This window comes from Sodiomyces alcalophilus (genome assembly GCF_042370955.1).
Source record: "Sodiomyces alcalophilus JCM 7366 unplaced genomic scaffold ACRALscaffold_6, whole genome shotgun sequence".
Taxonomy (NCBI): Eukaryota; Fungi; Ascomycota; class Sordariomycetes; order Glomerellales; family Plectosphaerellaceae; genus Sodiomyces; species Sodiomyces alcalophilus.
In genome coordinates this window covers 3,592,178-3,664,266 of record NW_027263537.1, presented here as the reverse complement: position 1 = coordinate 3,664,266, position 72,089 = coordinate 3,592,178, and the positions used below count along the sequence as shown (strand labels likewise).

Sequence of the window (72,089 nt, the reverse complement as noted above, 5' to 3'; positions counted from 1 at the left end):
ACCCCGCTACCCTTATATATTTTTCCTATATCCGCCGCCTATATATTACCGTGATTAGGCTAATAAAGATATTTAGAATATCTGCCTCCCCCGCTATTAACTACTAGGGACTGGCTCCCGCCGGTCCTATCCTTACCGCTAATATTATACCCGCTACTCGTATTACTATTTGTCACAACCAATATAAGCAGTACTTACCCTATCGTTATAAGGGATATTCCTTTTTAGCGTAGTGGTAAAAGTCTGCGACAGTTATAAGCCCGGGAGGAACAGATACTAGACTGTTCCTGTAACCTCCCCGCACGCCGAACACCGTACCGGTTCGAAACACGTTCGAACAACCCTAGCCGGGGAGATACTTTAAGGCATAAGAATGCGAGCCACTACACTGCTAAGGGCCTGAGGATCTGTTTATCCTGGGGGCACAGTACAGTTATGTATCCGAGATCAGCCTCTAAAGTGCGAGATCTTCCTTTACAGGCTAAGGGGGTGTGTTATAACCAATATAAGCAGTACTTACCCTATCGTTATAAGGGATATTCCTTTTTAGCGTAGTGGTAAAAGTCTACGATACTATTAATAAGACTACGCGCCCCCGTTATATCGGCGACCCTAATAATAGCTAATAGGTATTTCCCTAATAAGGTCTGCTGTATCGTTTATTTAATATCCCCGATAACGCTGCCCCCTTTATAGGTTTCCTTTAGTAGCCTAAAGATAATATACGCGCGGTCTAGCGCCTCCTCGACAATATTCTAGATAGCGAACTTAACGCTACCACAATTAATATAATACTGCCTTATATCCCTATAATAAGTATATTCAGTAAGAGGCCCTATGATACTTATCCTATAGTGCAGTTATTATTCAGGATATACTATAACCTAATAAATAAGAGGTAGCTAGAGAAGGGTAGTCTAGAGGATATAATACGTGTAATATTTAAGCGTAGATAAGGGGATAGCCGTCCTATAGCCTAGATTAATATTGCCCCTTACTAAGAGTTAAATAGCCGGAGGCTAGTTTACTCTCCTTAACTATTTAAGAAGATTAACCGTATTAAAAGAAGCCGCTTTATCCCTATTATTTATTACTTTAAGAACCACTTCGTTAGTCTAATTATAGATTAAGAGATATAATATATATAGGTATAATAGTATTTAGAATATAAGTAATACTAAAAATCGCCTTTTACAGTTAGTTAAATACGCTATACGTTAGCTACGCAGTATTAATACACCTAATAAGGCCGTCCCTAGCCTTACTCGGCGTTTCTATATTATCCCCGGACCTCGTTAAACGGATAATTATTTATACGGCCTCTTTATTATTAAGTGGATATAAGCTATTATCTAAGAGGGCTACTTATTCCCTTAGAGCTCGAAGATTTATCGGTTTATATAAGAATATTACTACGGAAATAATAGCGCCGCTTATACACGTTATATTAAGGAAGAATAGTTATCTTATATTAGAGTAATCCTTGGTTTTAGCTATTAGAAGATATTCGTAGTCCCGGAAGTCCGCTAGTCTCCTCTGCCACCCCCTCCTAAGAGCTCAGGTTATACTCCTATTAATAAACATATTATTAAATCTAAGCCTATAGCTCCTAGTTTGTCTAATCAGGTTAGAAAAAAGCCTTAGACCTTAGTTAGGAGCACTCCTAAGAAAGATACTAGTATCCCAGTGCGTCCTAAGACACCTAAGGCTATCTCTAAGAAACCCGCGGGGCCAGTCACGCCTAAGAAGGTCACTAACGTCACGAAGAGTCCTAAGAAGACTTCTAAGCCCTTTAAGCCTTCTAAGTTTACTAGTATTAATTTAAATAGTTATAAGCTTATTTAGATATCCCTAAAAAAAGTCTTAGTAAAGCCTCGGAAGATTAATATTTAGGGTAAATAGACTAAGGATATAGAGGAGTAAGATAAGGGTATTAAGATATCTTATAGTCACTTATTCTATAGACTATACGACCCTTAGCTTATAGACTCTTATATTAGCCTAATTAGACCTAGCTTATTTTCTTAAGATAACTAGGTCTATTTATATAATAGTGTCTACCGCGCGATACTTTATAACGCCGCCGTTAATAGTTCCTTATATATGCCACCTTCATAAGCGATCCCCTAAAAAGGATAGCTACGGTATAATACTAGTATTAAGTGGGATAAGGATATAGTTATAGCTATTATAGAGAGAGCTTATATAAGGAAGGAGGATTATATAGTCGGCGGATAGACTCTTTATAAGCTTAAATAAGTTTCAGAATAGTTCTACTAGATTATATTTAGCTTAATTAGGGTAACCTAATTATATTTAGAGTTATTATAGCTACGAGGATATAAGTAACATAACTAGGGCCGATTATAAAAGGGTGGATCGGAGACCTAGTGCTATATCGTTAGGATATCACGTAACGTTATAGGACGCGCGTATCTTTTTTATTTATCTTATATATTATATATACGTAGCGACGCCACCTAGACATAGAGGATAATTATTATCCTATATAATTATTATCTTTTTAACCCTAAGCTTTGCCACGTTTATTATATTCACTTTATTTAAGCTATGTTACCCTAATCAGAGCAGCGCGCACCTCCAGGAACCTCTTTTAAAGGTCTCCTTATTATATGTATTGTTTTAGTTATATGCACTTTATAGTCTTAAGCACTCCTGTTATCAAAGACTTGTCCGAGTTTATACTGCCTAAGCCGTTCTGTATAGTGACGGCTTCGCCTTTCTTTAGTATTATAACCTTTAACTAGTCCCCGTTCTTATATATAATATAAGGCTTAGGAGCCTTATCCGCTATATTATTGTTATTATTATAGGTAGTATTCTAGTAGCTACCCGTACTATTATCCTTATCGCTAATAGTAGTATTATTATTGGTATTAGTTATAACGGTATCGCCGGCTATAACGTTATCTACATACTGCTTATCTTTATAGCCGCCGTTAGCACCACTTATTATAACGTCGTCGTTACCCTGTATACTCGATTATTTAACGCTATTACTAGTATTATTATTACCTACTCCGTAGGACTTCTTAATGGCTTTCGCTACCTTCCTAGCCTTTTTCTTAGCTAATTTACGAGCCGCCTTAGCGGCCTTACTCTTAATACTGGTAATATTAGGTATAATGGCTTTTACGATATTAATAAGGGTCACGTATATGGCACTATCACGGCACTTATATCGAGAGAGTTAATTAAATTATAGAATCGTTGTTATTATTACATGAGAAAGGGAAACTGTCTTTCTATTAGTTCTATCTGCCACTTTCCACTACCAGGACACTATAAACGAATTCGAATCCGATAACCGACTTCGCGAAGTCGATAGGAGACTTTAAGCTATATATATAGCTTTATACTACTGGCAGGGAATTAACTCATATATATAGTTATCGGACGATCTAAATTATAAAGACAGACGATAGCTAAAGAAACAAAGAAGAAGAGAAAGAATAATAAGAGTTAGGAGTTAAGAAACGTTCTTATAAATAAGTTATAAACTGCTTATAGGTGCCTGATCGCCTAACCACTTATAGAAAGTTAGCCTTATTTATATATTAGGACTTCCGTTTTTAGAAGCACTGTGTATCTTTATATATTATAAGTTATGGTTATAGCCTACCGGTAAGCAAGGAGAGGTAATTATATAAGTTATATAAGATTGGATAATAAGTTAGGAGTTTATAATAGAATCTATTAGAAGATTTCTTAGTCGTGGACTCTTTGCTTTTAGAGGGCCTTCATATTTATAGTATTAATCGTTAGTTAGACTTATCTTAGAATAATACTCTTTATTAAGGAACTTTATTCTCTATAATCACTTTTGTCTATATAGTGTTTAAGAGGAAGTCTTTATATTTATAAGCGTTATCCCCTGTTCTTTTATCTCTTACTTTTATCTCTTATTCTTTAATGGTTACTTTAGGGGTGATATTATTCTATAGGTGGGTTAAAAGGAGGTTCCTAGATTAGGCGGAGTTCTTCACGTAGAAGAGCGGCCGGGCTAAGGGAGTCGTTCTTTGTTATTACCTCTAGACCTTTATTACATCTAAGGGCAGGAGTTAAAGAAAGGGGGGGTAATCTATAAGAGGTATAAAGAGGGCTTATTAATTCGTGTTATAAGACTCTGGGTTTCCTATTAGTGCTAAGTACAAGAGCAACTCTTATTATATAAGCCATAGAGGCCTCTCGTAAAGAGGTTCTAGAGGCTTATATACTAACTACTAGGTATATTCATGTTTAGAGAAGGCTTATCGTGTATTCGGAATACGAAAACTAGCTTACAGTATATAAAGGGGGTGGTAGCCTTTATAATAAGGCTACCTAGTTAATAAGGGTCCCTTAGTTACTCCGAGAGGAGATTATATAACTAATACCTTCCTATTAAGTAGCACCCAGAGGTCTATAAGTAAGGACCTCTATGCCTATATCTTCTTAAAAGAACTTAACGAATAATCTTATTAGAGTACCCCCTCCCTTAGTCCACTAGTAGACCTCCTTTATAGTCTTATAATAGCTTCCTTTACTCCTTACTTAAATCCTATAATAAAGGTAGCACCTAAGTCTGGTATAGCGGACTCCCCTAGAGGATATACGGTAGCCGAAAGGGTAGCCTCTACAGCTTTAAGCCGGCGTGAGTCTATATCTATATATAGTCACGCCTCCTTTTTAACTTCGTTATTATTATCGTGACCAGTCCTCTTCTTCTTATTCCAGGCCTTAATGCTTTTCACGGCGTCTTATCGATCCTAGTCTATATTAAGGGACTTCTCTATAAGTCTCCTAATACGGTCACTGGCTTAGAAGCCTACTAGTGCTAACTTTAGGAATAGTATCTAGTAGCCTTTTAGATTATAGCCGCGCCGATAGTATACGGGGTACTCGTCCTTATTACAAAAGGATTATCTACGCTTAGAGCTTATATAGTTAGTTAATGTTTTCCTTTAGGGTAGCCGTTACAGCCTCGCGAGGCTCCCCTGCGCCCACGCTCGCGCTCGCTCCTTTTAGCTCTTTATAGCCTATTATAATCATTATCTTCCCCTAGCTTAAGGGCCAGGAACGCTGTAGCCCTATAGCTTCGAGGGAGCAGCGCGTTAAGTTACTATTCCGCCGCCTTCTTCCCTTCGGCGATAAGGATAATCGCTGTTACCGACCTAAGGTCTAGTATAGCCTCCTTAATATCTACCTAGTTACCTAGGGCAGGTCGTATGGCGTTAAAGAAATAGTTAATCTAAATCTCTCGAGGGTTACTATATATCCCGACGTTCTAGCAGTTTTAAAGCAGATTCTACTAGTCGTCTAGCTAGGCAGCTATTTTCCTTGGGTTATTAGGCGGCTTGCTTTGATATATAGCGTAGTTCTTCTAGGAGTCCTTTATACGGGTTGCAATATAGGGTACGGCGTCGGCTTATACTACTATAAAGATCCTTTCCGGCGTGGTGCTATTTATTAAGGTATTCTGTCTCTTCGCTACGATAAACCCTTTAACCCACTTAAGCATAGCATTAATACCCTTTCGGTAGGTCTTATAGTCCTTACAAGCCTCTTTATATTGGCGGTAGTCTTCGGTATAGGCGGCCTTATATATAGTAATTAGCTTGGATATTTTAATAGGGTGCCCATTTATATTAGCGATAGAGGCGTAGGAGGTAAATTTGGGACGGCTAGCTCGCTACGGGCAAGGGATAGAATAGTCAGGGCGTAGGAAGTCCTAGACTCCGTTACTACAGGCCCTGACTTTATAGAGGCGTTGCTAAAGCTCTTAATCTCAGTGGCTTATATAGATAGTCGTATTCGAGGTTATAGTGATAGCTATACGTATAGGTAGCTTAGCGTAAACAGCTTTAATAGGTTATTAAGCAAATACGACTCTTAATTCTTATAAACAGCATATAACTAGAAACAGACAATCGATTTATTAATTTAATTAACTCTATAGAAATCTGTGATTAAAAGTCCTAAAATCCTGCTCTTATTCCTATAGCAGGCCCACTCCTATTTTCGGGCTCCGAATAACTCGTTCCGAACCTGCTTCGGGCTAGCCTAGACACTATAGAGGGGTATCTTATAACTCAGAGAAGTTAAAGGCTATATACGAGTCAGAGGCCCTTACCTCTATAAAAGGACTACGAAGCTTCTTAGAGTTCGGGAACTATTACCGGATATTTATCTACGACTTTATAGGTATCATAGCCCCCCTCTCGGTATTAATTAAAACGGACTAGCTTTTTACATAAGGGGCCAAAGCAAACGCCGCCTTTAAGAAACTAAAGCGAGTCTTCTAGGTAGAACCCGTCCTATACCTAGAGAACCCGGACTATAAGATTATATTAGAAACTAATTACTAAGGCTATACACTAAGTGATATCCTATGCTAAGTAGATAAATAGGGATATCGATATATAATCGCGTATTACTCGCGTAAACCTATCCTATCAGAGTATAACTACCCTATTCACGATAAGGAGATATTGCCATTATAAGTTATATACTCGCTTAGAAGGTAGAACTAATTAGCTACGAATAATTAACGATATTATCGGACTATAAGGTACTCGAGTACTTTATAACTAAACGGTCCTTTATTAAAAAGTCAAGCCGCTAGGCTAATAAATTAGTCTAATTTAATTTTATACTAGAGTACCAGCGAGGTACTAAGAACTTCGCAGTAGACGCGTTATCTTATTGCGAATAGGATATCCTAATAGATAACTTAGATAATTAGAAATAAAAATAGGTAATCTAATTAATCCCTGACTCCGTGATTCCTACTTTTATCCCCAGACCGGTTATATAGAGGGCTATCGTTAAACGCGTATTTGAAATAAACGAACATCTTTACCGACTCTAGGATACGATTATAGGGACTAACTCTTAGTAATAAGGCGTCCTCGTGGCTATCACTATAAGATCTCTAAGCTTTAACCTATCCCCGGGTTAAAGTTATAGATTATAGAGTGCTCTTTTAATCTACTAGAATATATAACCTTCTAAGATCGCCTTTAAGTCCCGGGCTCCGGAGATGACTCGCCATTAAGGAGACGCTTAGTATAAACGATCTATGACTTTATTATTAGCGGCTACCCGGGTAAGGAGAATATAATTGCTATAATAGCCCGATAATTGTTTTAGTTTAGTATAAATAAGAATATTCGGAAGTTTACTTATAACTAGAACCCGTATACCAGAAATAACTAATAGCGGTATATAACACGGACTACTAAAACCGCTGCCTATACCGGAACAGATCTATAACTACCTTAGAATAGATTTTATAGCGGATATACTTATTAATAAAAATAAGGCTTCCCACCTATAGATTATCACGTACCAGTTAATAAAGTCTATAACGCTAAAAGCGATAAAGATAATAAAACCGGAAATATATGCGGAAGGCTTTCCTAAAACGACTAGAGTCGCCTGTTACCCGCTATATAATTATCGCTTAATAGCAGGAAAGGTTTAAGGACCCAGATAAGGCCCTTCTTCTTGGAATACAAGTTCCATTTTTATCCGATCTAAGTCTATAACGCGATACCTATATACCTAAAGGAAGCCGCTGCTTATAACCTACTAAGCCGCTTATAAGGAGCTATAGAATTCGTATAGGCCGTTATAGCGTCGAAGTACCTATAAGATAAGGAAACCGCGAATAAGCGGCGACACCTAGCTAAACAATTTGAAGTTAAAGACCTCGCCTAGCTATCCATAGCTAACTACTCTGCGCCCAGGCCTTCTAAGAAACTAAGCTAGTTATACTAAAAGTATAAGGTCATAAAAGTAATTAATCTCTATAGTGTCGAATTAGATATCCCCTTCGGGATATATCTCCGCTTTTATATCAATGTTTTAAAGTAAGCTAGCCGTGATTCCTTCCTAGAATATGTCGTGGCTAACCTCTAGCTTAAACCGATTAGAGACGCCCTTAACGGCGATAAAGGGTAGGAGGTAAAAAAGTATCCTATACGCACGGAATAAACGGCGAGGTTATAGGGTACAGCGCGAGGCATTAGTATATTAGGCGGGCTACGCCGGACCTATAGAGGAACCCCTAGACGCTATATAGAGTAATAAGGCGTTAGACTATTTTAATGCTGCATATAGTCTAGTTAATAAGAATAAGGGCCCCTATACGAATATACTATAAGGAGTATACGAGGATAAAGGGAGCTTAATATAAGGGCAGTATAACCTATAATCGTAAATTAATTAAAGGGGGCGAATGTACTGGCCCCTTTACTAGTTCCTAAGGCGATAGTTTATACCTCTATAAAGGACTTTAGTTAGCGATATTACCGCTTAAACCCTCTTTACTACTATTATTACTACTATAATTAGTAGTGGAACTGCTATACCAATAATAAGCGTTAAGGATACTCTTTAAGAGGAGTGTTATCGCTTTACCCTACGCGCGGACCTTACAGCGGAGGGCTACTACCTCCTTATAAAGGCTATGGCTATTATTAATGATAGCGGGGGCGGGAGCGAAAGAGCAGGCGGCGGAAGAAGAGTTAGCGGGGAGCCGGGGCCGCAGAAGGACTACTTTAAATAAGGAGGTATAATAGTCACTATAAGCTAACTTATAGGCCTCGCGGCGCTAAACCGGGGTTAGCTATAACCTAGAAAAAGACTTGAGTATACTTATATTATCGTTATTAGAGTTATCGTATATAGCGCGACCGGTATCGGCTATAGGCTTAATAAGTTTAATAGCGGTAACGGGGAGCTAAAAGAGTTAGTTATAACTATTTAGCCTATAAGTCGTAGGGAACTTATAATAGGGTATATATAACTTCCTATAGCGTATTTATGGTATTTAAGCTTATTATAGGCCGTACTAGGCCGGGATTAGTTATAACACATTTAGTTAAAGTTCTATTCAACGCCGGCGATACGGTTAGTATACGGATAAGAAAAAGCTTTATAAAATCGAGTAAGGAGATAAACCGGGCCGCGCTAACGCTTATTAGGCGTTATAGACTATTACAGAGTTAATAAGATTCTTATAGCGAAGTAACCCTTATTAAGAACTTTTTCCTCCGCCGGACGCTTGCCGGTATTCGCTATAAGGGCGAGAGCTCTTTTAGCTATACTTTTAACCGATTAATCTTATTCCTTATTATTAAGAGCCGGGAAGGGCGCGATATCGCTATTAAAGAATAACTCTTTGACGGTACCCTTATAGGCGTGACGAGTATTATAGCAGGGGGCAGATATCTAAATGTATATTATTAGCTACGAACTAACTAAACTAATAGAAGGGGCCGTTAACAACTTATAATAAAGGAAAGAATAAATAAAAGAATAAATAAAAGAATATAAATCATTAGAATAATAGAAAATTATAAGGATAAGGAAATTACGGCGCGAGTTAGCGAAGAATAAGATAACTCTTAGTATAGAACTAGCGATTAAGCTTACTATTAAAATAATGTTATAGGCTTATATAGAGAAGAACTAACTATAGATAAAAACCCAGGCAAAACTCTGCTTATACGACGATATCGAGCTATTAAATATAATAAAAGCCTACGGAGGAATTGATTATAGTAATTTACGCATAAAGAGAAGGGAGTAACCGAGCGTTATTTAATATAATTGATAGGCGCTTAGTAAGGCGCGGAGCACTAAGAACCTATAAGCGAAGTCGCCTCGAATACCGCGCGATATATATCTATTTAATATAAAGAAGGGTATTCGCCTCCCTCGCGACCTACTAGAATAAAACCACAAATCGGCCCTTAGTTATTAGGGAGAGAGGGGGGGAGTAGAGGGGTAGGTAGTAGTATAGATTAACCCCTTAAATATATAGTTTCGGTATAAGGCCGGAACTATTAATTAGCACGTAGGCCCGATATATAGACAGCGCACTGCCCTTACCGCGGACTCGTATAAACCTAGTAAATCCGAGTACCGGTATTTATATACCCCCTATTTAGCATTTTTTTATTGATTTATTCTTACTCTGTTATCGCTTAGCTAATGCTAGGCTAGCCTTCTAGGCAATAGTCTGTCTTAGGTTTTAGAAGGGGGGAAAACCTCTTTAAATAAAAAGTCGTTCCCCCTTATATTATTAAATTCGTTCTATATACGCGACCGCCGCGAAGATACTCTACGGCTATATTAATACTATGCGTATTACAAAGCCATTAATATATAAGCGCCACTCCTTTTCCTTTATCGTAGTCCCTATTATCCTCTTATTTATTTATTTATTTATTTATTATTCTTACTCCGCTATCCTTATCCTATCTAAGTAGCTAGGAGCCAGAATTCTAACTATACAGTCCTTCTCTAATACCCATAGGGGGGAAAGCCGTAGTATAAGACTTAGGGAACTAGTATAAGACTTAGATAAAAACCCCTATACTCTCCTCTCTAGGATTATTACCTTATACGGGTACTATAGCAGCCCCGTTACTAACTTGCTATTAGTAGGAAACTCGTGGCTTCTATACTGGGAAGTCTATAACGTGACCCGTAGCGGCTTTAAAGCCGACTATATACTTAATTAACGGCACGCGCGTAATTATCTCTATTAGTTTTATACGCCTTCTATATACCCTAGGGCTAACCCTTATAGGCCTACCTTTAGGCGACTTATATATACGCTTCCTAGGGTATAAAGCTCTAAAGCTTCCCTTACTCTTTCTATGGCTATAGGTAGAGCTAACGCAGGCTACGTGCCTACGTAGAACGCTTACGTAATAGCATAAGAGGCCGCCTCCGTATCGTGGAAAAGACGCCGCGTATTTTACTCACGCGCTTAGGGATAGCGCGATACCGGCTTCTCGTTCTCTATAATAGGGCGACTAACTCCCCCGTAGCACCTGTTATTAACTAGCGAAGCCGGGCGGAAGGCCGGTTTAACGGGCCCCCTGTTTAACCCTTATCGTATATACTAAGGCAGATAAGGGCCCCCTAGAATAGGATCCGAGTAGCGCAAAAAAAGGAAAAGGGTTCCCTCTCTTACTTGCGCCTCTAGCCAGATTCGAACCGACCCGGTCACCTCGACTATATACCAGGTATACCACTACTATACCATAAAGGCCCTATTATTCTCTTATTTATATTAGTGACTAAGATAGACCCTTAGTAATTAACTCTATTCTAAGCTATTAACCCTATCTTCAGGATTTAACATATTCTAGGCCCATATTTAAGCTTTTTATATTATCTATAAATAGCCTTATACGTAATATAATATATAGTTCGTAGCTCCTATATTTTATATAAGTCCCGCGAAGATATTTTTAAGCGCTTCCGGAGTACGGTACTATCTTTGTATAAGTAATAGATAACAAGTCTATTACGGCTATAAGCGGCTAGTCACGAGTTATTTCTAAAGTAAGGCTGAATAATTAAATTATCTAAAGCTAAAGAGAAAAGGAGGAAAAGGAGGAAAAGGAGAAATATCGCGGCGACCCACCGGGTATGTAATATAATTAGTCAGAAGATCCGTTACTCTACCAGATTATATCCATAGGGTTAACCCGTAATAACGGCCCTATTAATAGTAGGGCCTGCCTGCCTTAGTTTAGCGATATAGGGCGTGTCGGCCTTAGTGGCAGAGCTACCGGCGCCTATTATCGACTAGCTACGAGCCGGGCGGAGTAGGGCTATCGGGCCGCCCCTGCTTAACCCTTATTATACGTGCTAAGGCAAATAAGGGCTACCCATAAATAGGGCCGGGTAATATGAAAAGGTTCGAGTTATTCCGACTATACCACTTAGTTATTCCGACTATAGTTTAGATATAGACCCTTTGATATACACCCTTTGTAACTACGGTCGTAAACCACTTCGACGTCTTTTTATTACTTTAATCGCTCGGACTTAAGTAACGGATAACTTGTTTGTTTCATCGAGCTAAGAGTAGTAGTAGCAGTAACACCTCTTCTTCGTCTTCCTCTTCGTCTTCCTCTTCTATACCCACGCTTACGTGACCGCGGCTATCTTATTCTTACTTTATATAATAAGGGAACCGAACGCGCTGCCTCTATCTATAGATTAACGATATAGATTGACGATGTAGATTAACGATATAGATTAACGATGTAGATTGACGATATAGATTGACGATATAGATTGACGATATAGATTAACGATGTAGATTGACGACGTAGATTAACGACGTAGATTGATGATAAGGAAGATTGACGTAGATTGATAATAAGATTAACAGCGAGATTAGGGCCTAGGTCTGAACTATAGTCGGAATAACCAAGTAGTATAGTCAGAATAACTCGAACCTATAAAAAGAAAAGCTTTTTTATGCGCGGCCCTAGCCGGATTCGAACCGACCTAACCGCCTTATAGTTATATACCAGGGCATTACTAGTGCACTATAGGGGCTTATTTGGTATTTACTATCCACTTAATCTATTTTAAGGAGGTTACGCGACCGCATGTATAAGTAAGATCTTGGCCGTATATACTGTGTATTTGTACCTTATGATAAGCCTTAATCTCTGTAACTAAAACTAGATATCTTAAACTACTAAATCACTATTATTTCTACCTCTGTATTTATTAACCCTAAGGTATTAAGAATATATAATGTCCTTATACTAGGTACCTTATTATAATAATATCCTGGTTATATATTATATAATTCTAATACGCTAGTTATATAAGTTTATTATATATTATAGGCTCTAATATCCTAGTTAAATAACCTTATTATATATTATATAATCCTAATACCCTAGTTATATAACCTTATTATATATTATATAATCCTAATATCCTAGTTATAGACCCTATTATATATTATATAATTCTAATTAGCCTAGTTATATAATCTTATTATATATGAAGTAATCTTGATTATCTACTCTAACGTATACAGATATATAATATTTACAGTTAAGATCTTGCTTATACACGCGCTTGGGTTACCTTCTTATTTGGGGTTGAGTGGACAGCAAATTCCGAGTAGGGGGCGTATAAATACCGGTACTCAGCAAATCCTACGCTTCTATAGAATCTTTTCCTTTCCTTTTCCTTAATTCTAGCTAATACAATTATTTGGCCTTACTGAGTGCTATTAACCTATAATCAGCTGCTCATATTAACCTTATTAAAGAGGGCGACTTCTATTACCTATAGATACTAGTAATACTAGGTCTTAGAGGATATTAATATAACCGAAGCTATTATAAGGGTATAGAATAGGAGAAGGAGAAGGAGAAGGGAATAATAGAGGCAGTTAAAGGGGTTAGTGATAATAGGGAGGCGGATAGGCTAGTAAACGACTCTATCGATAATAGAGCAGAGACTTAAAAAGAGCTTAATCGTAATAATTAAGAGATTTAAAAAGGAGTACCGGTATTTATATGCCCCCTGTTCGGTATTTGATATGTACTTAATCTATTTTAGAAAGGTTACGCCACCGCGTATAAAAGTAAGATCTTGGCTATATATACTATGTACCTGTACCTTATAATGAGCCTTAATCTTTATAACTAAAACTAGATATCTTAAGCTACTATATCACTAGTACTTCTGCCCCTAGATTTATAAACCCTAAGATATTAAGAATATATAATATACTTATACTAGGTATATTAGTATAGTAATATCTATATTATATATCACGTAATTATAATAGCCTTAGTCATATAACTTATTATATATTATATGACGTTATAGTATAGTAGTGGTATATTTAATGTATAGTCGAGGTGACTAGGTCGGTTCGAATCCGGCTAAAGGTGTATATAAAAAGGAACCCCTTTTCCTTTTTACGCTACTCGGAACCTATTCTTAGGCGTCCTTATCTGCCCTAGCACGTAGATAAGAGTTAAACAGGGGTCCCGTTAGACCCACCTTCCGCCCGGCTTTACTAGTCGATAATAGGTGCTATAGGGGAGTTAGTCGCCCTACTATAGAAATAAGAAGACGGTATCGCGCTGTCGCTAAGGGCGTAAGTAAAATACGTGGCGTCTCTTCCACGATACAGAGGTAGCCTCTTACGCTATTATATAAGCATTTACGTAGGCATATAGCCTATAATAGCCTTAACTATAGCTATATAAAGAGAGCAGGAGAATGCCGGGAGCTTTAAACCCTAGGAAGCGTATATATAAGCCGCCTAGTACCACTATTTATAGCCGCCCGTGTCTGGTCTTTACAGCCCTCTCTATCCTATTTCGGAAGATTACGCGAGCCCGCGTAGTAGTCTATATACGCCACTATCTTAGCTACAGATAGCGCGTACCGGTATGTATAACGTATATATCAGGATAAGAGTTTCTTACCTAATCTTATCTCTGATATCTATAACTGTAAATTCACTACTTATAATAACCTTCGATACATAAACCTCTAGGCGATAGGAAAATATAACGTCTACCTAGAGGTACAAGAGAGAGGTGGAAAAGAGTGGTAGAAAAGAGTAGTGGAAAAGGGTAGTGAAAAAGAGTAGTAGAAAGCAGGGCGGAAAACTTTTCTTATAAGGCCAGGTAATTAGTTACGTAATTAATCACGTAATTAGTTATATAACTAGTAGCTAATAATATATACGCGTTATTATAATATAATACGGTATGTAAGTGGTTATATAATCGGTTACGTAACTGCTTACGTGACTCATTACGTGGCCTTATAAGAAAGTTTTTCCGCCCTCTTTTCTACTACTCCTTCCCATTACTCTTTCCACCACTCTTTTCACCTACTCTTTCCACTACTCTTTTCACTACTCTTCCACCCTCTTTTCAACCCTCGGACAGGTAAATAATATCGGGTATTCTAAGATACTTATGGATAATGAAATAATCGAAACATACTAGTGATTTTATGGTATAGAGTATCAGAGAAAGGTCATAGTGAATAGCAGCAGTCTTAATACTATGAAAATTTTATTATGATCCAGGGTATATACTGTACTGGTACGTGACGAGTACCGGTGCTTGTACGCCCCCGGTTCACTATTTGTTGTCTACTCAATCCATTTTTGGAAGGTTACGCGACCGCGTGTATAAGCAAGATCTTAGCCGTATATACTGCGTACCTATACCTCACGATAAGCCCTAATCTCTGTAACTAAAACCAGATATCTTAAGCCACTAAATCACTACTATTTCTGCCACTATATTTATTAACCCTAAGGTATTAAGAATATATTATATCCTTACGCTAGGTACCTTATTATATATTATATAATCCTAGTGCCCTAGTCACGTGGCCTTATTATACACGTAATCCTGATACCCTAGTCACGTGACCTTATTATATATCTTGTAATCCTAATGCCCTAGTCACGTGACCTTATTATATATTATATAATCCTGATTACCCACCCTATAACCCCTGTTTTATTATGTTAAAGGTACTTTCGAGGTTTACCCTTTTAGGAAATTTAAAAAGGTTTAAGAAACGTACCTTTACTAATAGCACCTACCTATATATATACAGGTAATACAATGCATAACGTATTTGTACGTTGTATATTATCCTGGATCCGATTCTAATCCCTACCTGTTATAGGTTTTGTGTAAGGAGTGAAGAGAGTCGTTAAGACTACGATAAGAATAGGTCATAAAGCTGACCTTGGGGGGGGAATAATTATAAGATTATTCGTTAAGCCCCTCTAACTTAGGACTTAACGGGAAACACCCTACTTAAGGGCCAGTGACTATCCTCCCTAGGACTAGTATATAATAACCTAAGGCTCTAAGATAACAGGTCTTAGGCTAACTTAATAGTCCTAAAATATAACTCGGTCCTAAATATCTCCTAGGGTTAACCTTAGGCCGGTTCCGGGTTCTTAACGTATTCCTTACCGCCCCTAAGTCCTATCCGACCCTCTTAAATAGAATATCCCTGATATCACGCCCCTCCTTCTAAGGCTCCTGTCCATAGGAGCCGGTGACCGTTACTAGTCCGGACCTGTCCGTTAATCTATCCCGACCTAGGGACGGGCAGGCCGGCCTAAACCCTACCTATCAGGGCCACTAACTCCCTCCTTATCTATCCGAGCTAAACTAAACGTCCCCGTTAACCTGGCCTAACCTTCCTTTAATTAATCCTATCCTCCTCGTGTAGTATAACCGTAATCCTTATAAACCGGGAGACCCTGTTATCTTTAAATAAAGCATAACTCTCCTAGGTCCCCTTATTTATTACCACCACTACGACTATACCCTAATAAAGCCGCGAGCGCTCTAGCCGGGGCCCCTCCGATAAAGGGCTTTAGTTTAGATAAACTATAATTCTAAAGGCAGGTATTATATCGGTAAATAGTAGCACTTATAGGTAATAAACCGTAGTCCTTATTACTTTAGTAATCCTCTAGGACTCCTTTTATCCACTTTTCTTATACTACTACTATTATTAAGGCGGCCTAAGATATATATATAAAGGGCCTATCCTAAATAAAGCCCGTTATAATATAGTCCTAAATAATAAAGAACTTACCTTATTTCCTTTATCGCCCTTTCGCGATTTATCTAGCTTAAGGCTAGGTAATAATAAGGTATAATATCTATCGTGAATATTAATAATAATAGAGCCCCTCCGTAGACGCGTATTCTATAATAGTACCCTAGACGCGCCCTTTATTAACTGAATAACCGTATCGTAGAAACCTATAATAGGTAATCGTATTTAGGTAAAAGGGGAAGGAGTAATATAAGTAGGGCCTATATTAGGTTATACGCCTATACTAGTATAGGACTTTTCCGTTTACCTAACTTATCTTATTATTTTTCCTTTTCCTTACCTATTCTTATTTACTTATCTATAATAATAATAACGCTATTACTATTAATAGTAAGTTATCCGCCCCCGTCCACCCTAAGGGCATTAACTTATCCTATCGACTCCTTATTAGGGTATATATTATCTTTACGTGGTTCCGTGTATCGTATATAGGAACGCGGGCGGCTTAGGGTCCAGCTAATATTATAGTAGATTATTATTATTATTATTATTACCGTTATTATTACTATTATATAAGTATTATACCCCCCCTTCGCGTAGACTATAGGCTAACTTATAGTATTAGAGTAGACCACTATTATATAATAGCGCCCCCTGCTTTAGCTAATAAGTATAAAAAGTCCGGCGTGGCCGGTAAATCTAAGAAGTCCGGTAAGGCCGGTATAAAGTCTATTAAGGTGGCACTTAAGGTTATCGATAAGGGGATAACTAAGACTGCTAGGAAGAAGGCATAGCGGGCCGCTAAGAAGGCTTAGGCTAAGGCTAAGGCCGCGGCTATAGCGGCTACTCTTAAGTAGTAGTAGTAGTAGTAGTAGTAGTAGTAGTCTGACTCTTTATCGGACTTATTATCGGATTTATTTTCGGATTCGTTGTCTTTTTCCTCCTCGGAGGATAAAGCTATCGAGTAGCTAGGTATAGCGGCTACTCTAGCTAAGTAAGCTACGCTAGTCGGGACCGTTAAGAAGCTGGCTACTACGGCTACTCCGGTTACTAAGTCGACCGGCCCTCTCCTTTTAGGGCGTGATAACTCGCCGTAGGGTGCTCTTAAGCCCCTCGGTGACCTAAAGGGCGTCCTTAACTATATTAGTTAGGATATCGTTATAAGCGGTGGTGCCGATAAAGCCACCCTCTTTAACGATAAGGAAGCTAACTCTAATAGGTTATCGTTATCGGAGTTTGCTTTATCTATAAACGGGTCTAGCGATAGACCCTCGGACTTTAGCGATAGCGACGGCGTTAAGATACCGGTGCGTCCTATTATCTTAGTTAAGTCGGGCCTAGAGCTTTATGCTCCTTATAGGCGGTACGCCCGTATACTGGGTTTCCTAGTATTACGTGGCGATAACGCCACCGGTCCTATTATTATATAGCCTTACTATGGTAGTAAGGTGTCCGATAAATACTATTACTGCTATAATAGTAATAGCCACGACTATAAGTTAGTACGTTTATATAGCTATAGTCCCCTCTACTTTAACCGCTCCCGAGGTTATTAACTAGATATATAGCTTTTATTATAGGCGGAGAGGGTAGCTAAGAAGCTATAGAAGATATTAGTGGCGGCCGTATAGGGCGGCGGTAGTCTAGACGACTAGGCGTTTATAAGTTAGCCCGATATCTTTATAAAGAGCACCGCTAATATATATAAGCGCCGGGCCTACCGGGTCTAAATTAAGCTACGCTAGGCCCTTAAGGCTATAAAGAAGTATGCCCGCGATAATAAGGGGTTTAACCCCGTGGCGTGTTATTACTAGGAGGAGGAGGAGGAGGCGGAGAGGAAGCGCCGCGATACTCTTATTAAAACGGAGCGTTACCTAGCCACTATTACCCGCTATCTAGGCTAATTAGTTAAATAAAATTCGAAGTTAGCCGGTTTTTATAAAAAAACCGGCTAAAACTAGATAAGGATTATTTATAGTAGTTATTAGGATCGGGCTAGGGGAGTTTAGGGGTAAGGGTAGGCGTTAGCGTTTTTTTTTTAATTTTTCTTTTTTTATTTTTTTTTTTATTTACTTCCCTAGACCTGAATAAGAAAAGTCCCTACGGGGCACCGACGACGCTATTAACTGGTTTCCTTTTTTCGATTATAATACTCCTCGATAAGCGTGTTAGGGAGGTATCTTTATAGTTCCTAAGTGTTATATTTATACTTATACCTAGCCTACTTAATAAGGTATTCGCGCCTATTCCCGTTATAGCGATAAGCCAGGACTTCCTTTACCTTATATTTATTTAACTCTTATAGTTTAACCTTAATATCCGCGGGTATAGGCGACCTACCGTCCCGAGATTTCTATGGTTTAAGGAGCGAGATTAGGAAAACGTTATAAATTTTTATCGACTCCGGGAGCTATAGCTTATAGGCGAGCCTATACTAGCTTATTACGGAGGTGATCTTATAGGGGCTAAGGAACTTATCTAATAGTTTCTTATTAGGGCGACGTTACTTAATATTCTTCGAGGATAGTAGTATATAGTCGCTAATCTTAAAGCGTTAGGCCGCCCGGCCGGCGTTATAGTATCGTTTATAGGTGGTTTAGGCTTTCCTAATAAGGACCTTTATAGCCCTGCGATTCGATATAAGGTGCTTTACCCTTTACTCGGCTATAGCGGTATAAACCTTACCCGACTTACGTATCTATATATTATATAGTCCGCGTGGGTTAAAACCTATTAGCGTAATAAAAGGGGTTTACCGGATAGCTAAATACTATACGGTATTATAGGTGAACTAGGCTAGGGGTAGCTAGTTAACCTAGTCGTCCTATTATAGGGCACCGAATACCCGTAGAAAGTGCTCTAAGTTCTGGTTTTATCGTTCCGTCTAGCTATCCGTTTAGGGGTAGAACGCGGTTAATAACCGCCGCTCGACGCTTAGGAGGCTATATAGGGTAGTCTAGAACTTATTAGTAAATAGGGACCCTTAGTCCGAAACGATGCTATTAGGTAGGCCGTAGATACTAAAAACATACACCTATAGAATACTAGCGAGACCCTTAGCTATTAAAGAGCTATTATAGGGGATATAGATCGCGTACTTAGTATATTAATACACCACGACCAGGATAGAATCCCTCTTCTTTCCCTATAAGGTTATAGGGGGGAGGCCTATCACGAAGTCTATTAAGATCTCTTAGAACGGCTATTCGGGTACGGGTAGAGGTGCTAGGTACCTAAAAGGCTTATACTAGCGCGGCTTAGTCCTCTAATAGATACTACACGTAGGCACGAACTTCTTAATATCTCGCGAGAGGTATTCCTAGTAGTAAGACTCGGAAATCCTCTTAATCGTCCAACCTAACCTATAATGGCCCGTAATAGGCGCGTTATAAAATGCCTAGAGGACCTTATCGCGTAAACCTAACTGGTTCGGTATAAAGAGATAGTCCCTAAAGTAGACCGTACCCTAACCGTTATAGGACCACGGGTCCGCTAAGTTATTTTTCGATACTAAGGAGATATAAAAGGGATTATCCTTTTAGGTAAAGATAATCTTATCCTTTAGGCTAGATAGACCCGAGGGCTTAGGTATACCTCGGGCCCTTATAAGGCTAATAACGAACTTCTTAGTAAATCCCTTAACGGGTTTCTGCCGCTCTGCTTCGAGATCCGCCTAATCTATAGCGAGCTATAGCTTCCGTAAAAGCCTATCTACGGGGTTCTAAACGCCTAGGCGGTAACGGATCTTAAAATCAAAGCTTAATAGCTCCTTTAGCTAACGGGCGTGTTAAGGTTTAATTCGAGGCTTATTTAGTAGATACCGGTGGTTTAAGTGGTTAGTTAGTACCTTTACTAGGGTCTAACTATACGCTAAATAGTAGCGCTATTACCGGAACGCTTTAATAATCGCTATTAACTTAGTATTTAGTATCGGATAGTTTAGTTCGGGTCCCCTTAGCTTCCTAGATAGGAACGCTATGGGTCGCTAGGTTCGGTCCTTATACTAGCTAATTATAGCGCCTAGTACGAAGTTAGACGCGTCGGGTTCTATACGAATAGGCAGGGCTGGGTTAAAATACCGTAGTATAGGTGCCGACTAAAATAATAATCGTAACTTCTTAAAAGCGGCCCTCTCTATATCCCCTAACTAGAACGTACCTGGTCTGCCCCCTAACCTTAATAGGTCCGTAAAAGGGGTAGCGACCTTAGAGTAGCCTTTAATAAAACGTTAGTAGAAACCGGTAAAACCCAGGAAGACCTAAATCTTCTTAACGGAAGTGGGTTCTTCCTAATCCTTAATAGCCTCGACCCTTTTTAGGTCTATAAAGACCCTATTAGGGCTGTATATAAAGCCTAAGAACTCGACCTCTTACGTCTTAAACACGCACTTCTAAGGGTTTATAAATAAGGACTACTCCTTTAGGCGTGTAAGGATTTCCTTAATATATACGCGGTGGGTGCTAAGGTCCTTGCTATATATTAGGATATCGTCTAAATATATAACGTAGATAGTATCGACGAGACCCTTTAAGGCTTCGTTAATATAACGCTAAAAGCTAGCGGGGGTATTATATAGACTAAAGGGTATCACTAAATACTTAAAGTGTCCGTACTTAGTTCTAAAAGCCGTCTTCTACTCGTCCCCTTCTCGAATTCTTAAGCGATAGTAGGCGTCCTTAAGATCTAACTTAGTATAGACCGTGGAGGATATAAGGCGGTTAAGGATCTTATATATTAGGGGGAGCGGGGTACGGTCTTTACGGGTAACCTTATTAAGGCTTTAATAGTCTATATATAGACGCAGCTATCCACCCTTCTTTAGTATAAACAGGATCGGGGCGCCCGTAGAGCTTATCGATAAGCGAATCCACCCTTTAGTTATAGCCTCCTTAATATAATCTTAAAGGACGGCTAGTTCTTACTCGGCTAGGGGGTAGATAGGGCCGAATAGGGGTAACTTACCTTCCTCTATCTCGATTACGTGATCCTAATACTAGTAGGCGGGTAGGCGGCCGGCCTTTACGATATCAAAAACGTCTAAAAACTCTTAATAGTGTTCGGGGATAACGTTCCTTAACTCGTCTTTATCCAGTAACTCTTAATACGGCCCGGGATTAAGATATTCTAGGATTCCTTTATCTAGTTAGGTCGGGTTAGGGGGCACGGGGGGTATAGGTTACGACGGGTCTAATTAGATAACCGGGATTAAAGGACTATTAGGTAACGTATCCTCTTCTTCCTCGGTAGCGTTTTACTTTATATTAACGACTTAGCCGATACGGGGGGCACCGGACTTTATAAGGCGGATAATAAGCTATACGTGCTCCTTCGCCTTCTTTAACTCTCTCTAACCTAGGACGCCTTAAAGGTCCTCTTACTAGAGTCGATATATCTATTCGCCGGACCGGAAAAAGGTAATAGGGTTATATTCTACTAACTAGGGTATACTAAGGATAACTTAGGACCTATTAGGGTCTATATCTAGCACCTTAAACTTAATTAGATATATCCGGATCCGGTCCTAACTATCCGTGACCTTAATATATATCTAAAAGGACCCGATAAACTATATATCGACCCTAGGGATAACCTATCCGAGTCGCTTAGGTGGTCCTAAGGGACCATAGTTAGGAGGTAGGGCCCTTCGGTTAATTAGGTTAACCTTAGCGCCTCTATCTAGCTTAGCGCTCCGGCGGCCCTATCCGCCGCTTAACCGTAATTCTAACTTCGCCTTAATCGCGCCCTTATTAGCGAAGAATGGCTAAGACGGCGGCCTTTCTTAGGCCTAAGCCTATCTAATAACGGGGGCCCGGGGGTTAATCGGTAGGTTATTAGGGTTCTAACTAGCGGAGTATCCTAACGACTAACCTAAATTAGAGGTTTCCTTCGGGTACTCGTTCCGGTAATAGCCCTTCTTATTATATCCGAAATAGGTAATATTACTTTTATAGCGCCTCTTAGGGGGACCTTAGGTCTCCGTATCGTCCACTTTAATTAACTCCACGAAACCTTAAGGCGGTATAGAAGGACGGGCTGTTATAGTACGGGCCTTATTAGGGGCACTATTACGCCTACGCTTTTCGCCGCGATTATGCCTTAGGCGATCGTTCCGGGGTGGCTCTTTTTTATTCTTATATAAAAGGGTAATCTCCGCTTACCGGGCTACGACTCCTAGTGCCTTATTATTAGTAGGGATACCGGCTACTATAATCTAATTATATAATAGCTTATTAAGTTTTATTAAGATTAACTATATACGCCACTTATTAGGGAAGGGTAGGGATACCTTATTAAATAACGAGTTAAGCTTATCGATAAACTTAGCGTAGGACTAATTAGGCTTTTATAGGGTCTAGTCTAAGAATAGCTTCTCGGTTATAGATATCTCGCGGGTCTTATTATTAACTAATTACTTAGTTAGGAATAACTTAAGGTCCTCCTAAGTAGCACCTTTAGTCTTCCTATATATACGTTTATAGTAGGTATACTAGCGGGACTTTATTATCTTCGGTAATAGGGTAGACGCGAGGTATATTTTCTCCGGTTCGGTGGGTTCGATATCGTTAAGTATAAAACGCTTTTCGAGTTCCTTAATAAAGGTCTAGAACTAGTTATAGGACTGCCTATCCTATTCCGGGAGCTTTTACGGAACCTTATACTAACTTTTACGGGTATCCCCTTAGGGTGTATACTCGGAGGTATCGGGGTCCTTCCCTTATCGAAGGGTAAGGAGGCGCTTCTCCTTTTTCTTACGGGCTCGGCGGTCCTCGTGGTGCTTAATTAGGAAATCGAGCTCCGCCGATAATAGGGTGCCGGGGGGGCGGCTCTTAAGGTCTTTAATATCGAATTAGGGTTCCGTTCGGATAACTTAGGGGGTCCCCTAGTCGAGTAGTGGTCCTACTATAGGATCACGAGCGTCCGGGTTAGCTTATCCGCGAATCTCGAATTCGGGGTTACTATCTTTATCCTCTAACTCGGGCGTAAAGGATTACTCGTGATCGGCGCCTAATAGCCTGGCCTTAGCTCTTTCGGTAACGGGGGAAGTATCCCGGGTACGAATAGTGGTGGTGCGTTTAGGGGGTATCTTAAGTACTAGCTAGGGGTAATAGTAGGATTTATAAAATAACTAGTCTTTCGAACTCTTAACGGTCGTTATACCCGTAAACGGTTAGAACGAATAAAATATTATAGGTTTTGTATAAGGAGTAAAGAGAGTCGTTAAGACTACGATAAGAATAGGTCACGAAGCTAACCTTAGGGGGGGAATAATTATAAGATTATTCGTTAAGCCCCTCTAACTTAGGACTTAACGGGAAACACCCTACTTAAGGGCTAGTGACTATCCTCCCTAGGACTAGTATATAATAACCTAAGGCTCTGAGATAATAGGTCTTAGGCTAACTTAATAGTCCTAAAATATAACTCGGTCCTAAATATCTCCTAGGGTTAACCTTAGGCCGGTTCCGGGTTCCTAACGCATTCCTCACCGCCCCTAAGTCCTATCCGACCCTCTTGAATGGAATGTCCCTGACACTACCTAGTTAATATCAGGTTCGAATAGCGAAAATACCAGCTAAAATAACTGTCCGGTCCCCGAGTAGTCCTAAGAAGAGAAGAAGGACGAGGGCAAGGACGATATCAGTTATGTTAATACTATGTTAAGGAGCTATAAGGTAGACTAATACGGTACTTAGTCCCCCTTATTCGGTATATCTAAAACCCCGTATTTTATATAGAAAATGCCTTCTTTTAATGTATCTACTCGTACTTTATCCGCTTATTATCGCGATACTATTAGTGTATTTAGATCCGTAAGTACACCACACATAATTAAACAGGGGTTAGAGGGTACTCTAACGTGTACAGGTACGTAACATTTACAGCCAAGATCTTACTTATGCACTCGCTCGCGTTACCTTCTTATTTAGGGTTAAGTGGACAGCAAATACCAAACAGGGGGCATATAAATACCGGTACGCGTATATAACATATACAGCTAAGATAGTATCGTATATAGACTACTACGCGGGCTCGCGTAACCTTCCGAAATAGGACAGAGAGGGCTATAAATACTAGACAGGGCGGCTATAAATAGTAGTACTCTAAGCCGCCTATAATAGGCCCGCAGGGGCTAGCCCTAGGGTATACGGGGCGTATAAAATAAAGGAAATAGGGTACGGTTAGTCCGACTAGGGCACTTAGTTATTCCGACTAGGGCAGTACTAGTAACACCTAACCCTAGCCGTTATAACTGCTTTTTATACCTAGATACTTATAGACACGTATTAAGCGTATCGTCGTTGCTATTAATTAAGTGTATTAAGTTATGGCGATTAATTAAGCGTATCGTTGTTGCGATTAATTGAGTGTATCGTCGGTATCGTCTTTATAATTAATTAAGTGTATTGTCGGTATTATCTCTACGATTAATTAAGTGTATCGTCGGTATCGTCTCTACGATTAATTAAGCGTATTATCGGGACCGTCGCTACGATTAATTAAGCGTCTCGTCGTTACGATTAATTAAGCGGATATCTTATAGTATATAAAAGTATCTAGGTATAAGCGGAATACGCGGGCGGGTATCACCGGCTATTAACATAGGACCCTAGTCGGAATAACCAAGTGCCTGTATCGGACTAACCGTACCTAAGAAATAACTACGCGCGTGCCGTTAATTAAGCACATAGTCGGCTTTAAAGCCGTTATAGGCAATATTATAGGCTTCTTAGTATATAAAGCCGCGGGGTTTGTATTAGTAGTGAGTTAGTACTAGGGCCGCTATAGTACCTGTATAAGGCACTAATCCTTAAAAGAGGGGAGTATAGAGGTTTTTATTTAGATCTTATACTAGTCCCCTAAGTCTTATACTATGGTTTTCCCCCCTATAGGCATTAGAGAAGGACCGTATAGTTAGAATTCTGGCTCCTAGCTACCTAGTTATTAAGTGGGTGATCGCGAAGAGTAAAGAGATAATCAGGACGAAGGCACTTAGTAGTCAGGACGTGATTATACTTAAGTTAAAAGGTGGGGGGTGCTAAAGAGTTAAATTAATCGCTAGCCTCCTTATCCTAAGGGCGGCTATCTATCCTCTCTTATACACATACTGGCTAGCTTTAGTCTAGTATAAGAGTCCCCGATTAAGTCTATTCTGCCTAATCGATTACTATCTATTAGCTTATAGCGATAACTCGACTTATACCCCGGTACCGATTATATTATAGCTAGCGTCGAGTCAGGTCCCGGACTAGATACTCTATGGTTATCCGTAATCCGCCCCGGTCTAGAACTTTATTATGACTCGTTACTGTCCAGTACTTAGGTACCGGAGGTCCGGCACCTAATAGGGCACCCCGTCTTTATAGTTTCCGTCCCGGAAACCTTAATACTAATCTAATATCCCTATATCCAGAGCATTAAAAAAATTACATTACAAATTACATTACATTACATGTAATTTGTAATGTAATTTTGTAATATAAGGGGAAAAATTACACTTTTTTTAGTATAGTTTTTCTATATATTAAACGATATATACGAGTTACATTAGCATATCTTCTATATTCTAAATAGGCTAAAATACACTTTATATACTTATAATTAGATATATATATATATAAGGATACTTTTAATAGTATATATCCTATATAATATAGCTAAAGATACTACTATAACTAGCTATTCTTATACTAGGTACTATAAACACTTAATATAAAGCTATAATATTAGCCGAGATATCTCTTAATATAAGTTATACTAAGTAGAATAGCTTAATAATAGCAGGCTATAGTATATATTCTAGGCAACTATACTTTATTAATAGTTACCTAATTTAAATAAACTATCTATATTTATAAATATATAATAGTAATCTTATTATAGGAGATAAGATAGTTATAAAACCTATAAACTTGCTTAATAAGCCATAGCCTAAGTCTAGTTTATATGACTACTTATATTCTTAAGTAAAAGCCTTATAGATTATTAAACTTATTATAATAAAGGAAAGTCCGTAGAGTTTAGTAAAGGAGGGGATATTATAGAAAAGGCTTAATAAGTTACAATCGTAGAGTAGTCGTTATACTATTATTAACTAAGCGGTGACTTTTAAATAAGACTTTAACTTAAGGTATTAAACTATATCTCTTAATACTTATAATAGTATAGGTTCGGATTAGTAGTCTATACCTGGCTATCGGTCTAATAATATACCGACGGCTCTACGATCGTCTTATTACACTTATTTATATAAAAAGACGTATATCTAGTATAATAATAGTTGCCTTTATTCTAGGACTATTATAGAGTAGCTTCCTTTAATAAATAGCTATTACTATATATAGATAGTATCTAATTTATAGAATCATATTATACTTTCCCGAATTAGAACTATTAGTCTTAGAGCCTATAGTATAACTTAATGATTTTAAAATAATGATTTCTATAGCTAGCTTTTGAATTAGTCTTATTACTGTTTTTTATTTAATCCTATGTCTTTTCACTGGCTTATATAATATCCACTTAGCTATAATTCCAATAGTTCTATAATACGTATATTCACGTGGTATAATATTCTTTTATAATATATACATCTATTCCTGAAATATTATATACGCTAAGGCTATAAGGAGTTAAAAAATACGAATAAATAATATAGTTATAGATATACAATACTCTAATATACTAAGATTAAATAAAACGTAGTTTTAATATATATATTAGTTTGTATACTATCTTACCTTACTAAGACAAAAATATATAAAACGATATCTTATTCTTTTAGTCTATATATTAAAGTCTATTATAAAATAGTACTTCTCTACCTAGTATACTTACCTCTTCTTAATATGGTAACACTGCTAGAGCTTAGATTAATTTTTTTTATATATTCCTCTATAAATATATATTCAAATCATTGAGTTTATATCGCTCTTATTATATTATATATAATAAGTATCTAAGATACTAACATGATTAATATAAGTATATAAGTATATCGCTACTAGTATTAATTAAATATTTTACTTATATCATTAGTTAATATTTAGTACATATATAATATAGTAAATAAGATATATATTAGTGTATATATATAAGTATAACTAGTTGTATCTAGTATCTAGTCTTATTAGTACTACCCTAGTTAGAGTAACCAAGTTCCCTGGTATAATTAACTATACCTTATAACCAATAATAGGTTTCTGTTTCTAACTAGCTATAGAGACCTTTACTATATAGTCTACTAAGGTTTAGAAAATAGCATCTTGAATACTTAGACTATTAGTTTCTAAGTAGTAATAATATTTTATATAGCGAGTCTATAATACTTAGACGTATAATAGCTTAGTAAATGCTTTTATATCTCAGATAGTAAGTATTTACTATTTAATGTTTAATATAATTATATTACTAGATCTAGTATATATACTACCTTGTATATATAAAATTATATTTCATTATACTTATTCTATATATATACTGTATATTATAGTAATACCTGCTATTAATAACTATTATATAGCTAGAGATAGAAGAATCAGGAGCATAAAGATATATATATCTACTACGTCTCCCTCTGTTCCTAGTTACCTTCTTTTCCTAGTTAGCTAGTATATTCTATAGTTATTATTAAATACTATCGAATACTAATCGACTTAATTCACTCTAATTCCAATTACTCTAGTACCTATTATAGTTCTGTTTTTAATTTCTGGTTTTATATTAAACTTATAGATTATATCTTAACTCTAATATATTATACCGTAATTACAGAATCTAGCCTTTCCTTAGCCCTAGGCTTATATAATCCTATTTTAGTAGTCTCGAAGTAAACTTACTCTAATAGTAGCTTTTAAAAATATAATATAGAATATACTACTATAGGAAGTTAGTTCTAATATATATACTATATAATAGCTAATTAAACTTTATTAAATTAGTTATTTTCTATAGATACTATAAAACTACTATACTGAAAGCTGGAGTTTAGCTAAGTACTTAGATCTAGCTGTTAATATTATAATACTAGTATTTTAATACTTAGTGACAGTGTAATATTAATATTTAGAGGTATTAAAGAGATAACTCCCTAAAGCGTAAGACTATAATAAAGATATTAGTCCTATATTCTTATTAAGCTTATAATATCCTGTTAAAGCATATTAAATAGGGTATATATTTATATATTAAGTGTTATAACCCTATACCTTTACTATCTATATATAGAAATATAAGGACTTATACTCTGATATATAGTCTATATTACTTAGTATAGTCCTAGGGTAGTATATATAGTATTATATATACTATATATCGTTAAATACCCTCTTAATCTATATATAAACAAAGTGTAATTTTTTCCGGATAAATTACATTACATTACATGTAATTTGTAATGTAATTTGTAATTTGTAATTTTTCTTTAATGCTCTGCCTATATCTTCCTCCGACCCGATATTCCTTTATATCCTTTTTACCCCCTGATCCGCCTAATAACTCTATCGTGACTTAGCCTAATCTGCCCGTTACGCTTCTCCCTTTAATTACTAATTCCGGAATATTATGCTTTATAGTGACCCTATTCTAATCCTAAGTCCTTTTAGTAAGGCTAGCCCGTAACTGCCTTTATTATAATACCAGGGTGGTTATTCCTTTTAGTTATAGGGTTACCTTTATTATTCCTTTTAGATAAGTGAAACTAAAAACTAGTCCTACCCAACCTCGTAGATATCCTATTCTATTTCTCCTACGATCCTATTCTTATTATTTTCCTCTCCTTACCTTATTCTAATTAACTTCGTTAAATCGGATAACCAGCTTTAGAAGTAACCCTATACTGCTCCGTGATAGAATTAAGACTAGCCGACGATAGCTGTATATAAACTTATTCTCTTTATCGATCTGCGTCGTGTCTTATCGCTAACTCCGATCTTTTTATTCTAGCTTATTCTCTTATTATAGCTAACGTTATTTCGCCTTATTATAAGTTCCTCTTATATCGTTTAACGCGTAGTTAGAACACGGGCTAACCATTATCGTAGCGTTATCTATTTATTATAGCTCCTAAGAGTAATAAGAAGCTCGCCGCTATTAGCGGTAATAGTGTAGCTAGGACCCCTAGTAAGCGTTAAAAGAAATCCGCCGCCGCTAGCGCCCTGGCCGTTAATACCGCTACCCCTAGTATAGCTAAGCTTATTAATACTAGCGAGGGCGAGGGCCTTTATACCCTATACTTACGATACGCCGGCTACCTAGCCGACTTAGATTTAAAGGACGTAGGCAGTATCTTATATAAGTCGTGTTATTATAGTGCTAGTGCGTGTTCTATTATTAGCCTCTATTTAATTCCTTGCTTATATACCTTATAAAGAAATCGGCGAAATACTATTACTATTAGGCTAATAGTAGTCGTTTATACCTTAATATAGGCTTATACTCCCTCCGCTATAGACCGCTCCGTGGTCCGTTCTATACTAACTATATCCTAGTTGCTGATAGCGGGTAAGGCTACCGCTAAAGTCTTATAGGATATCCTAGAGGCCGCTAAGGTACGGCCCGGCGGGTTTAATAAAGCCTATATTATAAGTATATCTTATCTCGGGCCTAATTATATACTAATAGCTATAATAGAAAGCTATGCTCTAAGCTTAGTAAATCTTAAAGGTTAGCCTTAGTAAGTATAAGCCTAAGACTACCCGTGGTTCTCGTAAGGGCGCGCGGGCTAAGCGGCGCGACGATAAAAAAATTACCGCCGCTAAATAAGATACCCTAGAACGGGTCGCGGCCTTATTAAAGGAAATATCGGCCTCCCTAAAGGCCTAGGAAGAGATCCCGGATCTACTAAAGAAGGTCCTAGGGGTTTAGGGCGGTGTTACTGTTATAGGATCGGTTACCAGTCCTATCGTAAATAATAATACCGGGGTAGTGCTCCCTAACCTAGGCGCCGGTAACGGCGTTTATAACACGCCTACCCCGGGACTATTATCTGCTTAGAGGAAGGGTAAGGCTAAGAAGAAGGCCACCCCTATTCTAGTTAAGGATAACACTATAATTAACGATAACGACGAAGACGAGGGTGGAGATACCCCCTCGCCTACTATACTAACTCCTCCTCCTCCTCCTCCGCCTCCTCCTACCGCTAATACCCCTATACAGGAACTCGATAATAACCTATAGCTAAGCCTTACCGGTCTCGCCGCCGACTAGTTTCTCTTTTTTTTTTTTTGTTTTTTTTTTTAATAAAAAATCCTTTTAAGGCACTCCGTGTATTCTTAATCCACTATTATATCGTCCCTATCTAGTCCCCGCCGTGCTATAATCGTTACTAGAACGTGTATAAAATATCCATCGATTAATTCCGCTAGTATATTCCTTATAGGTTCCTAGGTATTATCTTTATAGCCCTATCCTGCCTACTTAATAAGATATTTATATCGTTTTCCTTAGTAACGGTGGGCTATAATAGCTTTTACCTTATACTCGTTATCCTTTTATGGTTCGACTATAACCTCCTAGGGTTCGGGTAATAATCCGTCGTAAGACCTTTATAGCTTAAGTAACGAAATAACGAATACGTTATATATCTTTATACTAGCGGGCAGCTCTAACCTATAGGCTAGTCCGTGGCTACCCACTACCCCCGTAATCTTATAGGGTCTAATATATTTATCGCTTAGCTTACGGGATAGCCGGCGTTACTTTAGGTTCTTTATAAAGAGCAGGATATAGTTACTAATCTTAAACCGTTAGGCTATACGTCCCCGATTATAATAACGTTCGTATATCGCCTAAGCCTTCTGAATTAGTTTAGCTATAGTCTTATAATCGGCTATAAGTTAGGCGGCGCGCCGGTCGCCTTTACGAAGCGGACTTTACTAGCTCGGTATAACTTTACTTTATCGGGCCCCCTCGGGTTATAGCCTATTAATGCCTTCGCGGGGGTTATCTTTATAGCTAAATACTATGCTATATTATAAGTAAACTTAGCGAGTCCTAACTTATCTACCTAGTCGTCTTACTATAATATATAATAAGCTTATAGATAGTGTTCTAAATTCTGGTTTTATCGTTCCGTTTATCTGTCCGTCTATGGATACTACGTAGTGGATAGGCGGCGATCTATGCTTAGGTGACGATAAAGAACTACCTAAAAACGACTAATAAAAAGGGCCCCCCTATCTAAAATAATGCTATCTAGGAGACCGAACCGGCGGAAGATATATATCTATAATATATCCGTAAGTCCGGGTACCGTTAAGCTACTACTAATCGGAATATATATTACGTACTTAGTTAGACGGTAGACCACGACTAAAATTATATCCTTCTTACGGCTTACCCCCGTTATAGGCGGTAGACCGGTAATAAAATTAATCGAAATCTTTAAAAATAGGCGTTCGGGAATAGGAAGACTTACTAGCTCGCTATATAGCTTATAATACCTAGATATAGTATACTAGTATACTGAATAGGTAGGGATAAACTCCCGAATATCTTTAGATATATAATTCTAAAAGTAATAGCCAGAGATCCGTTAGACGGTTCTTTTAATTTCGTGGTGGCTAGCTATTAGACTATTATAGAATACTTATAGGACTTTCCTGTATAAACCGGAGTAGTCGGGTACGAAAACCTTAAATCGGAAATATAGGATACCTTGCTTATCTCGGGACTAGGGGCTAGTCCTTTACCGGTTATCGTTAGCTTCTTACTAGTTTATATAAAACAGGTCTTCGGCCTAAGCCTCGATAATTTCCTTATATAACGTGGGCGAATCAGGATTAGTAATCGCTCCTAGGGTAATTAATCCTAGGATAAACCTTCTAGAAAACGCTTCCGCGGCCTTAGTATATTCGGAGGTAACTTCGGAGTTATTCGGGGTATACTACGGCTTCCGCGAGAGCCTATTAGCTAGATTTAATAAGCCCGCCCGGTGCTTAATTTCGAAATTATAGGCTATAATCTCTTCGAGCTAATATGCATACTACGCCTTTAACTTTAGCTTATCTATTAAGTATCGGTGATTTAAGTAGTCGGTAAGGACTAACACGGGAGTCTAGCTATAAGCCACGTAGTGTCTCTAAGTACGGAATAATTTAATAATTACTATTAGCTCCGAATCCGGCGTATTATAGTTAAGTTCGGGTTCACCTAGTTTCCGGGATATAAACGCAATAGAGCGCTATATCCTATCTTCTAGCTAGCTAATAACTACGCCGATTATAAACACGGACGCGTTAGGTTTAATACGTATTAGTAATATAGGGTTAAAGTACTAAAGGACGGGTGCCTTTACAAAAAGCCTTTTAATTTTATTAAATACTACCTTAGCCTCTAGTCTAAAAACGATAATCCCGGGGTTCCCCCCCTTAGTTAGGTCTATTAATAATACGGCCACCTTAGAGTAGTTCTTAATAAATCTCCTATAGAACCCGGTAAAGCCGGTAAAAACTTAAATCTTCTTAACGGTATTAGGCTCCTCCTAATTATGGATGGCCTCGATACGTGTAGGGTCTATATAAACTCCCTTAGGACTATAGATAAATCCGAGGAATTTAACCTTACGGGTCTTAAGCTCGTATTTCTCGGGGTTAGTAAAGAGCGACTAGTCGCGGAGTTACTATAGGACCTAACGTATATATACCCGGTACTCGTCTAGGTCCCGACTATAAATCAAAATATCGTTAAGGTATATTATATAGATAGTGTCTATAAGACTAGCCAGGGCCTGGTTAATATATCGTTAGAAGCTTGCCAGGGTATTTATAAGTCTAAACGGTATTATAAGGTATTTAAAGTGCCTGTACTTTATCCGGAAAGCCGTCTTCTATTTATCGCCTCCCCGGATACGGAGCTAGTGGTAGGCGTCCTTAAGGTCGAGCTTAGTATAGTAATTAGCGGTAGATAGTCTGTCTAGGATCTCGTGAATTAGTAGGAGTGGAGTATAGTCCTTAACCGTTACCTTATTAAGCCCGCGGTAGTCGATATATAGCCATAGCTTTCCACCCTTCCTCGGGATAAACAGGATAGGGGCTCCTACTAGACTGCTTAATAGTCTAATCTAACTCTTCGCGAGGGTATCCTTAATATATTATCGGAGTACTTCGAGTTCTTATATCGCGAGAGGGTAAATAGGCCTAAATAATAGTGTTTTCCCCTCCTTTATATTAATACCGTGGTCTTAGTGTTAGTAAGCGGGTAGTCGGCCCGCGTCCTCGATATTAAACACGTTAGTAAAGTCCTTATATTAGTCGGGTAGGGTAAAGGGTGCCTCGGGATAATCTTTATCCGGTTCTTTATCTAATAGTTCTGTTTTGGCCTTATCGGGATCCTACTATAGCCTTATCTAGCCTAACTAAAAGGAGGCTTTTTTAGGTAACTTTAATATTAACACCTACTATACGTCTTCTCCTACCTTTCTTATATTTCTTCGAGATATAACTAGTTCTAGGTCACCTTTTATAATAGGGTAAGTCTAAGTCTTTTAGGCCTAATTAATATTAGGGTTAACTTATCCTAGCCAGGGCAGACCTAGGATAATCTTAGGGCTAGACGGGTCGAGGTCTATAATATAGAGCTCGTCCCGTTAAATCTTTATACGGCCCTAATAGTCTTTCGTCTTAATAATTCTAGATACTATTCCGTAAGTTATTATCGTTATACCGTCGAATAACTATCCTACCTATAATCGGGGTCCTATTACGACCTAGTCTAGGCCTATAAGGGACCGATCTATTATATTCCCGTTAGCGCCGCTATCTAGACGCGCTGGAGTTATAACTTAACCCCCGCCTTTACGGATATTAATATAGGCCTTCACGGGTTTAATAGGGGCCTTTCCGTCCTTAGGCGGGGATGGTTCTTATCGGTCCTCGACTATAACACGGCTTAGTGCTAGCCTTATCCCGGCTATAGGCTAGTTATTCGGATTCTACCTTAGGTTTTACCGCTTAACGCGAGGGTTATTATAGGTGCTCGTATAATAGCCTCGCTATTAGTAGTTATAGTAAGTAATATTCTTAATAGGTGGATAAGAGGAAGAAGAAGATAGCTTGCCTTATCTAGGTGCTGGGTCGGAAGAACTCTAGGACTGGCCTATAGCCTAGGCCTAAGTAGCTAGAGCCGCCGACTAATCCTGGTATCCCTATCGATTACCTTAATCGTTACGCTAGTTACGCTAGCTATATCGTGACTATAGCCTACCCCTAAAACGGCTCTTTAAAGGTTACGTTAAGGCCTGCGCTTTTTGGTATAAGGGGGTAAGCTCTCCGTATACCCGTAGGACTCCCTAGGCGATAATATAGTCGCGGGTTACTAGGTGGACTCTGGTTAGGACTATCTAAATACGCTAGAACTCGGGCAGTTCCTTTAGTAATTCGGACTCTAGGGTCTCCTATTTCCGAATAAATTATTAGAAGGTCTTATTATATTTCTAGGAGGACTCCTACTCGGATATAATCTAAATAGCGACCTCCCTAAGCCGGGTATCCCTATTATCCACCTATTAACTAAGCTATACCTTAAATACTAGCCACGAGACCCGTGCGGACTAACTATTATATTTATAGCGGACTTTATTCTACTAACGTTCCTTAAGATAGTAGGGTAAGCAGGAGATAACAAAGTAGTTCTTAGTAGCGTTAGTTAGAAAGCAATAGGGGTTAATTATAAACCGTTCCTTTATCTCCTAGATAAAGGTCCGGTACTTAGCCTAGGATATTCTATCCTACTTTAGAAAAGGATAGTTAACCTTAGCCTAATTAGTCTAGATACCAGGACCTCTTATAGGCGCGTACTAATTAACGGGGACCGGAACCGCTTATCTACTAGCGAAACGTTTAATTACTATACCGCCTAAATCCTGTTACTAGTCCTAATCGAGACCGAGTTAATACGCGGCTAGTTCCTTAAGCTCTAGCTAGCACTTAAGTCTACGCTCCCTATCTTATTTTAGGTAGCGTAGGCGTTCTTTAAGTTACTAATATATCGGATACTTCTTTAGGACCTGCTTATAAGGGGGCCTAGGAGGAGGCGGCTTATAGGCTAAAGGGCCTAAGGATATTAAAGGGGTAGGCGTTAAATAAATAATAATCGGACGCCCTTCTATAGGTAGTCTATAATTAGCTTAAACGGGGTTAGGTTCCTATTAAAGTTCGGGTATACTAGATTCCGTTATAAGCGTAGGTCCTTACTCCTAACCCGGCGATTCCTTAATAGTGGGTATAGGCGAACTAGTATCCGGCTAGGCTTATTCCGGCTACTTAGCGGTATCGAGTATCTATTAATCGTTAATTAGGATAGCTATCTTATCTTAACTTCTTAACGGTCCTCGCGCCCTTAAAGGGGAAAAGCGATTAATATATTAAGTAGGTAATCGCGAAGAGTAAAAAGATAATAAGGATAAAGGCACTTAGTGGTTATAATATAATTATACTTAAGTTAAAAGGTAGGGGGTGCTAAAGAGTTAAATTAATCGCTAGCCTCCTTATCCTAAGGGCGGCTATCTATCCTCTCTTATACACGTACTAGCTAGCTTTAGTCTAGTATAAGAGTCCCCGATTAAGTCTATTCTGCCTAATCGATTACTATCTATTAGCCTATAGCGATAACTGGACTCGTGCCCCGGTGCCGACTATATTATAGCTACCGTCGAGTTAGGTCCCGAACTAGATACTCTATGGTCGTCCGTAATCCGCCCCGGTCTAGAACCCTATCGTGACTCGTTACTATCCGGTACTTAGGTACCGGAGGTCCGGCACCTAATACTAGTATAGGCGGCTAGTCACGAGTTATTTATAAAGTAAGGCCGAATAATTAAATTATCTAAAGCTAAGGAGAAAAAGGGGAAAAGGAGGAATCTCTATAGGCGTTTACGACCTAAATATAATATCGCGGCGACTTACTAACAATATAATATAATTAGTAGGAAGGTACGGTGCTTTACCGGATTATGTTTATAGGGTTAACCCGTAATATTACCCCCCACCCCCCCCCCCCCCCGGTAAGCCATCGTTTTTCGGTATAGGTTAGTAAAGCGTTATTATTTAATTAAATAACGCCTCTTGATTAGTTAAATAATGACCTCTAGCAGCTCTTTTATCTTAAATAACCCTTTTACTCGTTAAAGAGGACTCGAGGCGAGCCTTTATAGTTATATAATTAATTAATATTCCGTGTATGGATATTATTTTTATTCGTAGGCAGGTTATAGGGTCGTTCCTTCTATATAAGGACGCCTTATAGCGTACCTTCCCTAATTATATAACTTATTTATATTAATAATACTAACTTTACTGTTACCCTTATAATTCTGTTTTTCTTCTCTTCTTTAAGAATATCTATTACCATTAATAGTATGTTTTCTATCGCTTATAACCCCTTCGCACGCCGTTTTATCGTTTTAACCCCTTATCCCTCTTTTAAGAAGATATTTAAGTTTTTAGGATTATCTTCGGCCCCTAAGGTACGTCTTCTTGTTCTTCCTAGAAGCCTCGCGCGACGTTTACTAACTTATATATATAATATTAAGGGGCTAATAATAATAATAATAATAGTAATAATAATAATAATAATAATAATAATAATAATAATAATAATAATAATAATAATAATAATAATAATAATAATAATAATAATAATAATAATAATAATAATAATAATAATAATAATAATAATAATAATAATAATAATAATAATAATAATAATAATAATAATAATAATAATAATAATAATAATAATAATAATAATAATAATAATACTAATAATAATAATAATAATAATAATAATAATACCGGCGAGGAGGTACCTGCTCCCGCCCCAGCTAGTAAGGAGATTATTACTCCTGCCTTAGCTATAGACCGCCGCGTTTAGCTAGCCCGAGCTGCTAAGGCTAAGGGTAAGTATTCCGTGGCCGATGCTTTTATAGTAGTTAAGAGCCCCGTAAAACGCGTTTATAGGATATAATATCCTCTAAAAGGAACCCGTAAGGACTTCTGCTATACTTATATAAAAGTAGTTACCTCTAGCTACGATAGGCGGCGCTACCGCGACTAATCGGGACCCGGAGCGAGTTTAGCCGACCCTAAATAGTATAACTACTTTAAGGGCGGTTATAAGTACCTTCCTCCTCCGCCTAGAATAATTAGTCTATTAATAGCACTCCTAAAGGCGGTAAAGGTGGTTAATAATAACCCCTTTTATAGCCCTAAGGTGATAAAGGCGCTTATAGCGGCTTATTCGGCTTTCTAAAAGGCGTCGGGGGTCCTAAAAAAGGATTCTAGCGCTTTATAGGTCGATAAGTCTATCTCGATACCTATTAACTCGGGAGCTAGCAAGCCTCGCTTATTAGTAGATATTACTGCCTCGCCCCCCACAGGGACTCCTATATTATAGTAAATAGACCTATACTTATCGCGGCGCCTCCTATTATTATTACGCTTATTCCTAGTAGAGCGATTACCTTTACGGGGGTAGAAGGCCTACGCCGGTTTAACCGGTTTATATAGGTAGTTAAGAAGGTTATAAGGGTCATAACCATTAAGGTAAAGGACGTTAAGTCCTTTAAGGGAAAGAAAACGGATAGGTAGGCTAAGGTCGCGCCGTTTACGCTATCTCCTATTATCCCTAAAACGGTCGCGAGCACGGTTATAATAATATTAATCTTAACGCCTAAACCTCGTAGCTAAGGGCAGGGCTTATCCGCCTTAACTTAATTAATATAGGCGGCTTTACTATTATTCTAACCTTTATTTAACCCTTACTACCTTTTCTATAACTCTTCTTCCTTTTATAACGTTTATAGGGTCTATTATTAGTTTTAATTAGGCTATACTTCTCTTTATACTGATCTAGGGCGCTTAGTTTTTATAGGGACTCTGTTAGTTCCTATAATATCTAGGCGTATCCTTCCTACTTTACTAACACTTCCTATATCATACCTCTGCCTACCTTCCTATTCCTAGCGTATAGAATCTCTCTTACCGTCTATTTGTCTTCTTTTAAGCCGTTACGAATCGGACTAGGTTAGGGGTCGTATAGAACTTAGCTAGGAAGCGGGTCCCTATTTACGCGTCGTAGGAGGTCTACGCAGAGCCTCGGGTATACGTTTAAAGGTACGTCTAGTTCTATTATATACAGGTCAATAACCTTAGTTACTCTATACTTTTAATATAGCTAGCTTAATTTACGCGATAGTTATAGGGTAAAGTAGCTTATAAGCGAGAGCTATATAAGGTTACCTTCTCGGAACTATTCGGCGGGGATATAACGCTTATTTACGGACTCTTTTTATTATAGTTATATAGCTGCTATTATAGCTTAGGCGAACTCCGTGGCTTCTTAGAGGCGACGGAGCAGGTTATAGGCTATAAACTCCTAAGTATCGCTATTTAGTTCTTTATAGATCTAGATTACGTTGATATAGTATCCGTGTTCTAAGAAGAATAGGCTTATCTTTATAGTTAAGCTCTCCTAGTTATTTAACGCTAGCTAGGCTATGGGTAATAGCTTATCCTAATTATTTTAGGCGTAATAAATAAAGGCTTAGAGATACGTCTATACCTCTTAGTTCATTTACTTAGTGGCGCTATCGGTTTATAGGTAATAAGCCGTGCTTAACCTTTATTTAATCCTAGCTAGTTTATAGAAGTATTGCTAAAAGCGACTCGTCTAGTTAAAGCCTTTATCGCTTATAATTAAGCGAGGTATATTATAAAATCGGAAGTAGTAGTATAGGAACTATTCGGTATAGGCTTCCGCCTTTATAGATTCTATCGCTTTAAGGGTAATAGCCTTTATTAATCGGTTAGTTATAACCTATAAATACCTATACTTCTTCTTTTTAGCGGGTATCAGGTGCGTTATAAAGTCTATTAATAGCTTGCTTCTTATTCGTTTAGAGATTAGTAGCGGCTTTAAGAATCCTTATCTAGTATTCCTCTACGCGTAACTCTAGTTATAGATATTATAGTTCCGTATAAACCTGCATATATCTTTATTTATTCCCGGCTAGAAAAAGCGTCTTACTATAAAAGCGATTATATTCTTACGCCCTAGGTAGCCTCCGATTATAGAGTCGTGTATAGTCTAAATCACTTATATTCGTAGTATACTCCCTTCTTAGGCTCCTAGTACCTATAAGCGGTTTTAGAACGTTAATAACCCTTAGAAGGTAATCTCGTACTTAGCGATCTAGGCTCGGAGACCTAATAAGGGTTAAAACTATTAATCGCCTCTAGATACGGCTTAGGTGACTAAGCGATACTAGTTATCCTCCTGTACTATAGAGTCCTAGAGTCTTTATAGCTTATTATCGGCTTTAAATACCCGTGGGTTCTGATAAAGGAGGCGGATCTTTATAGGGATTAAGGTCTCCGGGATTAACTATATATATTATACCTATTCCCGTTTATCTAAAAAGTCTTTTAGTTTATCTTATTCACTTTATAAGAGAGTATCGGCTATATAGTTATCGGCACCCTTACAGTATTTTAGTATAAATTCGAATTAGGCTAGCTCGCTAGCCTATCTGCTTTATCTTTTATTAAGTATCTTCTTTATTATAAAGTATTCCAGAGCCTTATAGTCGGATAGGATCGTAAAGCGACTATAACTTAGGAGCTCGGCTATTTAGTATATCACGTAGCTTATAATCGCTAGTATCTCCTTATCGTGAATAGGGTAATTATACTCGGCTCCTATAAATCGTCGCGAGTAATAAGCGACTATATAACGGTGTCCCTATTCGTTTTTTTAAGTTAAGGCGCCTCCTAATATAAATCCCGAGTAATCGGTTTCTATAAAGGTCTTATTACTTAAGACCTATTATCGTAAAATCGGTTCCTCCTTGAACTTCTTTTTAACCTCTTTAAAAGCCGCTTATTTATTAGGACCTAGGAGAACGCCCGGTGTTTCTTTAGTAGTCTTATTAGGGCTGCTATAATATAAGCGAAGTTCTTTATAAATATATAATAAGGGCTTATCTGGAACGACCGTAAGTCCTACTATTCCGTCCGTAACTAGTGGGCCAATAACGTGACGTCCGATCTCCTTAAGTATTATACCTAATTTATATATAGAAGTTGAGTAGGTATATACAATCACTATAGGTATATAGGTAGGTACTGCCTATCGTGTCACTTCCCTTATCTTATCAACTATTATAATTTTCCTAGGTATATAGGTATATAGGTATAACGTAGGTACTGGATAGGAACCAGGCACACAGGCAGATGAATTCCTTGCTATGTTATGATTTGGGGCTTATTTTAGCTGAGTTTAGGGGCGAAATGGATGTGTTGATGGGGAGGTGGGGTGGAAGACGCGAATTGAATAGCTTACCTACTCGTTATGCCTACCTACCTACCTAGGTAGGTGTACGTTATAGTAGTGTAGAGGTACGAAGTACCTAGTTATACGAAGTAGTTGTACGAACAAACCTAACTCAGTATATACGGTACTTTGCGTTATCGGGTGGACCCACTAAGACCCACTTATTACGGTCGGGATAGTAGGACTTACGGTCGTTCCAGTCAAGCCCTATAATAATAGCTTATAAAGCCTAGGAAGCTTTAGACTCCCTTTATTAAGGTTAGGGCTTTCTACTCTTAGATCGCTTTTAGTTTATCGGGGTTATATAAAACACCTTAACCGGCAGTAACTATAAACCCTAGGTACTTTATAGTCTTCACGCTAAATTTATGCTTTATTAGATTAAGCGTTAACCCTATATTACTTAGGCATTATAATATTAGTTTAACTTTCTTTTTATAGTCGCGGAGGGATCCACTTAAGTAAATCAGAATATTATCGATATAAGCAGTAATAAAGTCGTAGAGGTAGCGCTAAAGCGTCTTATTAATATATCGTTAAAAAGACCGGGGGGCGCTACTTAGTCCGAAGGGGTATACTAACTACTCGAATAAGCCGAATCGGGTTCGGAGTACGGTCTTCGCCTTAAAGCCGGCGGCTATTCGGCTATTATAAAAAGCAGTAACTATATCGAGTTTTATAAACCACTTAGCTCGCTCTAGGTTCTAGAGTATCTTAGTGATTAGTAGGGGTGGGTAGCGGTCTCTTTATATAATCGCGTTTAGGGCATGGTAATCGTAATAAAATAATAGCCCGCCCCCTAGCTTCTTTACTAATAAAACCGGAGCCCCGGCGGTAAAGCTACTAGCTTATATAAACCCCTTATTAATTAGATTAGTAAGAGTCTTCCGTAGGACTACCAGTTCTTCTCTGGATATATTATAGAGAGGGCCCTAGGGTAATTCTAGCTCTTTATTATCGGGCTATCGTATAAGGTTTACTTTATAATTAACTCCGGGCCGATAAGGAGGGAGGCGGTTCGCTTATAAGTCTAAGAATAAATCGGGGAATTATTATAGGATCTCCTCCAGGATATAATTCTAAGGCTTAACCGGGGATTTACTATAGAGGGCTTTATCGATATCTTTTATACTAATATCGTATAGCGCGAGTTTTTCCTTTCTAAACCGTTATTTCCTTTATAACCGGTATATAATATCGGTGAATACCGATCCGGTTATTACTTAACCTCCACGACTTATTATAATATTATCGGGTTTTTCTTCGCCTTATAGTCGGATATCTATCCGGGCTACTTTATAGTAAAGGCGACGCCTTTTATATAGTAAGTAATATTATTATATTCTATCCAGGGTTTCCTTAGGAACACGTTATACTCTAATCCTAGTATTAAATAGGCGAATAGTCCTTATATATATCTACCGATCTCGAGATTATATACGGCGATACCTAAGCTCCTAGTAAACCCTATAGTATCGGAGAACCCCGAGAGGGGTTTTCTAGTCTTATTAACTAATAGGAGGCGGAGGGACTTTATACGATATTCGCTTATAGCTATATAATAGTTATATCTAGTATCTATGAGAGTATTAATTAACTTCGTATTTATCCGTGCTTATATAAGAGCTAAATAACTACTACGCGACTACGATATAAACTCTTTTTAATCCCTTTAGTCCTTTATAATAGACTTTAGTGCCTGTTTCGATACTAGAGCTATTCTTTTTCCGAGTCTTTATCGTTATCTATAACTCCTATATAAGTCGCCTTATTATCTAAGGTTACTAAGACCTTAGCTATACGGCTCTTCTTTTAATCTTCGACGTTCTGTTTCTTTAAGCGGTATTGCCTAGTAAGGTATCCCTTCTTTCCGTAGTTATAACACTCTCTTATCTCTTTTTTATTTAGTCTATACTCGATTAACTCCTCCTATCTTTATATCGCTATTATAGTCGTGAGCGTGGTTATTATTATTACTATTATAGGGTGCTTAACTAAACAGTCGTCTTATAGCGAGGGCTTTAAGTCTCTAAGCGATACTCTATACCTCTATCACCTAAGTATAATAATTATTTAGGAGTTTCGCGGTAATAAGCGTGGTATAGAGGCGACTACTAAGAGCTCCCTCTAGGAATATAATCTTCGTAGTATTATCCTATTAACCTTTACCGGCCATAGCTAGTTATTATTCGAAGCCGGGTATAAAACTACCGAATGCTTAGTCTTCGCGTTACCGTAGCGTTTATAGGGGGTTAGCTATAAAGGGTTATTCGTTCATATGCTTATATATACGGTTAAGGTAATTAAGAAAGTCTTCGGGGTCGTATTAGCCGTCGGTTCTACCCGCGGCCTAAAAGAAGGCGACGATACGGCAGGGGGCTTTATCGAGATAGGCGTTAATAAAGTACTATTTCTTATAAGGACTCTAAAGAAGATATTAATCGAGTAGGAGCTTTTCGCGAATCTCGGATAACTAGCTCGTGTACCCTAAGTGTTTACCGTTAAACTTTTATAATAACGGGAGCGTTTTAGTCTGGAAGTTTAAAGCGGGTATTAGGTTAGGCGTAGGCGCTAGGGTAAACGGCTAAGGCCCTTATATAGCCTTTTCCGATAATATAATAAGATCTAGTATAACCGTATATTATTAGTTTTATACCGCTCATAGTAGCTAAGTAATAGCATTCTATTATTCTTAGATCTAGGTGGTTAAGGTTATGATCTAAGTCTATAAAGGGTTAATAATCTCCCTCCCCTACTCCGTAGCCTTAGGCGACTCGCCCGTTAGGCGTGATAGAGCGCTAGGAGGTGGATTAAAGTAGTAGTTTATCTTTATTAGCGTAGCGTATAGGTTTCCCTTAGCTTTAGATATATAAGCGGCTAGTTATAAGTTATTCATAAGGTGAGGCCGAATAATTAACTTTTCTAAAGCTAAGGAGAAAAGGAGGAAAAGGAGAAATCTCTATAAGTGTCTATGACCTAAATATAATATCGCGGCGACCCACTAGGAACACGATATAATTAGTCGGAAGATCCGGTGCTCTACCGGATCATCTCCACGGGGTCAACCCGTAACACCTAGGTAGGATAATAATAGCGGAGTAAGAATGATAAATAAATAAATAAATATATATTATATAATCCTTACTGCCCTAGTTATATAATTTATCGTATATTATATAATCCTAATTACCTACTCTAACGTATATAGATATATAATATTTATAGCTAAGATGTTACTTATATACGCGCTCGCGTTATATTTGTATTTGGAGTTAAGTGGATAGTAAATAATAAATAGGGGGCGTATAAATACCGTCTTTAAACAGAGGGCTTTAAAAAAGAGATAGAAAAGGGAAGAGGCTATAACGCCTATAACTATTAGATTAACTAGAATAAAGGCGTATTACTAAAGCCCCGGGCTTATAACTATAAGGATACTAATATCGTATAAAGTATAACTTATACATATTATAGACTATAAAAGAGTATAAGTCTACGATATTAAAAATATACCTATAAGGAGGGGAAAAGCACTATAGTATATCTATTAGAAGTTTACAACGGTCACGAAGAGATGGAACGGAAGAGGAAGATCTAGAGGAAAAGAGGCAGTTTGAATTATGGAAGACTGTGAAGACTGCAGAAGTAAGATACAAAGAGAGAGAGAAAAAGGAAAGGAAGAGGGAGGCGGGCAGCCTGGTATATATAGTCCTTTCCTACGGTTTATTCAAGCTACTGATTTGGTATCCAGACCCTCGAAGTATAAGCGAGGGTCCGTGGGTTATTCCGGAGGTCCTAAAGGTCCGTGGGCCTTCCTGGGGGTCCGTGGGTCCACCTAGGGTCCCGGGGGACTCGGGAGGACCCTGGAGGACTCAGGAAGTCCCTGGAGGACTCAGGAAGTCCCTGGGGGACTCTGGAGGACTTAGGAGGTCCCTGGAGGGCTCTGGAGGACTTAAGAGGTCCCTGGAGGGCTCGGGAGGACTTAGGGAGTCCCTAACTTACAGGAGGTTTCGTATATCGTACTATACCGTATATAGGTATATTTAGTTTCTGGGTATAGTACTAACAAGAAGTACCTTTGTATTCGGAGCAGTAAGTAACGTGGCCTCGATTATAACCTGACGGCCTTATTAGGAACCTTAGGCATAAATGCCTACTACTCTAAGAGGCGTATCTATGCCTCTCTATGTATATAAACCTTATAACGAAGGGCCGCTACCTCGCGGCAAAGACCCTTACTATTATTAATATTAATAGTAGCAGAAATAGTGTTAGTAATAGTAGCGGGGGTAGTAGCGGGGGTAAGGCTATAATAAGCGGGGCTTTTAAATAAAAAATCGTAATAACTACTATAAGCTAATTTATAACTCTTATAGAGGTAGCCTAAAGTTAATAGCAAACTATTAAGGAAATAAGAGCTAACTTATATTAGTATTATCCGGCTTATCGTGTATAGTATAACTAGTATCCGCTATAGGCTTAATAAACCTAATAGTAGCGGCGGGGAGCGAGGAAGACGTTAGTTGTATTTACCTAGATAGCGGATTATAGTAAACTTATAGGGCGGTACATATAAATACCTATAGTATATTTATAGTATTTAGGCTTATTATAGGCCACACCTAGCTTAAACTAATTATAATATATCTAGTTAAAACTTCATTTAATACTAGCTATACGGTTAGTTTAAAGGCGATAGAAGGCCTTATAAGGACGTCTAGTAGAGTGGATAGGGCCATGCTATTACGTATTAGGGGTAGGCGATTATCAGAGAGTTAGTAAGGTCATTATAGTAAGGTATTAGGTCTTATTATAACCCCCCTTTTAAGCCTGGCGCTAATTTATATTCGCTATTATAATAAAGACCTTCTCGGCTATGCCTTTAACTAAGTAACCCTATTCCTTAATATTAGGCACGAAAGGGCGTGAGGCGGTATTACAATTAATAGACAGCTTATTAGCTATGCTCTTATAGGCGTTACAGGTAATATAGCGCAGAGTAGCTATTTAAACGTATATAGGTAGCTATGAATTAATTAAATTAACTAGAAACTGGTTAAAAGACTTATAATAATTAATCGAATAAATAAAAAGATATTAAGTATCTAAATAAAATGAAAATAGAAGGGTAAAAGAACTACACCACGAGTTAGCAGCGAATAAGATAGCTTTTAGCATAGAATAAGTAACTAAGCTTACTATAAAAATAATATTATAGACTTATAAACGAAAAACTAATTATAAATAAGCCCCTATAGCGTACTGGTAGTGCCCTGGTATATAACCACGAGGCGCTTAGGTCGGTTTGAATCCAGCTATAGGCGCGCGTAAAAAGTTTTTCTTCTTACGTTACCCGTCCCTATTCGCGGGTGGCCCTTATCTGTCTTGGCACGCATAATAAGGGTTAAACAGGGGGGCCCTAATAGCCCCACTCCGCCCGGCTCGTAGCTAGTCTATAATAGGCGCTGGAAGCTCTGCCGCTAAGGCTAATAGGCCCTGTGTCGCTAAACTAGGGTAGGCAGGCTCTACCGTTAATAGGGCTATAACGGATTAATCGCCCGTTATATATATAAAGACGGTACCGCGCTCCGGAGCGCGTAAAATATCCCGGCGGGACCTATACAAAATATAAGAGCTACGAACTATACGATTACGTATAAGGCCGTCTATAGATAATGTAAAAAGCTAAAACGTGGGCCTAGGATACGTTAAATCCTAAAGATAGCGTTACTAGCTTAGGATAGAATTAATTATGTTAGTACTATACCCAGAAAATAAATATAACTATATACGGTATAGTACGATATACGAAACCTCCTATAAGCCAGAGACTTCCTAAGTCCGTCCGAGTCCCCCAGGGACCTCCTAAGTCCTCTAGAGTCCCCCAGGGACTTCCTAAGTCCTCCAGGGTCCTCCCGAGTCCCCCAGGACTCTAGGTGGACCCACGGACCTCCAGGTAGGCCCACGGACCTTTAGGTGGACCCATAGACCTCTAGGTAGGCCCACGGACCTTTAGGTGGGCCTATAGACCTTTAGGACCTCCGGAATAACCCACGGACCTTTAGGACCTCCGAATACTAAATTAGTAGCTTGAATAAACCGTAGGAAAGGACTATATATACCAGGCTGCCCGCCTCCCTCTTCCTTTCCTTTTTTCTCTCTCTCTCTCTGTATCTTACTTCTACAGTCTTCATAGTCTTCCATAATTTCAAACTGCCTCTTTTCCTCTAGATCTTCCTCTTCCGTTCCATCTCTTCGTGACCGTTGTAAAGGTTATAAGCCTGGAAAAGCAAAGGAATTTCTAGATCCCCTCTTTCTTCCACCTTTAAAGTCCTTTTTAGGCAATCTCTACCCTAAAATCCACCTCTAAAGTCCTCTTCAGGCCGCCTCTAACCAAAATCCACCTCAAAGCCCTCTTCAGGCCACCTCTAAAGCCCTCTTCAGGCCACCTCCAAAGCCCTCTTCAGGCCCCCCCCCCCTTTTTTCCCCTTTTCCCCTTTTCCCTTTTTTCCTTCCGAAAAAACGGAAAAATATTATAGCGGGACCCCGTTCCGAACAGTCAAGTCTTAGCATCCATACCCCCTGCACACCAGCCATACCGCCCCACCACACCCCTATAAAGGCTATAATATTACGTGGCTTATAAACCCTAGTCTCTAAAAAAAGCTAATCTCTCCTTCGTGATATATAAGAAACGGCTCCACTTTTTTAATATCCGTGAACTATACTACTACGAGGCCCTACTTTTCCCCGCTTTAGACCCACTTTTCACCCCTATATCTAACCCCTCGGGTAATCAGAACTTGAAATCGGGTATTTCCACTTCCCCCCTTCTAATACTAGTAAAAAGACCACTGTTTTAAAGCTAGGAAGATAACTAGTAAGGATTTTATCCCCACGGTTAAGAAACTATAAGGCAGCACCGATTTTCCTTTCTAGAGGATATCTATATATGCCTATTTTGCCTATAAAGGGAAATTCCTAAACAAAATAACCAAACCTTTATAGAATCCCTCTTAAAAGCAGAAGGAAGACTCTCTTAAGGCTGCTAGTAAAATACTCTCCACCCTTTCTAAAGGACCTCTCGCCCAGGTTTAAGGTCTAGATACGGCCTATAAAGTCTAGGAAAAGCTAAAAGGCCTATACGAAAAGAAGGGCTTCTAAGCTAATTTTAATACCCTAGGAACCTTCTTTAATAATTCCCCCTTAGACTATAAAACCCTCGAATCCTTCCTATATAAGGTTTAAGAAAATCTGATAGCTCTGGAAGGAAAGGAGATTTCCTTTCCTAATAAGGTGATTTATACGTGGATTCTTAACGCCCTCGATAAGAGATACGATTCTATTACTAACCAGATCACTTAGTCCCTTTATCACGATATCCAGAGTTATATACTAGATAAAATCGTTACTAAATTAATAAACGCCTCCCGGAAAATAGAGCGTTCCCTAGTAAATAACACTCTCCTCGTTAAAGGGTCTAAAAAACCCGGGAAAAAGACTAAGGGACTGTTTTATAAGAACTATAAGAAACCCGGCCACGTCTCCTCTAACTACTATTTCTTCTACCCAGATAAGGCTCCTAAGGGCTGGGTTATAAAGGAAAATACCAGAAAAAAGCAGCAGAATCGGGTCTCTAAGAGCACTAAGTCCTCCTCCTCTTCTAGGGGCAGATCCAGGTCCCTAAATCCCTAGTATAAGAAAAGGGAGGACGCTATTATGGCTCTCTTAAAGAACCAACTACTTTAGACGCTTGTAAATAATAAGGATTCTATGAATATAATCCTTAAAAAGTAACCTGAAGAACCCGAAGAAGAAGAAGAAGAAGAAGAAGACGAAACGATTATGTTCGAAGACGTCCTCCCGAATCCGGAAGCCGAGGATATAATAGACGTTAAAGAAGTAAATATAATAACCTAAAATCCCTAGAATACTCTGTATACTAACCTGAATATAGGTGGGATAGTTAAAAGGATTTTCAGAACTTAGGCAGAGAACAGGTTTAGTTTGGACTTAAATTTTTATATAGATAGCGGAGCTACCTTTTATATAATAACAAATAAATCTCTTTTCTCTATATATAAAACCACCACCAGGCTTATTAGTTAGGGTTAAGTAAATATAATAAAGATAATAGGCGTAGGAAACTATATTATAAAATTTAAAGATACTAGAAAAACACTATTTCTAAAAGAGTGCCTTTATATTCCTAAACTAGGAACTAATATAATAAGTCTCCTAAACCTTGACAGTAAAGTCAGAGGTTTATTAGGTAATAAACAGCTTATTCTTTTTAAAAACGAAATAGTAAAAGAGTCCCTCTATATATATACAAGAGCTAGACTCTTTAGAGGACTCTACTAGGCTATAGTAAGGCTAGTTATCCTAAAAAGTGGGAATAAAGAAATTAATATAATAAAGGAAATCCTATAAAGATTAGAATAAAGAAGCCAGAAAAGTCTAGACCTCTAGAAACAAAGAGACCAAAATAATAAGAAAAGAACCGTAAAAATAAAAGAGACTATATAACTATGGTATAACAGAGTGGGCTATATAAACCCGGTTGCCTTGAAGAACCTATGTAATAATACCTCTCTTTTTAAGGACTTTAAAGTATCAGAATAAGAAATCACAGATATAAATAGCTATGATGCCTGCCGTCGTAGTAAAGCTATTATACTAGCTAATAAAGATTTAGTTAATAAATATAAAGACTTCTCCTACCTAGAAAAGGTATATATAGATCTCTGCGGCCTAATAGAACTAATAACTTATAATAAGAAGCGCTGGATTCTACTAATTATGGACCGTTCCACCCGGTTCCTCTAGGCAAAATTACTGCCTAATAAATCAGAAGTAACCGTCGTTTTAGCTATAAAAGAGTGTAAAATACTAGTAGAAAATAATAACTACGATATAAGAATAAAAGAAGTAGACACTGATAGTGGAAAGGAGTTTATAAACGCCTCCTTTAAACGCCTCTTCTAAGGCGTAAAACATAATATAAAACCACTATATACCCATAAGACCTAAGGCTCGATCGAACGAGCTATTAGAACTATAATAGAAAAGGTTCGTAGCCTGCTTTTCCACTCAGGACTACCTAGATACCTTTGGGGAGATACCGTATATTCAGCAGTATATATATATAACAGGACTCTAAATTCAGCTATAGGCTTTAAGACCCCTTTTGAGATGGTTGAAAAGAAGAAACCGAATATAAACTATATTCGGGTCTGGGGCTTTATAGCCTACTATAAAAACAACGACCCGAACTAGAAGAAACTAGATAGCAGAGCTATTCGTGGTGCCCTTATCGGTTTTAACGATTATAACTATAAGATATATAACCCAGTCTTAAGAAGGATCGGTTGGTTTAGAGACGTATATATACTTGAAAATCAGTTTATACACTCTTCCTTTTTAGACCTAAATACTAGTAATATCTCTCTCTAAGAAGAACAGGTTTCTAACCTAGAGCCTTATCAGCTTCTAGAGAAAACTATACAATAACAGGTCTTAAAACGACCTTTTGAGTCTATCCAAACTAAAGAAGAAAATAACTTATAAAATAAATCAAGGAGTCTACGAGTAACAGGCTATGATAACCCAGATAGACCTGTATATACTGGCCACTCTAGTATATAAGTTGAAATACCTTCGAGACCGAAGTTAGCTTTTAAAGACTATATATTAGTTGATAATGAAAATAATAAGCGCTTATTATACTTAATAGAAGATACCACTCTTGGAAACCTATAGTTTTAAATAGAGCCTTACTACCTCTTAACTGTAAACTCTCTATTAGAACCAGCTACCTATAAAAAGGCCATGCAAAGCTTAGATAAATCAGAATGGATAGACGCTATGGTAGTAGAAATAACAGAACTAGAAAAAAGAAAGACCTGGGATTTAATAACTATAAAAGATACGCCCCTTGATAAAATAAAAGAAAAATATAACGTCCTAGGCGGACGATGGGTCTATAAAATAAAACTAAATAATAAAGGAGAACTAATAAAATATAAAGCAAGATGGGTTATATAAGGCTTTAATTAAGTACTCGGAATCGACTACTTAGAAACCTTTTCTATAACCTGTAGACCCGAAATATATAGACTTGCCTTCCTACTAGGCGTTTCCTTGGGCTGGAAATTCAGGCAGTTCGACGTAATAAACGCTTTCGTATATGCCGATATAGATACTCTGATATACACCGTTTAAGTAACGGGTTTTGAAAAACAAGAAGGTAATAGTATAACTATCTATAAGCTAAATAAAGCTTTATACGGCCTGAAACAGAGCCCTAGACTCTGGTATAACTTCCTGGTTAAAATCTTTACTAAACTAGGTTATAAAGTCTCCGAGTTTAATAAAGGACTCTTTATATATCATAATAAAGGAGACCGAGCCATATTCCTCTACCACGTAGATAATATCGTGGTTATAAGTCCTTTAGATACTATAATAGATCACTTTTATAAAGAGATATCTAAAGATATTTCACTAAAAAACTTAGGTAAAGTATATACCTTTCTAGGTAATGAAATAAATATAAATATAACTAAAAAGACACTCTCTATAAGTTAACTACTATATATAAATAAAATACTAGAAAGGTATAATAAACGAGCTTTTAAAAAGGTAGATACCCTATGTATTTATAAACAGGTCCTAATACCAAACCCTGAATAGGCGTTAAAAGAAGATATAAAGAAATATCAATAAGAAGTAGGAGCTTTACTATATCCAGCTCTTCACTTAAGGCCCGATATAACCTATGCCGTTAATAAGTGCGCCTAATATATAAGTAACCCCTTAAAAGAATACTTTATGGCACTAAATAGAGTCTGGGCCTATATAAACGCATATCCTAATATAGGTCTTCTATATAACTATAAAAGAGATAACCTATATATATACGGTTACTCTAATACCAGCTTTTTAGATATTCTTAAAGATAGAACGTCTACCTTAGGATATATATACTGCGTAGGAATAAATAATCCTATTAGCTGGACCTTATCGAAACAGAAAGTCGTTGCTTTATTAATAACAGAAGCCGAATATATGGCTCTAACCGAGGCTATAAAAGAAGGAATCTATATATATAATCTATATACTAAACTCATAGATAACCTTAATATAAGATTCAGTAATAATAAACCAAGGATTCCTACTATTCTTATAGACAGCGAGAGTGCTAAAAAGGTCGCTAAAAACCCGGAATTTTATAAAAGAGTAAAGTATATCGATAAACAGTTTCACTTTTATAGATAATAGTGTCAGGGACATTCCATTCGAGGGGGTCGGATAGGACTTAGGGGCGGTAAGGAATGCGTTAGGAACCCGGAACCGGCCTAAGGTTAACCCTAGGAGATATTTAGGACCGAGTTATATTTTAGGACTATTAAGTTAGCCTAAGACCTATTATCTTAGAGCCTTAGGTTATTATATACTAGTCCTAAGGAGGATAGTCACTGGCCCTTAAGTAGGGTGTTTCCCGTTAAGTCCTGAGTTAAAGGGGCTTAACGAATAATCTTATAATTATTCCCCCCTAAGGTTAGCTTCGTGACCTATTCTTATCGTAGTCTTAACGACTCTCTTTACTCCTTATATAAAACCTATAATATTTTATTCGTTCTAACCGTTTACGGGTATAACGACTATTAAGAGTTCGAAAAGACTAAGTTATTTTCTAAATCCTATTACTACCCTAACTAGTACCTAAGATACCCCCTAAGCGCACTACCACTATTTATAACCAGGATACTTCCCCCGCTACTAAAAAAGCCGAAGCCGGGCTATTAGGCGCCGATCACGAGTAATCCCTTACGCCTAAGTTAAAGGATAAAGATAGTAACCCTGAATTCGAGATTCGCGGATAAGCTAACCCGGACGGTCGTGATCCTATAGTAGGACCACTACTCGACTAAGGGACCCCCTAAGTTATTCGGATAGGGCCCTAATTCGATATTAAAGACCTTGAGAGCCGCCCCCCCGGCACTCTATTATCGGCGGAACTCGATTTCCTAATTAAGCACTATGAGGACCGCCGAGCCCGCGAAAAAAAGGAGAAGCGCCTCCTTGCCCTTTAATAAGGGAGGGACCCCGACACCTTTAAGCGTATCCCTAAAGGGGACTCCCGTAAAAGCTAATATAAAGTTCTATAGAAGCTCCCCGAATAGGACGGGTAGTCCTACGACCAGTTCTAGACGTTTATCGAAGAAATCGAAGAGCGCTTTATACTCGACGAGGTTAAGCCGTCTAAAGCAGAGAAGATCTATCTTACCTCTACCCTACTACCGAAGATTATAAAATCCCGATAGCGTGCCTATTATAGGCGCGTTTATAAGAAAACTAGAGGTGCTACCTAGGAGGACCTTAAGACCTTCCTAACCGAGTAATTAGTCGATAATAAAACCTATAAGATATCTATAACTAAGAAGCTATTCTCGGACTAGACTATATAAAAACTAAATTAGACCTACGCTAAGTTTATTAATAGGCTAGACTTATTATTTAATAAGGTATCCCTACCCTTCCCCGATAAGTGGCGTATATAGTTAATCTTAACGAAGCTTAATAAGCCGCTACGTAACTAGATTATAGCCGCCGGTATCCCTACTAATAATAAGGCGTTAGGTATTATAGCCCGATAGGCAGAGATCACTCTTTTACGTAAGAATAAAGAAAAGGCGCCCCGGAATAATCGCCTAAGGCAGCCCCGCGGCGAGAAGCGTAGGCGTAATAGGGCCCCTAACAGGGCCCGTACTATAACTATTCGGCCCTTTATACCTCCCTAAGGTTTCGTGGAATTAATTAAAGTAAACGACACGGAAGCCCCTGGGCCCCCTAAAAAGCGTAATAATAGCGGCGTTATATACTTTAGCTATAATAAAAAGGGTTATTACTAGAATAAATACCCGAAGGAGCCCTCTAAGTCAGGTTAGTTATTAGGATACTCTATTAATCAGAACCCGAATAACTTACCGGTTAACCCGAGGCACCCCGTTATTAGATAGGCTTAGGCCTAGGAAGGGCCGCCGTCTTAGCCGTTTTTCGCTAGTAAGGGCGCGATTAAGGCGAAGTTAGAATTACGGTTAAGCGGCGGATAAGGCCGCCGGAGCGTTAAGCTAGATAGAGGCGCTGAGGTTAACCTAATCGACTAAAGGGCCTTACCTCCTAACCACGGTCCCTTAGGACTACCTAAGCAACTCGGATAGGTTATCCCTAGGGTTAACGTATAGTCTATCGGGTCCTTCTAGACGTATATTAAGGTCACGGATAGTTAGGACCGGATCCGGATATATCCGATTAAGTTCGAGGTACTGGATATAGACCCTAATAGGTCCTAAGTTATCCTCGGTATACCCTAATTAGTAGAATATAACCCTATCACCTCTTTCCGGTCCGGCGAATAGATATATCGACTCTAGCAAAAGGACCTTTAAGGCGTCCTAGGTCGAAGAGAGTTAAAGAAGGCGAAGGAGTATATATAGCTTATTATCTGCCTTATAAAGTCCGGTGCCCCCCGTATTAGCCGAGTCGTTAGCACAAAGTGGAACGCTACTAAGGAAAAAGAGGATACGTTACCTAATAGTCCTTTAATCCCGGTTATCTAATTAGACCCGTTATAACCTATACCCCCCGTGCCCCCTAACCCGACCTAACTAGATAAAGGAATCCTAGAATATCTTAATCCCGGGCCGTATTAAGAGTTACTAAATAAGGACGAGTTAAGGAATATTATCCCCGAATACTATTAAGAGTTTTTAGACGTTTTCGATATTATAAAGGCCGGCCGCCTACCCGCCTATTAGTATTAGGATCATATAATCGAGATAAAGGAAAGTAAGTCACCCCTATTCGGCCCTATCTACCCCCTAGCCGAGTAAGAACTAGCCGTCCTTTAAGACTATATTAAGGAGGCTATAGCTAAAAGGTGGATTCGCCTATTAATAAGCTCTATAGGCGCCCTAATCCTATTTATACTAAAGAAGGGTGGATAGCTACGTCTATATATAGACTATTAAGGCCTTAATAAGGTTACCCGTAAAGACCGTACCCCGCTCCCCCTAATATATAAGATCCTCGACCGCCTTGTGTCCTCCACGGTCTATACTAAGTTAGATTTTAAGGATGCCTACTATCGCTTAAGAATTCGAGAAAGGGACGAGTAGAAAACGGCTTTTAGAACTAAGTACGGATACTTTAAGTACTTAGTGATACCCTTTAGTCTATATAATACCCCCGCTAGCTTCTAGCGTTATATTAATAAAGCCTTAAAGGGTCTTATCGATACTATCTACGTTATATATCTAGATAATATCCTGATATATAGTAAGGACCTTAGCACCCACCGCGTATATATTAAGGAGATCCTTATACGCCTAAGGGAGTGGTCCCTATTCGTAAACCCTTAGAAGTGCGTGTTCGAGACGTAAAAGGTCGAGTTCTTAGGCTTTATATATAGCCCTAATAGGGTCTTTATAGACCTAAAGAGGGTCGAGGCTATTAAGGATTAGGAAGAACCTATTTCCGTTAAGAAGATTTAGGTCTTCCTAGGTTTTACCGGTTTTTACCGATATTTTATTAAAGGCTACTCTAAGGTCGCTGCCCCTTTTATAGACCTATTAAGGTTAGGGGGTAGACCAGGTACGTTCTAGTTAGGGGATATAAAGAGGGCCGCTTTTAAGAAGTTACGATCGTTATTCTAGTCGGTACCCGTGCTACGGTATTTTAACCTAGCCCTACCTATTTATATAGAACCTAACGCGTCTAACTTCGTACTAGGCGCTATAATCAGCTAGTATAAGGACCGAACCTAGTAACCCGTGGCGTTCCTATCTAGGAAGCTAAGGGGACCCGAACTAAACTATCCGACGCTAGACACTAAGTTAATAGCGATTATCGAAGCGTTCCGGTAATAACGCTATTATTTAGCGTATAGTTAGACCCTAGTAAAGGTGCTAACTAACCACTTAAACTACCGGTATCTACTAAATAAGCCTCGAATTAAACCTTAATACGCCCGTTAGCTAAAGGAGCTATTAAGCTTTGATTTTAAGATCCGTTACCGCCTAGGCGTTTAGAACCCCGTAGATAGGCTTTTACGGAAGCCGTAGCTTGCTATAGATTAGGCAGATCTTAAAGCGGAGCGGTAGAAACCCGTTAAGGGATTTACTAAGAAGTTTGTTATTAGCCTTATAAGGGCCCGAGGTATACCTAAGCCCTCGGGTCTATTTAGCCTAAAGGATAAGATTATCTTTACCTAAAAGGATAATCCCTTTTATATCTCCTTAGTATTAAAAGATAACTTAGCGGACCCGTGGTCCTATAACGGTTAGGGTACAGTCTACTTTAGGGACCGTCTTTTTATACCGAACTAATTAGGTTTACGCGATAAGGTCCTTTAGGCATTTTATAACGCGCCTATTACGGGCCACTATAGATTAGGTCGGACGATTAAGAGGATTTCCGAGTCTTACTACTAGGAATACCTCTCGCGAGATATTAAGAAGTTCGTGCCTACGTGTGGTATCTATTAAAGGACTAAGCCGCGCTAGTATAAGCCTTTTAGGTACCTAGCACCTTTGCCTATACCCGAATAGCCGTTCTAAGAGATCTTAATAGACTTCGTAATAGGCCTCCCCCCTATAACCTTATAGGGAAAGAAAAGGGATTCTATCCTAGTCGTGGTGTATCGATATACTAAGTACGCGATCTATATCCCCTATAGCAGCTCTTTAATAGCTAAGGGTCTTACTAGTATTCTATAGGTACACGTTTTTAGTATTTACGGCCTACCTAATAGTATCGTTTCGGACCAAGGGTCCCTATTCACTAGTAAGTTCTAGACTACCCTATATAGCCTCCTAAGCGTCAAGCGGCGGTTATTAACCGTGTTCCACCCCTAAACGGATAGCTAAATAGAATAATAAAACCAGAACTTAGAGCACTTTCTACGGGTATTCGGTGCCCTATAATAAGACGACTAGGTTAACTAGCTACCCCTAGCCTAGTTTACTTATAACACCGTATAGTATTTAGCTATCCGGTAAACCCCTTCTATTACGCTAATAGGTTTTAACCTACACGGACTATATAATATATAGATACGTAAGTTAGGCGAGGTTTATACCGCTATAGCTAAGTAAAGGGTAAAGCACCTTATATCGAATCGTAGGGCTATAAAGGTCCTTATTAGGAAAGCCTAAACCACCTATAAATAATACTATAACGCTGGCCGGGCGGCCTAGCGCTTTAAGATTAGCGACTATATACTATTATCCTCGAAGAATATTAAGTAACGTCGCCCTAATAAGAAACTATTAGATAAGTTCCTCGGCCCCTATAAGATTACCTCCGTAATAGGCTAGTATAGGCTCGCCTATAAGCTATAGCTCCCGGAGTCGATAAAGATTTATAACGTTTTCCCGATCTCGCTCCTTAAACCATAGAAATCTTAGGATAGCAGGTCGCCTATACCCGCGGACGTTAAGGTCGAACTATAAGAGTCGGATAAATATAAGGTAAAGGAAGTCCTGGCTTATCGCTATAACAGGAATAGGCGCGAATACCTTATTAAGTAGGCCGGGTATAAGTATAAATATAATACTTAGGAACTATAAAGACACCTCCCTAATACGCTTATCGAGGAGTATTATAATCGAAAAAAGGAAACTAGTTAATAGCGTCGTCGGTGCCCCGTAGGGACTTTTCTTATTTAGGTCTAAGGAAGTAAATAAAAAAAAAATAGAAAAAAGAAAAATTAAAAAAAAAACGCTAACGCCTACCCCTACCCCTAAACTCCCCTAGCCCGATCCTAATAACCACCGTAAATAATCCTTATTTAGTTTTAGCCGGTTTTTTTATAAAGACCAGCTAACTTCGAATTTTATTTAACTAACTAGCCTAGATAGCGGGTAATAATAGCCAGGTAACGCTCCGTTTTAATAAGAGTATCGCGACGCTTCCTCTCCGCCTCCTCCTCCTCCTCCTAATAATAACGCGCTACGGGGTTAAACCCCTTATTATCGCGGGCGTACTTCTTTATAGCCTTAAGGGCCTAGTATAGCTTAATTTAGACCCGGTAGGCCCGGCGCTTATATATATTAGCGGTGCTTTTTATAAAGATATCGGGCTAACTTATAGACGCTTAATTATCTAGACTACCGCCGCCCTATATAGCCACCACTAATATCTTTTATAGCTTCTTAGCTACCCTCTCCGCCTATAATAAAAGCTATATATCCAGTTAATAACCTCGGGAGCGGTTAAAGTAAAGGGGACTATAGCTATATAAACGTACTAACTTATAGTCGCGGCTATTACTATTATAGTAGTAATAGTATTTATCGGATACCTTATTACCGCGGCAGGGCCGTATAGTGATAGGACCGGTAGCGTTATCGCCACGTAGCACTAAGAAACCTAGTACGCGGGCGCACCGCCTATAGGGAGCATAAAGCTCTAGGCCCGACCTAACTAAGATAACAGGACGCACCGGTATCTTAACGCCGTCGCCGTTACTAAAGTCCGAGGGTCTATCGCTAGACCCGTTTATAGATAAAGCGAACTCCGACGATAATAACCTATCGGAGTTAGCTTCCTTATTATTAAAGAGGGTAGCTTTATTAGTACTACCGTTTATAACGACGTCCTAACTAGTATAGTCGAGGACGCCCTCTAGGTCACTAAGGGGCTTAAGAGCACCCTACGGCGAGTTATCACGCCCTAAAAGGAGAGGGCCGGTCGACTTAGTAACTAGAGTAGCCGTAGTAGCCGGCTTCTTAATAGTCCTAACCGGCGTAGCTTACTTAGCTAGAGTAGCCGCTATACCTAGCTACTCGATAGCTTTATCCTCTAAGGAGGAAGAAAACGACGAATCCAAAGATAAATCCGATAACGAGTCCGATAAAGAGTTAGACTACTACTACTACTACTACTACTACTACTACTACTATTACTTAAGAGCAGCCGCTATAGCCACGGCCTTAGCCTTAGCCTAAGCCTTCTTAGCGGCCCGCTATACCTTCTTCCTAGCAGTCTTAGTTATCCCCTTATCGATAACCTTAGGTACCACCTTAGTAGACTTTATACCGGCCTTACCGGACTTCTTAGATTTACCGGCCACGCCGGACTTTTTATGCTTATTAGCTAAAGCAGGGGGCGCTATTATATAATAGTGGTCTGCTTTAATACTATAAGTTAGCCCATGGTCTACGCGAAGGGGGGGCATAACACTTATATAGTAGTGATAATAACGGTGGTAGTGATAATAATAATAATCTACCACGATATTAGCCGGACCCTAAGCCGCCCGCGTTCCTATATACGATATATAAAACCACGTAAAGATAATACATACCCTAATAAGGAGTCGATAGGATAAGTTAATGCCCTTAGTATAGACGGGGGCGGATAACTTATTATTAATAGTGATAGCGTTATTATTATTATAGATAGGTAAATAAGAATAGGTAAGGAAAAGGAAAAACAATAAAACGAGTTAGGTAGACGGAAAAGTCCTATACTAGTATAGGCGTATAACCTAATATAGGCCCTACTTATATTACTCCTTCCCCTTTTACCTAGATACGACTACCTATTATAGGTTTCTATAATACGGTTATTTAGTTAATAAAGGGCGCGTTTAGGGTACTATTATAAAACACGCATCTACGGAGGGGCTCTATTATTATTAATATTCACGATAGATATCACGCCTTATTATTACCCGGCCTTAAGCTAGATAAGTCATAAAAGGGCGACAAAGGAAATAAGGTAAGTTCTTTATTATTTAGGACTATATCGTGACGGGCTTTATTTAGGATAGGCCCTTTATATATATATCTTAGGCCGCCTTAATAATAATAGCAGTATAAAAAGAGTGGATAAAAGGAGTCCTAGAGGATTACTAAAGCAATAAGGACTACGGTTCACTACCTATAAGTGCCACTATTTACCGATATAATACCTGCCTTTAGAATTATAGTTTATCTAGACTAAAGCCCTTTATCGGAGGGGCCCCGGCTAAAGCGCTCGGGGCTTTATTAGGGTATAGTCGTAGTAGGGGTAATAAATAAAGGGACCTAGGAGAGTTATGCTTTATCTAAAGATAACGGGGTCTCCTGGTTTATAAGGATTACGGTTACACTATATAAGGAGGATAGGATTAATTAAAGGAAAGTCAGGCCAGGTTAATAAGGATATCTAGTTTAACTCGGATAGATAAGGAGGGAGTTAGTAGCCCCGATAGGTAGGGTTTAGGCCGGCCTGCCCGTCCCTAGGTCGGGATGGATTAATAGACGGGTCCGGACTAGTAACGGTCACCGGCTCCCGTGGATAGGAGCCTTAGAAGGAGGGGCGTGATATCAGGGATATTCTATTTAAGGGGGTCGGATAGGACTTAGGGGCGGTAAGGAATACGTTAAGAACCCGGAACCGGCCTAAGGTTAACCCTAGGAGATATTTAGGACCGAGTTATGTTTTAGGACTATTAAGTTAGCCTAAGACCTGTTATCTTAGAGCCTTAGGTTATTATATACTAGTCCTAGGGAGGATAGTCACTAGCCCTTAAGTAGGGTGTTTCCCGTTAAGTCCTGAGTTAGAGGGGCTCAACGAACAATCTCATAATCATTCCCCCCCAAGGTCAGCTTCGTAACCTATTCTTATCGTAGTCTTAACGACTCTCTTTACTCCTCACATAAAACCTATAATAAATAGCTATAGGAAAATAATATAAAGGTAGTGTATATAAACACTAAATATAATATATCCGATATAATAACTAAAGGGCTACTAAAAAAGACTTATAATATACTGTGCGGCTATATAAACCTAGGTTATAAAGACGATATACTACCCGAATATAACCTACCGCCTTATAAAGAAATAAAAGAACTTAAATACTAGGTTTTTTACTTATAGATAGGTTTTCCTAGAATAAAACTAAGAAGGGGTTTTTTAATTTTTTCCCTACACGATAATAAATATAGAGGTTTTCCTTTTTTTTTTCCTTGCCTTAAAAATATATAGACTAAGGAATAACTAGCTAAGCTGCACCGATTATATAGGAATTAGCTTACGGGGGGGTGTTAGTACTATACCCAGAAAATAAATATAACTATATACGGTATAGTACGATATACGAAACCTCCTATAAGCCAGAGACTTCCTAAGTCTGTCCGAGTCCCCTAGGGACCTCCTAAGTCCTCCAGAGTCCCCCAGGGACTTCCTAAGTCCTCCAGGGTCCTCCCGAGTCCCCCAGGACTCTAGGTGGACCCACGGACCTCCAGGTAGGCCCACAGACCTTCAGGTAGACCCATAGACCTCTAGGTAGGCCCACGGACCTTCAGGTAGGCTTATAGACCTTCAGGACCTCCGGAATAACCCACGGACCTTCAGGACCTCCTAATACCAAGTCAGTAGCTTGAATAAACCGTAGGAAAGGACTATATATACCAGGCTGCCCGCCTCCCTCTTCCTTTCCTTTTTTCTCTCTCTCTCTGTATCTTACTTCTGCAGTCTTCACAGTCTTCTATAATTTCAAACTGCCTCTTTTCCTCTAGATCTTCCTCTTCCGTTCCATCTCTTCGTGACCGTTGTAAAAATTACTAAGGGTCTCTCTTAGTAATTAATAAATAAGAGGATAATAGGGACTAAGATAAAGGAGTATAGAGCTTATATATTAGTCGCTTTATAATACGAATAGTGTTAATACAGCGGCCGCATAGTGTCTTCGTGGCGGCGGCGCACGTGGAACGAATTTTATTATTATAAGGGTGAAGGGGTTTTTATCCGAAGAGGTTTTCCCCCCTTCTAAAATCTAAGAGGGACTATTACCTAGGAAGGCTAGCCTAGTATTAGCTAAGCGATAATGGAGTAAGAATAGATAAATAAGTAAATAATTATAAATAAATAACTAAGCGAAACTACGCTTATACTATATTATATCTATATAAAATATAATTAAAGTATAAAGAGTTATTTATTATAATAGTTTACGAATTAAAGAAAGGAATAGCCCGGCCTTATTTAATATAATTAATAAGCGCTTAGCAGAGTATAAAGCACTAGTAGCCTATAGGCGAAGACGCTATAAGCGCGGCGCGATAGGTACCCTCCTAATATAAGAGAGAGTACGCGTCTCCCTCGCGCCTAGTCGAGATAGGAGGGGATTCGGCCTTTTATTATTATGGCCCTAAGAGGAGGGAAAGGGTGTAATATTACGGGTTAACCCTTTAGAAGTATAGTCTCGATATAAAGTCAGAATCGCTAATTATTACCTAGTCCCTATACTTATACCACGCGCTGCCTTTATAATATAGTTATATAAACTTAGTAAATTATACACCTCTTTATAACACTTTTGTTTTCTTCTTTAGTTCTAGCTAATATAATTATTCGGCCTTACTTAGTGCAATTAATCTATAAGTAGCTGCTTATAAAGGAGATATTATAGAAAAGACTTAAGTAGCTAGAATTATAGAGTTCTTATTATATATTCAGTAACTAAGCATCGACTTTAAACTCAGACTTTAATTTAAGAGATTAAACGATATCCCTTAATGTATATAATAATAATAGAATCAGATTAGTGGTCTATACACGGCCATCGGTCTGATTATATGCTAATAGCTCTACGATCGCCTCGTTATATCCTGCCCTTAATGCTGCGGCCGACTCGCACATAATTTCGGAGTCGGAATAACCCGTTCCGTGCTTGCTGCAGGCTAGCCTGTGCGACACAATTGTGTTCGACACTATTTGTAACAAGTGGTGCCTCTATAGTCTATAAATGCGTATGATTTTCCTTCCTTATCCCGCCTAACTAAAGATGCCTCGTGCTGAGCTCCGGCATACAGGGCGAAGCCTCGCATTACGTCTTGGTTCAGGTGTCGTAATGGGTGTGACTGGGGCTATATCGAAGGCGTTCTTGTACGGGCTGAACAGGGTCCAGGCAGAGAATCTCGCTTCTTTCCTTAAGCTTCTTGATCAGAGACGATCTGGTGAAAGCCAGCAGGGTCTTCTGACAGGTATGCTCGGAGATGCATCCTCAACACCATCTCTTCTCGAGTCGTATTTTCACTGATAGCCAACCAAGCTGCCTAGTCTCCAATCATATCAGCATGTAAGCAACACACCGTGTTTCGAAATATTCATGAACTCACCTCTTTCAGCCTGGACGACCCTCTCGTATGGGCGGTGCTGCCTTTAAAGTATGCGTTTGACCCTGCCAACTTCAGATGGGGTCTTGGGGCTCACGACATATGCTTCAGGAAGTCCGTGATCACTTTGTCAACTCTGATGTCTGGCGTTCAAGCTGACAACTCATTAAATATCGATAGTAAATTTACATCTTCCTTCTTTACCCTAGGTCAAGTTTTACCCACTTATCGACTGCTTCACTCGCCGCATGGTGGTCTCTTCCAGCCAACAATGACCGAAAGCATTCGCTTGCTCTCCGCGGAGGATCCAAGCCCCCCTCTTGTACCTCATGGGACTGCCTTCACAACTAAGGCCGGCGATACATTCACATCCCCATCTGGTTTCCATTCTCTGCGCAATGCTTGGATTCATGTCTTCCCAGAAGCTTGCGTGCACCAACACCCCGCGCTTGCTCTCCGATATTTCAAGTGGGGCGTATCTCGCCTTATACTCGAGGCGAATCCGGCGCCCCAGCTCGTGCCCATGTTCATCGATGGGACGCAGCATATCATGAATGAGCAGAGGCGGTCGCCGCGCTGGCTACCTCGTATCGGGCGTACAATCCGTGTGGTTTTCGGTGACGCCCTCGATACTAGCCGAGTCTTTGGTCGGCACCGGGCACAATGGAGGAGCCTAATACAAAAGCAAGAGGAGCAAGTCAGACCTGGTGGCGAATATCGCTATCCGGAGCAGCTTAAGCACGGCAGCGAGGCTGTCCAGCTTAGAATTGAAGTGGCAGAGGCTGTGAGGAGCGCTGTTGCTAGTCTCAGAGCTGCGTCCGGCTATTCCCCTGATGACCCCACTTTTGCACTGGCCAGAACCTGGCAGAGGGAACCACCCGTACGTCGCTTTCAGAGCCCAGTTGACGGGAGTATTGTGCACAGAGAGTAATCAGAGTGTCGGAATGAGCCTGACCAAGCAGTAGAGCCCCGTTGGCGTGCCATGATATTGCCTTCTATCTACCGCAGCGAGATAACCTAATAATGATGTTGCATTGAACCGGATATCATTCCTTCCCAGTGTTTCACAAAGCCGGCTTCTGTGCTGCCAATGCTTACGATACTCAGCTGTCAACATATTAACTAACGAAAGGCCGAACTGGTCAACACACAGCTGTTACGTGCATCTCTGACACTGTCCTCCTTGCTTAAGAACAATACATGCAACCATGCCACCCAGACAGGGCGTATCCTCTGGGAATCTACGGAGGTCAAATCTCCGAAGCAACGAAGATGCCGCCCGCCATAATTTTGTCCCACGCTACTGCACCTCCTAGATGGCAGTCATGGCCATATTCACGCTGGTCGCTAGAAGCTCTCATAAGAGCCCTGCGTGGAAGGGTAGGATCTTGCTTGCGCCTGCAAGGCCTGTTGCTGCTGGCGATGCTGTATCATGATATCGTTGAACCAGGGGTGCTTCAGCGCTTCATGGGCACTTAAACGAAGTTCGGGACGCAGCTGCAACATGCGTTGAAGCAAGTCAATCCCTGTGGGATCGATTTGCGGAAGAATCTGGCGTAAATCTTGCGTGGCATACAAGCTGAAGGTCGGCTTGTACTCGGGCAATTGTGTGATGCCCGGCCATGTCCTCTCCGTAGGGGTGCCCATGATGCGAAATATTCGCGTGAGCTGATCCTCATTGGCCGTACCCGGGAACAATGGTCTCCCGGTGTACATCTCCGCCATGATACAGCCAGCAGACCAGATGTCTATGCTCGTGTTGTATGTCCTACTGCCAAGAAGAACGTCGGGTGCTCGGTACCACAAGGTAACGACTTCATTGGAAAAGGTGTTGACCGGGATGCCGAAGGCACGCGCTAGGCCGAAATCACCTAGTTTGAGTTGGCCCTTGCTGTTGATGAGAAGGTTCTGGGGCTTCAAGTCTCGGTGTAAAACCCTGTTCTGATGACAGAAATCAATGCCCCTGAGAAGTTGGTACATGAAAGACTTGATCTGCTGGGGTTTTAGGGCACCTCGGTCCCCGTGAGTGTCCATGTATTTCTTAAGATCGCCGTCCAGAAACTCGAAAACCAGCATGAGTTTATTCTCGGTGTGTATGACATCATGAAGTGCAACTATATTTTCATGCTTCAATTCCTTCATGAGAGATATTTCCCGGATGGCGGTTGAGGGCGTGCCTTCTTCAGAGTCGAGATGAATTTCCTTGAGAGCAACCAGTTCACCGGTCTGCCTATTCCGACCTTTGAAGACCTTGCAGGGGCGAGGAGAGAGAAAGTCAGTGCACGGATACTCTGTGCGCTTTCAAGTGATGCATACTGTAGCGTAGGTGCCTTCTCCGAGCTTCTCCAGCTGCTGAAACGAACTTGGATGCCTCTTTCCGTCCATGTTGGGTCGCAAAGGATATATCCTGCGTAATTTGGTGGTTGCGTTGTTTGGTTCCCCGCCCCTCGTTTTGCCCTGGTTTTATTTAGTAGGGCAGTGGGTGGCTTCTGGGAAGGAAGACCAGCTGTCAGCTAATTAATAGACCGATGCTGCTGCGGTATAAGGAAAATTAGCATAGAAAAGTAAAGACACATCTAAAAGGAAGAGGCTAATTACGTTTTGCGCAACAGGGAGATGTTTTAGTCGAATGCTGCCGCGATAGGGTTTCCTAGATGCTAAAGCGGGGAGAAGAAAATGTTACACTTTAAAGGGAAAATATGGGCAGTTTGTGTGTGTGACGGTGATAATGATTATGGATTAAGCTATCTGTGTGGCCAAAGCCTATAAGCTAAACTATATTATATATATGTTCCAGCCACACTACGCCTAAGCCGTTATAGCTTAACGCCACCTAATAGTATAGCTTACGCTATAGGTGCCCCGCTGTAATTAAACTATAACGTCCTTATTATCCGTTTCTCTATTATTATCACTATCTTTAACCGTTTCTTCCGCTTTAATGGATTCTTAAGCTATATAATTATCTTCGTTATATTTCTTTTTATATAGTTAGTGTATCGTTTAATTAAGCTATTCGAGTCTTAATATAATTTCGTGGTGGCTAGCTTAGTTTATCGCTTATTCTTATTCCAGTTATTATTCAATCTTATTAATCTTCTATACCAGGATTCATATAAGGTCTTCTATTCTGTTTATCGCTTTAGTTTATTCGTCTTTAATTTATTTTCTGATCTATATAAACTAATCTCTAATCTTCCCTATTATATTCTCTAAGCCGCGTTCTATTATTTAGGTTATCTCCTTATATTTATTATTAGTGTATATAATATTCTGTTTATAACGGTGTTATATTTCTCGGATAATTTATTAGCTTAATCCTTCTACTTAGTCTATAATTTCGTTATATTGTTACTCTACGCGGTGATTATTAGTATCCAGTAAGCGAAGGTGGTTTATTAGTTAGTATTCTTATATTTCCGTCTCGGCTTAGGTTTTATTTATAGCTATTATCCGTTCTAGTAATGCCTATATTATATAATAATCCGTCGCTTAGTTATTTATTACTTATATCTAACTATAGATTATATTTCGTGTATATAGAGGTTAGTTATTATATAGCTATTAAGTAAATAGTATCGCTATTTCTCCTAATATCTGTATATACTCCACGTTATTCTTAAGACGCTTTAGGATTTTTAGTATTCTCGGCATAGTATTAATAACTGCCTATACCATATCCCCTTTAGTTAGCCTAGCGTTATTCTTAAGTATATACGCGATTTGCGTGATTCGAGGTATATTAGACACCGAGTAGTTATTATTAATTACTCGGGTAAGTATAAGTTATAAAAATTTAATCCTTAGGAAAGAGTCTGCTTCCTAAATACCGCTTCCCTTAGCCAATTCGTACGCCTAGTCGAGGCGTTCCTATACTACCTTATATCCCCCTTACTTCCATTCCCGTTTATTCCCCTATATATTCCTTAGTTATTATCGGCAAGTGTTAACTTATTCCTTAATATCGCGGTACGCGTTTCGTGCTTAGTTACTCGGCGTGTTTTAGGTATCGTTATTATTATCCGGATTATCGTCTATATTAGTATTAGGAAACTTTAACAGGCCCCTAATTCCTAATAGCAGGCCCCTACTAAGTGGGTTATGACTCTATAAGTTCTCTTATATATAAATGACCTATTTTTCAATACTAAAACGGGGTCTCCCGCTACGTAGGTACAAGCAGTTACATTATGTTAATTAAACCAAACTGCTTAAACTACTTAATTAAGGTTATCGTTAACTACCTAAATACGTGAATACACTCTATGTATCTTATTAGAATAGCTCCTCTAACGCCTTATTGCTCTGCGCTAATTCCTCTATTCGCGTATTAATCGTGCCCTTAAAACGGGCAGGAATCGTGACCTCTTCTTCCTCTTTATTATCTTCGTAGATCCTGTGGCTCTGACGCGGTGCTATAGTCCCAGGCTCGTACATATTAACACTAGGCAGGGCAGGCAGTGCCGTTGATAGAGGCGTAACTGCTTCGTTCCGTTCCTTGTTCTGGGCAATCTTAAACCCCGATAAAAGCCTCCTTATACTATTCCGACCATGGCCCCTAGCGTGACTCGAACTGGATATCTCCAGGGCGCCCCTTAGGCGTCCTTTACCGCGAATTAGTATCGGATCTAAGGGCACCTGGGGATAGGCACCTGTATTAGCAGTTAGAGCTTTAGTATCCCTTTCCTAATAATAGTGGCGATTAAAGGGTCGTTCTATAGCGATAGTTATGGATAGTGTTAATAGAAGATTAGTATAAATATAACTGCTTATACCTATATAGTGGAAGACCCTATTTTAGTATAGAAAAATAGGCTATTTGTATATAAGAGAATATATAGAGTTATGACCCACTTAGTAAGGGCCTGCTATTAGGAATTAGGGGCCTATTAAAGTTTCCCTTAGTATTATCTATTCGGGCTTATTAAATATAAATAATAAAAAGGGTATAGATAATAAGCTAAAAGATAAGTATAAAGGAGAGTTAAAAAGATAAGTATAAAAGAGAGTTAAAATAAAGCGATTAGCCCTTAGCTTTTTATAAGCTATATAAGTTATATTCGTTAATCGGTCGGAAGTAAGTGGTTCTTTTATATTTTAGTAAGTATTAAATTTATAGTAAATACCTTCCTACTTCTTTTATTAGCAGGTATTATTATCTATTAGTCTTTTCGAGTTATAAGGTAGGTGGTTCCTAAAATTAGGCTTATTTATTAACTCCAAGCAGCTTTATTATATTCGGTTATTATTAGATTACTCCCTTAGATACCTATTAATCGTATTCCGCCCCGAGGTTTTAGAATCGTACTAGGTAGTTCCGTCCGTCCTTACGCTATTTTATTGCCACCACTTTACTAATTAGGACCTCTTCTAATATCAGTGGTTAAATTAGAGGTAATACGCGGCCGTATAGGTCTAGGTATACGGGCTCTAAATAGTTAACTAAGATCATATCGTGTATTTTCTAGTTATACGGGAGGTTAAGTCGATATATAAGTCGACCGATTCGTTCCGTGATCGTGAACGGCCCTATGAATTATTATCCTAGTTTTATCGTTATAGTGTAAAAGCTTAGGATTAAGTATCCCTTATATAGTCGTAGGTATACTTTCGTGCCGGTTTCGAAGAATTTAGGTTTATATCGTCGATTATAGTATCGTTTTATTAATATCGCGGCTTCGGCGATAGCGTTTACCGCTTCGATTCTGGCCGTTAGCGGGGTATCCGGGTATCCTATAATCGTTATAATAATATTATTTAACGTAAATCCCTTCACGATTTCTATAAGGCTATATTTTATGGATACTAACCTTATAGTATTATACTTAAATTAGAGCCGTGGTAATGCCTTTTCCTAGTATTCCGGTTTATCTATAGCGTGGATATAAAATCATAGCGCTGATTTAATCATCTAGATAATCCTCTCGGTCAATCCGTCCGTTTATAGGTGGTATACTATTACGTATAGTAGTTCGGTTCCTCTACGTTACTAGAATCGTTTCTATAGTCGTGCTAGGAATTTTAGGTCGCGATCGCTAAGAATAATTTTCGGGATACCCTACTTTGCCTCTAATGGTTTATCTAGGAGCTTATCTACGTATTCTTTTACCGTGTCTATCTTTCGTCCAGGAATTATTAATAGTTTTTTCGAGAATTCATATACCGTTATCAGGATTATATCGTTTCCGTTCTCTATATTTAGTAGTCGCATAATAAAGTCGATAGAGATTATATAGTACGGGCATAGCGGTGGTATAATAGGCTATAGACTACTATAAGGCTTATAATATAGTTTCTAGTATACTTTATATAGGGGACAGCTATTAAGGTAACGGCGGAATTCCTTATACCCTCTATAAATAAAGAATTAATTAAGGAACTAACTTAGCTTTATATAGCCTAGGTAGTTACCGTTATATATAGAGTCGAATATATCCCGTTAGCATAATCTAGGGATATATAGGCGTAGGAGGCTTTCCGACACACGCTAAATAAACCCGTTATCGCGTATCTCGAATAGCAGTCTCGCCTAGTTAACTCCAAGATCTCCATTTTTCCGTGGTATATTCAGTATTTCTTTCTAGAATAGGTCCTTATTATATCCGAGTTAACTACGTTATTTAAAGTCGGGTAATATCTCTATAAGAGTGGCCGTGGGTTATAGAGTCTATATAGGTAGTGCTGCTTATACGCGGATATCAGGTTATATTAAAGGATCCTTATATCGCGGCTATATTATATTAAGTGTGATACTATTATAGGCTATTTTATATCGGTTATAAGGTAGTTTATCGAGTTCCCTTTCTGTCTATAAATCGGCTTCGTATCATGCTAGGAGTCGGCTAAGTACGTCCGGTACGATATAATCTTTTCTAGGCTTATATATCACGCGTATCTCAAACTATAATATATACTCTATAGCCCTTATGATTTTCTTATTCGTCCCTATACGAGATATCGTGTTCGTAATATCTAGTTACCGTGATAGTATCACGATTACTTAATAATCGGTAAAAACGATCACCGGGGGTTATCGGGTATTATTAATCCAGTATACCGTTTTACTCAGAGTCTATACGAATCCCGCGATCTCTAGTTCTATTACTTAGTATCGTTTTTATGCTACCCGCAGGGTACGTAATAAGAATATAATAGGTAAGATCGCTATTCGGGGTGGGTATACCACTTTATCGTTTTATATAATTTTCTATAATATCTTCTTATTAACGTAAAACACTTATACTCTAATTCCCTCTACGGCTACGTTAAAGTCGATAAATAACTAGTTATATAGGTCAAATATCGCTGGCATTATATTACTATATAGCATATTCTTTATATTATTAAACGCCTAAATCTCCCGTCCCGTTAGTATTAGGATATTAATCGATCGCGCATAGGCTATTCATACCTGTTTTAAGTTTCGTTTTACTATAGACTTTTTCTAGTTCTATTTCTTATTCTCGTCTCGGGATTCCTTAACTCTACGATATTATTTTAGGAGGTTAGCTTTATATACTTCTAGTGGCTCTATTCGTATCGCGAAGCGGGGGACATAATATCTAAGTAACGTTACCAAACCGATCTAGTATTCAAGGTGCTTAAATATCTTAGGAAAATCGATATTTTTAATTACTTTAATCTTCTCTTCGGGTATTAACAGGCTCTATACGTTAACTATCTTACCTAGCACCATTACCGATAATATACCTATAAATAATTTTTCGGGTCGGATTAAAATATTATATTATCGAAACAGTCTAAATACTTCGTCTAGATATCATCGATATTCGTCGAATTCCGTGCTACTTACCACGATATCGTCGTAGTATATTATCGCCTCGGTACCGTATAGTAGGTTATCTATTATACGTGACACGTATACGTTTAAGTTTTTAAATCCCATAAACGGATATTTAAATATAAATTATCCTTCTAGTATAAAGATAGTGAATACCTATTAATAATCGGGGTGGATTTACTATTAATAATAAAAGCTAATAGCATCGAGTACCATAATCTATTTCTTACATGCTATATATTATAGGATCTCGTCTTATATACGTATCGGGTATACGTCGGGTATATTCGTGTCGTTAAATAGCCGCATATCGACCACTATACGTCCCTTACGTTTACCATTTTTAATATAATATATAACGAATACTAGCCAGGAAAAGGGTACTCCGTGCATTATTCTATAGGCCTTTCCGTCTACTTCTAGTTTTTCCACTATCTATTTAATCACCGCCCGGTGTTCTATATTCGTAGGGTATATCCGACACCTCTTAGGGATATATTCGTGCTAGTCTGGACGCAGGACGATCCTTATATACAGGTCCTCTAGTACGCGAGCAAATCCTTTATGCCTAAACACGTCCTCGTAATAGTCAATTAGATCCTCTAGGTATACTATACCGTTGTATTTATAGATATATACTCCCGTATAATATATAACCGTATTCCTCTGGATATCGGGTAAGTCTTATATAATATATCTAGAGTCCTTTAGTGTTTTATTCTCCTATCTAGTTTATCGCGTCTCTCTAGTCTCGAATATCGGTTCGGCGATCTAAGTATTAGTGGATTAGGCTATATAGTTCGGTTCGATTAAGATTATATATCCTAAATATATTCCGGGAGGTAGAACCTTTTCTGTTTTTATATCGTTATATAGTGGTATCGTTATTAAGTTCGTGTTATATAACAGCGCGTATATCGCCACTAAGAGTTAGGCTGGCTCGAAGATAAAGTCCTGGTCCTTAGGTGCTATATAGATTATCTATGCTACTCCTAATAATTATAGGGGCAGAATAACCTATATATAGACTATTACCTTAATACGCCGCCGTTATACTCTTGCCTAGCACGTTATCGAAATCTATACCTGGTAGCTATAGATATAAGCTATATTCGTGCTATTAGCGATATCGAATTCTTCGGGTAATATATAGTCTATACCTAGCAGGAGGTTAGCTCTTAACTTATCGACCACTAATACCTCGCGGGTAAATTTAGCTATACCCGGCTATCCTTAGTGTGTTCTCTTAAATTAGAATAGTAATAGAATATATTCCTTTATTACGTGTATATTATCCCTGATTCCTCGTATAGTAAGCGGTGTTACTCTAAGCCTAATTATAATATTAGGGTAATATCTACGCAGGAAGTTACGATTAATTA

General features: G+C 38.7%; 3 protein-coding genes and 1 non-coding gene across 4 annotated transcripts; 2 read left to right on the top strand and 2 right to left on the bottom strand.

The window, feature by feature from the left end:
* Positions 1 to 10,996: 10,996 nt before the first annotated feature.
* Positions 10,997 to 11,071, bottom strand: ACRALDRAFT_t214. Its single transcript has one exon. It is a non-coding gene; the product is annotated as a tRNA-OTHER (tRNA).
* Positions 11,072 to 32,890: 21,819 nt separating this feature from the next.
* On the top strand, positions 32,891 to 37,289 carry ACRALDRAFT_210117 (uncharacterized protein; the record flags this gene model as incomplete). The annotated part of the gene is made up of 3 exons (XM_071023045.1): positions 32,891 to 32,907; positions 36,957 to 37,225; positions 37,273 to 37,289. 3 exons carry the CDS (start codon positions 32,891 to 32,893, stop codon positions 37,287 to 37,289), a joined length of 303 nt encoding a protein of 100 aa, XP_070873745.1.
* Positions 37,290 to 62,575: 25,286 nt separating this feature from the next.
* On the top strand, positions 62,576 to 63,837 carry ACRALDRAFT_2109669 (uncharacterized protein; the record flags this gene model as incomplete). The annotated part of the gene is made up of 4 exons (XM_071023430.1): positions 62,576 to 62,817; positions 62,843 to 62,869; positions 62,919 to 63,020; positions 63,087 to 63,837. 4 exons carry the CDS (start codon positions 62,576 to 62,578, stop codon positions 63,835 to 63,837), a joined length of 1,122 nt encoding a protein of 373 aa, XP_070873744.1.
* A 416-nt stretch (positions 63,838 to 64,253) lies between these two features.
* ACRALDRAFT_2048931 (uncharacterized protein) lies at positions 64,254 to 65,619 on the bottom strand (the record flags this gene model as incomplete). The annotated part of the gene is made up of 3 exons (XM_071021558.1): positions 65,505 to 65,619; positions 65,223 to 65,440; positions 64,254 to 65,195 (listed from the first exon to the last, which is right to left on the bottom strand). Exons 2-3 carry the CDS (start codon positions 65,289 to 65,291, stop codon positions 64,254 to 64,256), a joined length of 1,011 nt encoding a protein of 336 aa, XP_070873743.1. The 5' UTR covers positions 65,292 to 65,440; positions 65,505 to 65,619.
* Positions 65,620 to 72,089: the final 6,470 nt, after the last annotated feature.